The following is a 71,475-nucleotide window of genomic DNA, read 5'->3' as shown; positions in this document are numbered from 1 at the left end:
TGACCCAACTATGAGATATGCTGGTTGTTTAATTTACAATTTCAACTAGCTGTAAACAAATGTGCCTTAACCACCAGAGGCTGAGAAAGGAAACAGACACCCCGGCCTACGCCAGAAGCCTGAGCATAACCACCTAGAGCCAGCCTTGGAGGGTATCAGCAAGAGGCTGGATGGATGAAGGAGGAGGGAAGATGCAGAAGCCCTTATTCTTAGGGCTCAGAGCAAATTGTGGCATCAGATCTTTTCATATTGCTATTTCTGTTGCTGATAATGACAGCTAAAATTTATTGAACACTTTCTATGTGCTAGGCACACTATATGGCCTAGCTCATTTATTCCTCATACACTAAGAGGAAGGTGTTTTTATCCTCATTTTGTAGATAAGAAAACAAGTCCATAGGGATGAAGGAACTCGCTAAGTATTGGGGCCTGAACCCCTATGCAAAAGTGACCCAAGTTCAAAAGATCAGAAAACTACAGCTCCAACAGGAAATATGACTCAATCAAAGACTCAGGAGGCCAGGCACAGAGCAAGGGCTGACATCCAGGTCTCCTGACTGCCTACTCATAGTTCTTTCCACCCCACCACACAGAGATGAAGCACAGTGTCCATTTCTTCTGCCCAAAGGACATCTTGACTGCAGCCTCATGAAAGACCCCAAGCCAGAACCAACAAGCTAAGCCACTCCTAGATTTCAGACTCACAGAAACCATGAGAAATAGTCATTGTTTGTTAAGTCACTACATTTTGAGATGATTTGTGACACGGCAATAAATAACTAATAGAGGGTAAACATCTATTGGCTCATGTGTCAGGATTTGAGGACATTCCCTCTGACATTTCTACTCTCTGTCCTGCTGGAAAGTCCTTCGTCATGAGACAGGGAAAGAGAGAGGCCGTAGTGACCCTCTGTCCTCCGTAGAGCTGGAGACAGAGTGGACAACTGACGCTGCCTTTAGGGCTCTCAGCTGTGCTAACCAACAATATTTGACCATTTCTACCAGCAAAATTCTTCTTAGAAGGTCTGGTAGCAAGTATTTTAGGCTTTGCAGGCCACATACAGTATCTGTTACAACTACTCGACTCTGCCATTAAAGCGCCAAAATAGCATTAGACAATACATAAACAAATGGGCATGGCTGATTCTAATAAAGTTTTATTTACAAAATCAAGTGGCTGATTCAAGGGTCATACTGTGCTAATCCCTGGTTTAGAGAAAGGAAAAACTTAGTCCATGAAGGTCTGTGGCCAGGCAGGCTTAAAAGGCCCACAGGACACTTCCCATAGAGGGGAGGCTGTTCCTAAACTGCCCTACCCTTGGCCCCACCATTGCCCTACCTCTGCCCCAGGAAGCCAAGATATTTATCATCTCTTGCAAACAACCACCACATATGAAGATAGCTAAGGGAGCTCCAGGTTTGCTGAGAGTCTGAGCACCTTTGAGGGATATTACTAAGGAAATGTCCACACCAGCTAGAAGGTTTCTTTCAACTCTGGGAGTGACAATGTCCAGACACTGCTCCAGTAGTTACTGCTTGCACACATATTACCTCCTTTCTTTCTCACCTGCAATTATTGTTGTGTAACAAATGAACCCCGAAACTCAATAACTTACTCACATGGCTGTCAGGTTGGTTCCTCTCCACACAAACTTCTCCATGAGGCTGCCTGGGTGTCCTCACAGTGTGGTGACAGGCTTCCCCTGCAACTACCTATCCAGGAGACCAAGGAAGAAACTGCAATGCCTCTCTGACCTAGCTGTGGAAGTCACGCGTCATCACATCTACTGTCCCATTGTTCACACAGGTCAGCCCTGATTCCGTGTGAGAGGGGACTATGCAAAGACACGGATACCAGCGGGCAAGGACCCCCATCATGGAGGCTGGGTAGAATGAGTGGGTCCTGAGGTTAGTGCCCCATGGGAGTGATCACTACAAAAGCTCACCCACTTAAGTTTGGCAGTTGTGTGAAGAAGGACTCTAACACCTGTTTTGTTGTTGTTTGTTGTTTGTTTGAAATGAGGTCTCGCCATGTCACCCAGGCTGCAGTGCAGTAGCACAATCAGGGCTCATTGCAGCCTCGACCTCCCGGGCTCAAGCGATCCTCCCACCTCAGACTCCCAAGTAGCTGGGACCATAGGCATATGCCACCACGCCCGGCTAATTTTTGTATTTTTTGTAGAGACAGGGTTTCACCATGTTGCCCAGGCTAGTCTCAAACTCTTGAGCTCAAACGATCCGCTTGCCTTGGCCTCCCAAAGTGCTGGGGATTACAGGCGTGAGCCACAGTGCCCAGCCTTCTATCACCTGTCTGCTCAAATCTGTATAGGTGACTTTTTCATAGAAGATGTTGATACTCAGGTACCGATGGCTATAGTTTTTAGCTACATTTGACCACAAGTTTTCATTGCTGGGGTTCCAATCCCATCTTCCTTGTTCTTCTGCCATTCTTAGGAATCTACAGTGGATGTTTGTCATTCTGTTCTGGCTTTCCAGCATCCGACACTTGCCTAGAGGAACTTCTCACTGTGTGACTCTTGGTGAGGGCAGGTCCCTGCCTGGTTCTTCAGACTTTCTGTCAGTATTTGACTGACCCTATGTCACTCCAATAATCTTCTTGCTATTTAAATTAGCTAGTCAGTCACACCTGTAATCCCAGCACTTTGGCAGGCCGAGGCGGGGGGAACACCCACGGTCAGGAGTTCGAGACCAGCCTGGTCAACACGGTGAAACACCCTCTCTGCTAAAAATACAAAAATTAGTCGGGCGTGGTGGCATGTGCCTGTAATCCCAGCTACTCAGGAGGCTGAGGCAGGAGAATCACTTGAACCTGAAAGGCGGAGGTTGCAGTGAGCTAAGGTTGCAGTGAGCCGAGATTGTGCCACCGCACTCCAGCCTGGGCGACAGAGCAAGACTCTACCTCAAAAAGAAAAAAAAAGAAAGAAAGAAAATTAGTCAGTTTCTGTTGCTTGCAACCTACAATCCTAGCAGGTTCTGAGTCTCTAGCACTTACTCTCAGACAAAGCTCTCCTGGTGCCAAAGCCACTACATCTCTGCTGCTGCTGTGGCTACAGTTGCTGAAGTTGAGCATAGACTTCAGAGTCAGACAGACCTAGGTTTGAGTCCCAGCCCTGCCACTTTAATGCAGTGTGACTTTCTACACATTATTTAATATCTCTGGACTTCTGTTGCTTCCCCTGCACAATGAGGGAAGTGATACTTAGCTTGCAAGACTGCTATGAGGATCTTCACATAGCATTGTGCCTGGCACAGAGTAGGTGCTTAGTGACTGCTCTTGTATAATAATGTATGATGGTGATGATGATGATGACCATGGACATGTGCTGAAGTTCCTCCTGATGTGAACCCCATCCAGGGTTTCTTACAGGGGCAAAGCTACTCCCGTTTGATGACAGGTCTTTGGAGCTATCTTGAATGGTCTGTCCTCTCAGTACTAATTGCTCTTTAGAACCCTCAAAGCTGGTCTTACTCATGGAGTTGAATAAACTCTTTCAATAAGGAACTTGCTTTAAGTCCCCTGGGGACTAGTCCAGAGCATGATTCAGAGATACACCCCCAACCCCTCCTATCTGCAATGCTTTGCAAGTGGAGCTGTTTCTGGCCTGCCCTGAGATCCTAGAGCATCTAAGATGGGCATGCAACTTCAAGCCCCACTGTGGTCCTTGCAATCTGATCTCAGGTCATCCAGACCCTTGACCTGGCCTCAGAGCCTGACATAGCCTCACAACTACTAGAGATACATCCTGGATGGCAGGCCACACTCTAAGACGCTGTGCTCCAGCAGCAGCCCTGGTTTCTCCCATCCCATCTCTGAGCTGGCAGAGCTGTTGCATAGTGTTTCCATTTTTCTAAGGGTTGTTCCAGAGTCTAGGGTGTTCATGAGAAGTAATTTGCAAACCCCATCCCACGCCACTCTAAGAATTATACCCTCATACCAGTCTGGGAAAGAGTCTGACCCCTACCTTCACCCCAAATCATGGCATTGGGTGAGGTGGCACCTATGCTGGTTATGTGGGCACTACAGATAAATGGGCAACTGCAAGATCAGGAAATCATCCTAACACAGAAAGAAACATCTCTTGTTCTAAGACTCCCTCTTTGAACAACCCAGTTAACCCTACAGGCCTCTCATTCGTCTTCCAAAGCAGTGATTTGCCGCTTAGGACATGTATTTGTTAGACTAGCAGCTGAGTAGTAGCCTCTATCTTTTCCTAGCAAGAGTATAAGCCACCTGGAGTGAGAGCCTTCTTACACTTTCCCTGTCCTCTGCACTGGCACCTTGCTTGACGATGAATCGAAACTGACGAAATACTTGTCGAATGGCTGCTCTGTGGATGACACAGAACACAGCTGCAGACCCTGACTACCTGGCCCAAAATAGCAAATACTGTGGGCCATGGGGCTGTGGAAAGCTGAGGTGCCTCCCAGGGTCACAGCAGATGATTAAGAAAATTGGCTGAGAGATAGGATCGCACCAGCCCACAATAGCCTGTGCATTTTTGTCCAGGTTGGAGAGGCAGGACACAGCCAGGTCATTCCTGATAGACAAGACACAGCCACCCTAGACACAGAGTAGAACCCCCACAAGGCTGCTGCTCAGAATGCTCCTGTAAGCTCAGCTGCGATTTCAGGCCTGCTGGAGTGAGGTCTCAGGTTACACCAACTCCTCAGCTTCTCAGCTTTTAATGGGAGCTGCTTCTGGACAGGGACATCACCACCAGCCCATTAGTGAAGGAAATATTTGCCAGAGAGCGTCACCCTCCAGGAGGAGAATAACAACTGAAGGTCTGTATTTCATCTGTTCCAGGACTCTTTTAGCTTAGATGAATTCCTTAATCCTTCTTCCCTACCCGTAGGCTCAAAGAGTTGCAAATCTTCCACCCACTCAGTATCTCTTTTAAGTTTAGAAATTGACCTAACAATAATGCCTCCTTGCAATGTCCTTGCAAGTGGCCTGGTATGCACTGCCTGGTTTGCCCACATGTCAATACTGTGAGGCCGGACATGGGGATTGTTTGGTTTGGAGATGTACTGAGTGATAAATAATGGAACGGCTACAACAGCTAACATTATACTAAACATTTTATAAAAAAGTAAGCCTCAGAACAACCGTATGAAAGGGGGGGGAATGTCACTATCCCCAGTTTCAGATGAGCAAACTGAGGCTTAGAGGTGTTAAGAAACTTCCAAAGTCACCTAACTGGGAAGTGGTAAGACCGCGATTCAAACCCAGGAACGTTTGGCTTCTAAGCACAGACTCCTAATGCTCACAGTCCACTTCTACCCACATATTTATGAAATGTCTATCACTGTGCTACCTGCTGGAGACATATGGACAATTAAGGTACCACCTTGTTGCTCAAGATTCCAACCTAGCCAGAGAAACAAACATTAGCATAATTTTTAATTACATATTACAGTGTGATATTTGTAATAATAAAAATTACATTTTTATTATAGGAATGGAAGGATGATGATTAATTCAGTCAATAAGGGAGGAACAGAGATTAGGGAAGGCATCACAGAGGAACATTCAAAAAATGAAACTTTATGATACAATTTCTTTTCTATTTTGAGTGTGTGATCTTTAACCATCATCCGTCCACACTGGCATCTATTGAATGAGTCATCCATCATCTGGGAAAGACCCAGGCAAAAGGGTCCCCTTCTCTGAGCCCACGCTTTGTAGGTCTCACATATCACAAACCCAAAATAGATTAATGTGTTAAAGAACTTGAGAGCATTTCTGTCACTCAGGATTCAGAACTCAGCATCGGCACAGCACAACCAATAACCCTAAACGCCACTCAGATGAGTAACACCATTCAGCCCCAGAGAAACACTTCTCCACATCTCGTGTCCTGTGTCTGTGAATCAGAAGGAAGCCTTATCCAAATGCCATCCATGAAGATTTGTGGGTTGTGCCGCTTCCAGCGCTGGAGATGGACACCTCCCTTTGGAGGATGGGCAGGATGTGAGCCCCAGATGAATTCAGATAAGAATTAAGGCAAATTAGTTAACTTACCTTATTCTTCCTCACAGATTGCATGAATGCACAGATTCATGCAAAGTGCAGTATCCTTTCCTAGGAATGCTGAGTGTCTATTTCTTGCTTCTCTCAGTGCTCCAATCTGTGATTCTGGAAGCAGTCAAAAATTAAGGCAGTATTCACAACAGCTACACATGATGGTTGGGAAATAGTTTGCAATATTAAACAAATCCTAATACTTTTAATTTGTATATTTGCAGGCCTATCCATAACATACAAAAAGCATGATATTAATTCTTTATGTTGGCCACAGGCAGACCTCAAAGGCTAGAATTGTATTAATAAATAGGTTTTATTTTATAAAAATATGTTTAAAGATTTAATTACATTTTCAAAAGATTAAGTAATTTTAATCTAAGTGATGTTGATTTTTAAAGTTGACACGAATTTATTATAAATTATATTTTGTCTTTTAGTTTCAATAGACTGTTTTGCAAATTTTATTTACATAAATATTCAGTCATAGAAAAACATTAGATGGTGCAATGAACTGAGTGTTATGTCTTGCCAAAAGTCATATGTTGAAACCCTAATCCCAGTGTGATGGTATTTCGAGGTGGGACCTTTGGGAGGTAATTAGGTCATGAAGGCAGAACCCTCAGGAGTGGGATTAGTGTCCTCATAAGAAGATGCCAGAGAGCTGGCTAGCTCTCTTTCCACCTCGTGAGGATGCAACCAGAAGTCAGTAGTCCGCAACCTGGAAGAGGGCCCTCACCAGAAACCGACCTCCATAACAGTGAGGAATAAATTGTTGTTGATAAGCCAGCAATCTATGGTACTTTTTTATACAACCCAAACTGACTGAGACAGATGGGTTTGCTCCCCCCTTTAGCCTCATTCACTTATCTCCCTCAGGATCCCTCCTGGGCCAGCAAACAGCAGATTGGCCAGGTGTGGAGCCTCACCCACAGCACCTGGCTCAGCAGGAAGCATGTAAAAGGCCCCCAGGCCAGGACAGGATGGGCCTCAGTTGCAAGCTATTTTCACTGCTACTACACATACTGCTCCGTGCCTCACTCTGTCTTGCTTTGACCTGGGCCTTCTGACTGTCTCCTGGTACTAACTATTCACCTGGCTTCCTGATCTGCTTTGACTGATAGCTTCAGTCACTGACCTCTTGAACCAGGTCTTTGCCAACCTTGCTTTGACATCACAACCCTTGCTTCCCCCCCACCAAGTATTTCCTGATATCCTTTGGCCTGCAATGATACCGGGAAATAAATATTAACATGTTTTTGAATTATATATTACAGTGTGATATTTGTAATGATAAAAATTACGTATAGGAATGAATCAAAGGATGGTTATTAATTCTGTCAATAAGGAAGGAAGAGAGATTAGGGAAGGCTTCCCAGAGAAACACTTATTAAATGGAACTTTATCTATGATTCAAATTATTTTCTATCTTAACTGTGTAATCTTTAGCCATCAACCATCCACACTGGCATCTACTAAATGAGTCATCCACCATCTGGGCAAGGCCCGGACAGAAGGGTTCCCTTCTCTGAGCCCATGCTTTAACAGGTCTCACACATCACAACCCCCCCAAAAATTAATGTATTAAAGAACATAAAGTAATATGAATATATACTTCAAAAATCAGAGCTCTCCCCCCTCCCTTATCCACTCCCCAAGAATATACAGAGAATGGCCTTCTTCATCACTCATTTCACATAAATCATTGTAGAAACTACCCTGATCCTAGCTTCACCCTCTGCCCTTCAAGATAATTCATAAAAAGTATTAAGCACTGAAATCATCCAGTTCAAACACTGTCTTTTTACAATTGTAGAAACTGAGACACAAGGAGAGGAGATGACTTTCCCATGATCACCCAGCAAGTGAACTGAGACTAGAGCCAGTCTCCAAGCTCCAAGCCCACATCCACACTCTGGTTCCAAAATGCCACGTATCCAGATAATTATGTGGCATTACAGCAGCACCCCACCCTAATCTACCTCCACATGACACCCCATAGGGCAGTTATTGTGAATTGTGGGGGGAAGAAGTTGGATGCTGGGTGTGCAAAGGAAAAGCAAGGGAGGTTGTTTCATAAATGACACAATGGCACCCTCCAAAGTTGAGTTGCAGGGCTTCCGCTGCCCTGAGAGACTGCATGCCTTTCTGGAGACTAAACATTTTCACAGTTCCTTTGGCCCAAGGGTTATTTTCTTGTCGGAAGAAATGGAAAAATTCCCCACACGGATGGCAAGAAAAATAACTTCAGCTTGACTAATCCAGAGACAAATCTTCTTCTGAAGTTGCAAAAGGATAGAATTGGAGGGGAGCAAACATTTCTTTTAAATAAACACAGAATATTTCTTTCTTTGCTTTGTTTTAGAGACAGAGTCTCACTTGTTGCCCAGGCTGGAGTGCAGTGGCATGCAGTTATGGACCACTGCAGCCTCAAACTCCTGGGCTCAAGTGGTCCCCCTGCCTCATCCTTCCAAAGTGCTGGGATTATAGGTGTGAGCCACCACGTCCAGCCCCACAGAATGTTTCTTCTGGGTTTCTTTTTATTTGCTCATGCCTAAGAACCCCTAACTGGCTCCTTAGAGAAAGGCCGGGTCCCATGGGTCAGAGGAGAAACTGGGTGGGCATGAGCCTACAGGAGAAGCCCCAGCTCACTGGAGCTCCCTGTCTGGCCAAGGCTGTTAGGAGCTGTGTCTCACAGGGCCTGGGCTGAGAGGGAGATGTGCCTTCTCGCAGAATCCCCCGCATACCCAGATGAGCCCTCCCTAGATATGGGACTATCAACTGTCCAAGACCCTGTTCATTACTTATCTTCAAAACGTGCTTCCTCTTCTTAATGAATGAATGCCTTTGGCACCAAGAGTTCTTTTGTTACAACTTGTTTCTTAAAATCAAAATAACTTAGGTTGATTTTATCAATTGCATAACTTACTAATTTTTTATCTGATTTTTCTCAGTTCTTTAGCTAAAGAAAAATTCAAATTAGTATCTATGTTTAAAATATTTCTTCTACGAAGCCTGGACAACATAGAAAGACCCAATCTCTACAAAAAATTAAATAAGTAGCCGGGCATGGTGGTATGCACATGCAGTCCCAGCTACTCAGGAGGCTGAGGTGAGAGGTTCACTTGAGTCCAGGAGTTCAAGACTGCAGTAAGCAAAGATTGTGCCACTGCACTCCAGCCTGGGTGACAGAGCGAGACCTCATCTCTAAAATATATTAAAAAGGGAAAAAATATAACTGTTGGAAAACACTGAAATTGTCAATGACTGCAGGTATCCTTGAAAACATTTCTCCTGTGAGATTAAGTAAATCATCTATATGTTCATGGCATCCAGGTACTTTCTAACTACAAAAGTATAACACAGTGTGAGATGACAGGTTCAAATCCAAACTCCATCCTATTACTTTCAGAGACTACCTTTGATTTTGTAGCATCTCCTAGTTTTTCAAATATATCAAAGACCCTAATTTTCCAAGCATTCATCTCAAAAGTAAATTCTCCAAAAAAAAAACAAAAGGACATACATCACCCAAAAATTATGCAGATTGGTCCTGAGCTCTTCCTCTCAGGAAGCTTCTGGCCTCTCAGACCACCCTCATCACCCCAATGTTCAGGTCTTGGGACAATTTTTCGAAAACAATTTCTTTACATAATGTTCACCATTGTGAGCAGAACTGGCATGAATCTTTGCACCTCACTGGAGCTATAAGAATTGTCTCTATTGGAAATGCTTCTGAATTAAATCAGCTGGGCTTCAATTCCTCACAAGCCAAGCTCAGTGTGATGTCTCATGTTGGTCCATTTTTGTGGCTTCCTTTCCCTCTCCCCAAGGCTTTTATGACCCATGAGAAAATGGGGGCAAGACCTCTAGTTGTGGTCCACTGTGGTCACTGTTAGTCCCTGGTCCAAGCTGTGGGGTCCATTCAAAGGTAGGCTGCTCCACAAATATGTCCACAACCAGCATGCCAAGCTCAACTACGGACAGAAGCCAACTCTACAGGTGCCATGGTCCTTAAGCTTTCAGGCAGCCATCCCACCCCCAGTTCTGCCACCCTCACAGAGCTCAGCGCAGGGTTGTTGCACAAGTATTGACAGATTGGGTGAAACCCACCTTGTTTCTTTCAGCTGTCTCACATCTGGCTCATTACCATTTCAGAAACTAAAATACGGCTCCCAAAAACAATGGCCATGCTCATCCCATGGGCAAATGTACCTTGCTACAAATTTGTCTATTTTGATGGTTGAAACAATTTGTTGTGTGCTTCTTAGGCACCACCAAAGATTAAAAGAAATAGATGACATGACCACTACTCCTAAAGACTTTTCTTTTCTAGTTGGGAAGCTATGTACCCATGGGAACGTTTAAGGTTAATAATAGTACAAAATAACAATGAAAGTAACATCTCAGGACACATTGGCACATCTCATTGGATTCTCGGAGCAATCCTGGGTGACAGGTATTACAATTTCCCATTTTGTAGGTGAGGAAACTGAGGCGTATACCATCCTCCCATAAGCCTTGCCTCTGGAGGGGGAAACTAACCTGGGGCCAGAGGGGGCATGCCTAGCTATTACCCCCTGCTGTCTTGCTCTCTACCCTCTGTGACCTGCAAACTTCACAACACACATGTATACACACACACACACACACACACACACTACAACCCTACCTTATTGGAACATCTGACTCTGTAATGATCTATAAAAGTTTTATTGTTTCTTCTTTTAGAAAGTTGCTGGATCTCCCTAGCACTTGTAAATAATGTGTGCTCCAGCCCCTATCTCCGCCCTGTCCCTAATCATAGGCACCCAGTGGGTAATTATCCAACAGCCAACAAGGAAGCAACAAGAATCCCATGAGGAAGCTCAGTCAGAGGATTCTTCTGAGGTCACAGACCTCCATCCATGGGTGGTGGACCCTTCGACCCTTCTGCCCCAACCTGTCAAGGAGACAATTGCCACAGCCCATGTGAGAGGCACTCTGGTTTTCCAGCCTCATCCCGTCAGTCTGCCCAGTATATCAAATGACTTCCCACTATTTCCTGAACATACCCCCTCCCCAGGCTTGGGAGTGTGTCCTTTCCTCCTCCTGGAGTGCTCTTCTCTCAAGTAATGCTTGTCTAACTACTGCTCAGACTACAAAAACTAGGCCTAAATATCACCTCCTCCTTCAATCCTTTCCTGATTTTCTCCATCCATATATGAGCTTGCCTTTCTCTGAAACACCATAAAATGACAAGTGGATCATCTAAAGGTGTTCATCTCTAGCTGCTTCTTATTACAGAAGCATATTTGCAGATTTGTCTTAGGGGATAGGAGTCAGAGTTCTGAGTCTGTCCAACCTCTGGCACTTATGACCCATGCACAATTGGGAAACTGAGCCACAAGAAAGTCATCTATAAAATGGGGTTTCATGAGGATAAAATGAGACGGCAAAGAGAAAGCACTGCATAAACAATAACGGGCTTTACTCATGTTACGCTTAACCTCTCTCTGCCTCAGTTGGCACGTCCATGAAAACATGTGTAGTGATATGTCTCCCGCTTGGATTTGCTGTGAGGATTTGATGAGGTTGTGTATGTAAGGCAAAGTGAGCACAGTCCCCCGCCTCCATCTCTGGCCCTGTCCATGTCATAGCAGAGCTTGGACTGGAGACCCCGCATTACATTTTTCACTCTGACCATGATGTTGTGCAGGATTTAGGATGCTACTGCGAACACTCTTTCATGGGGGTGACATTTGGAATCTGGGCAGCAATTCCAATGCTCTGTAATAATAATAATTATCATAAACAGTTGGTGGTCCCTGCATCCAGGAAATTAGTTTTTAGGGGCCAAGTCTGTGCTGTGAGGGAACATGCCCCTCCCTCAGAGGTAGAGACTGCAGAGCATGTGTGTCTATAAAACCACAGCTAATCCTCAGAGCCAGATGAAAGAACTGCCTTCCTGAGTGGCCAGCTGCGGCATCGGAGCCAGAAATGCCCCACAGAGGCAGTTTGGGAAGCATCAGCCCTAGTGCTCCATGAGCCACGTGACTGAATTGCAACTTTGATGCGGGAAGGTGAATAATAAATCAGGCTAGACATTGGGTCAAGGATCTGCATCTGAGAAGAAAAGGAAATGATGAACTATCAGAGTTGGAAGGAACCAGCTCAGACGAACATCTTTGCTGCAAACTTCCAAGACCCTCCCTTCCCCCCTTTCTCTTCTTCTTTTCAGGCCTGCGTCCCACACCCTTTTAGCATCATATGTCCCTAAACCCTCCAGCCACAGTTGACATGACTGAGAGTGGACCAAGCTGGGCCAGTCGAATTCTCTCTCCTGGAATTCTGGAATTGGAAACTGGACACTGGTCAGCTTCTGTTGGGATCTTTACCCAGGAAGACTCACTTTCATGGATGGAATATAGACTGGAAGCCAGACAAGTGAGAAGAGTATGGGAAACGCATGCCTCCTTCCAAGAGAAACAGCTCAAGCAGGCAGCCCTGCATGAGGAGCACTGCAAGAAAAAAAAAAAAAACACTCACTGAAGACACACAACCCCTCTTGCCTCATCGCTTTAGTGAAGTAACAGAGTGCCTTGCACGCATAGGTGCTACTGAATATAAGTTTATTGACACTTATTAATAATCAAAAACAAGTGGGGATCTAATCACAGTGTAGATCTGAGGGAGAAACAAAGAGCCACTGAGCTCCTTAAAATCAGGGGCCAGGTTTATATAGAGCTGAAATGCAGGAAAAAACTAGCCAGAATGGTGGTCAGCTGTAGGGGGGATAATATGTGGAAGGGGGCACAAGGGGCTTCTGGAATGTTCTGATTCCTGATCTGGGTGCTGGTTACAAGGGCCCGTTGGGCTTGTGAAAATTCAGTGAGCTATATGAGTATGACATACGCACATCTCTGTATGTATGGCACATGTCAATAAAAAGTTTAATGGTACAACAAACGGGAGTCAGGTCTTGACTTAGCCAGAGCCCACCTGATACAGGCCTGGCAGGAATTCAAGGTTCCATCTCCCTAGCATTTTCATACAAGCAATATCTGATTAAAATAAATAACCAAACTGGCCTGGAAGAAAATAGGAATCAGAAAGCCAAGTCAGAGAAGGGCAGCATTGTGCTCAGAGGAATTCAGGGGGTAGAAAAAGAACTCGTTGCCAAGAAGACAATCCCAAATGATGCGATAACAGTAATGTGTTTGGGCTAACGTTTTATACACAGACCCACAAACAAACACACATATGTCTGTCCATATGTACACATGCCTTGGACCTTTTGATAAATTTATAACCATTATAAAGAGAATATTTAACTTTTCTACATGGTAGGCACTGCGTTTTACATTCATTAAATAGCTCAATCATGATAGTCACCTGCTGAAATGGGTACTATTATTATTCCCATTTTTCAGATGAAGAAATCAAGGTTCAAATAGGTTGTGACTTGGCTGTCACCCTGGTAATAAATGGGAAAATTAGGTTGGTCTAACTGCAAAACCTATGCTTTTAAAATAACACTTCCCAACTCCCCAAAAACATACAGACACAGATATTGGCACCTCAGCGCCTCTGTGTGAAATATAAGACAGGATACATTCCATTTCATTCATCAATGGCTTCTACGGCTAACACATCCAACAGCAAAACAAGTGAGCTTGTTTGTTTTAAGGTGTAAATAGGAGACGGCTAATTTGCCGATCATTTTCTCATACGTGAATGTTGGAGAGGAAGCGGCAGACACGGCGGTTCTGCTAGCACACTTAACCCTCCTAACAATTTGATGAGGTACATATTCTTATCTCTAGTTTATGGAAGGAGAAACTGAGGCTGCATGCGATTAAGGGCCTTCATCAGATCCTTGCCTGGCTGACTCCAAAGCCCATGAAGGCATGTTCACTCCCAAACAAGGCAACCTATATCCTTGTGTTAACCTCTGAACTGGCCTCACTGTGTCACTGGGTTGGACAGGAGGGCTCATGTATGATGGGGCCTCGCGCCAGGCCAGGCGTGCTCAGTGACTGGGCTGTCACTCTCAGGGCGTCTGCTTGTCCTGGCTTCTGGCAATACCAGAGTGCTCAGGTCGACCAGCTCAGCAGGTGCCCAGAAATGATGACACCGAGGAGAAAACCCACCCTGGGCTCCCTGTCATGGAGGAACCCAGGAAGCCAGGGAACAGCCATCAGCACATGTGCCTTGGAGAAATTTGAATGAAGACCGAGAAGTCACAAGCCAAACCAGCTTCTTCGGAAGGGAGAAGGACATGAGAAGTACATCATTCCAGCCATGAGCTCACCGTCCTTACTCAGAGTTCAAGGCTGATGAGAGGGAGCAGAGGTAAGGCCGCAGTGACCCCTGCCTTCTCTCTTCTCAAGCTGAGAAGATCCTGGCTGCTGGCTTTCCTACTGTTGTTAACAATGTATAACTACAAGATATCGTGACTGTACTTTTTTAACTCACTTAGGAACAATTCACTCAGTAAATACGTGTGGTGGGCCTACTCCCATCAGTCATCGGGAGGGGAGACGTAGTCTATTGGTTAAGAACGTGGACTCTGCTGCCTGTCTGAAGAGTTCAGTCCTAGCTTCATCCAAGCCTCATCTAGTGGGGGTCTGCGGCTATGATTACTTGTGTTATGACTCAGTGGAAGTCCTAAGGTGAGTGCTGGTGAGGAGCATGCCTTCTAGGAGAGGCTTTAGGACAAGTACGCAAGTACCTCGTGATGGTGAAGTACCTCGTGATGGTGAAGACAGAACAGGTAGAATCTGGCATGTAACTTAACAGGTAATTCAGAGTCACAAGCACTATTCCTTTCAAAACTGTCTCTTTGGGAGGCCTCTTATTTACATGTAAAGCATTGTTGTGGATGGCTAAAGGAGCTTTTAGGCAAGCTTATTAACTTATTATTATTATAATAAAAGAACATGCTCATTTTTCAAACATTGAAAAATAAAGAATTTCTGAAATTACTAACAACTCCATCATCCAAAACAATGACAGTCAACATTTTGCTGTCTGTTTTTTTATTTGGATTTGTTTCCAAAAGCATTTTTTAGCTCCACATTTGGAGCTGCTATTCCTTTAGACTCTGTAGCACATTCTTTTTTTGTTTTTTGTTTTTGTTTTCTTGAGATGGAGTCTCACACTGTCGCCTGGACTATAGTGCAGTGGCACGATCCCGGCTCACTGCAACCTCCGCCTCTCGGGTCCAAGCAATTGTCCTGCCTCAGCATCCCAAGTAGCTGGGATTATAGGCATGCACCACCATGCCTGGCTAATTTTATATTTTTAGTAGAGATGGAGTTTCGTCATGTTGGCCAGACTGGTCTCGAACTCCTGACCTTGTGATTCACCCGCCTCGGCCTCCCAAAGTGCTGGAATTACAGGCGTGAGCCACTGTGCCCAGCCTGTAGCACATTCTTTTGACTTTGCCTGGTGAAGCAAATCTTCTTTATCCTTTGAAGGTAGGTTGAAGTTTTAGAAACATCCGTAAGTCGTCAGGAACCAGGTGTGGCAAACTTAATAAATGATCAAGCTGGGGGCATGGTGCTTTTGGTCCAAACACAAGATGGTACAGCAATGAAGCTAATTTTACTGGGTGGCTTGTAAAAGACCACTAACAACCGTTCCAGTAGGTCGTTTGAAATTTGGGTTTGCCACAAGCAATAACCCAGAAACAAAGGATCCCACAGAGGGCCAGAATTCCACGTTGTTCACTTTTAAATTTCTGGTGCCAAATTTTATGCCTGACAAATAGTAGGCGCTGAAAACCAGCTGGGTGTCCCAAAGGAAACTGACTACTTTATTTTTATATCAGTTTTTACTTGCTGTGAGGCTTTGACTTATGTACACGCCAAAGTGGATTTTTCTTCCTTTAAGAGACTCAGGCAATTATAAACCCCCCAAACTTTTCTGTAATACACTCAAGAATATGGTTTTAAATAACAATGAAGGGAAAATAGGAGATTATTAATACTTTATATAATTCACAAATATATTCTACTTTAAAAATTAAACCATAAAGATATATCTATACTCCTTTTTGAAGACCATATCTGATCCTAGCACCCCTCCTACCTCTTCAAAGGAAGTGAATTCAGTTATCAAATTAATAGTAACTTCCCACATCGTGTGTGTGTGTGTGCGTGAGTGTGTGTAATCATACGCATATATGACATATATTGCATATATATAATACATATCGGGCCGGGCGCAGTGGCTCACGCCTGTAATCCCAGCACTTTGGGAGGTCGAGGCGGGCAGATCACGAGGTCAAAAGATCGAGACCAACCTGGCCACCATGGTGAAACCCCATCTCTACTAAAAATACAAAAATCAGCTGGGCGTGGTGGCACACGCCGGTAGTCCCAGCTACTCGGGAGGCTGAGGCAGGAGAATCGCTTGAACCCAGGAGGCGGAGGTTGCAGTGAGCTGAGATCACGCCACTGCACTCCAGCCTGGAGACAGAACAAGACTCCATCTCAAAAAATAAATAAAATAAAAAATATTTTTAAAAATACGTATCATTTTTAACTAAATTACATTACCATATGTATGATTTTACTGCTTACATTTTTTGCCCAACTAAAGCAAAACTGATCATGGTGACAAAATCCATTTCAATATATAAGTTCTGATTTCCTTCCTTTTAAAATAAACTCTTGATTTCATACCAGGACTTCTACAGCGTTTGGGAGAATTTAGAGTTGCCAGAGAAATCAGCAGAGGCACATAAGAACTTCCACACTGGGTCAGCCCTAGGATTTAGCAGCCCAGCATTGTACATCTGACAGTGATGCCAAGGAATGCTGCGGATGGATGGGCTGATGTCAAACTCCAGGATTAGAGACATCCTAAGACATTCTCATTATCCTTCATGACCCACGGTGCATCTGTCCTCCACAAATGTATCAAGCTTCTTGATAACATATTTCTATTTCCAGCTTGTACCATCTTTATGGGCTAATGGGCTCCATGAGTTATATCTGCTAGGAGAGGGGTTTGCCTTCCCTTTACTGTCATCTCATCTGAAACATTTGACCTGACTTTGTCTCTCACCTTCACCTATTTTCAGGGATATCAAAAGAGGACTTTGCTTTGGGAAAAATATGTGTAGACATGCTTTTGTTGCTTCCGTCTGGCAAGGACAGTAGAAAGATTGAAACTGGAAGCCTTGGGGAAGAAGGAACCACAGAATTATAAAATAAAACAAGCAAACAAACAACAAAAAAAGAAACTGTGAGCCAAGGGTAGATGGATGGCATCAAGGTAGACAGATCCAGTGGTTTTATTTTAACTTCTTCCCAAGGCAGATGTCACACTTCTCAGCCAGGATCTATAATAGCCCCACAGCTTAGGAAGGAATAATAAGAGGTAGAAATGAAATGGCTCCCAAAAGTAAAACCTCCCTTGGGTGGTATTTTAGGACATTAGCTCAGGCTGCCTTGTCCTCAGTCATCTCAGTGGCATTTAAGTAGCCCCTTGGGTTACAGATCACGGCAGGTGCTGGGAAGTGAAGAAGGCCATGCTAAAAATACAAGCCTCTTCTGGAACTCTGCCGGCAGCCCTGATGGAACTCCCTCCTCAAGCAGCAGTACCTCAGCAAAAGAACAGAGTTTCCTCTGCCTTAAGCAGTAAGAAAAGTCTGGCTTCTTCCTCCACTGAAGTTCCTGAGGTAGAATGGTCCTCAGGAGAAAATACTCAGAGAAGCATTTCTATTGAGGAATAGCAATTTCTATCAAAGTAAGAAAACGGGTTCTCTTAAGAACTCAGGGTCCCAGAAGAAAGTGCTAAACCCTGGGGTAAAAGGTTTTGCTTTTAGTGCACTCATCCTGATGCTGTCATGAGAGGTGAGTAGGAGGAGATAACGAACTCGTAAGTGCTTTTTAAACTATACATATATAAGGGAATATCACCATTCTTGAGACAGCTAAATTCCCCCACATATAGAGCTTGATTAAACCTACATGTTAACCAATTAAACCTTGAGGGAACGAGTTTTGCTAGTCTGCCAAGAAAGGGTCTTTACAAAACCAAAAGAAAGTCCATTGCTTACTTTCAGTAACCTAGGCCCACCCATAGCCCTCTAAATCAAATAACCTCCACTGAGAATTAAGCTGTTAACACTAGGTCTGGCATAGGTGTGGAAACAAAAGTTTAGAAATCCTAATTTTGAATTTACCTAACACGGCTGCCTCCTAGAGCCTGAGAGGGTTGCAGCGAGACCTCAAGTAGAGGAGAGGCACCTGGGCCGTCCACTTCCATGGGCTTTTTTTTTTTTTTTTTGCATAGAATTTCATGGTCTGCAAAGTAAGAGTGGGGCTTTACTTGCCATTCAGGAGGTTGCAAAGGTCACTTCCACATATGTTCCTATTAAGGACATCAGCAGAAACTTGAGAAGCAAATATAAAAATATAAAAATGAACAGGTGGCATTCAATAGGAAAAGAATGCGGGGTTTGCCAGGAAGTCATGATTGAAACCAGTCCAAGGCTCCGACGTGGCCCTCAAGGCTCTGGACTGCGAAGTCTGTACAGACACTTTCGTTTCTGCACAGGCTGGGTCTTAAGGAGGCACTAGATGCTGTTTTGCCCCAAATTTTGTCTTCATTTTGCCCCCAAACATACTGCCTGGGTTAACTGGTGGCTCATTCCTTTGCAAACCCAAGGGTTTTAAGGGAATCGAGTGTAGATATCTATTGAACTCCTGAACTACCTCAAATCCTCCGTTAAAGCTACTGGGAATAAAATTAACATACTCACCTTTCTATCTTCAAGATGTCCTTATTATCCCTCCTTTGGTCATAAACACAAGAGTGGAAAAAGATTTTGTTGGCTTAACAACATTTTCTCACTAGGTTCTCCCATCACTGAGAGTGGGTGGGAGGATTTAGGAGCCCAGGCTTCTGTAGTGAGCTGGCCCATGCAGGCCAGGGCAACCCTTCAATCTTAGCCTCGTTAGTATCACGTTTTAACCACGTTCTGCACGTAGAAAAGACCTTAACGGCTCCCCCGCTTCCCCTTATAATGTATTGCTTTTAAACATGAACTACAGCCAGGCGCGGTGGCTCACGGCTGTAATCCCAGCACTTTGGGAGGCCCAGGTGGGCAGATCACCTGAGGTCAGGAGTTCGAGACCAGCCTGGCCAACATGGTAAAACCCCATCTCTACTAAAAATACAAAAATTAGCTGGGTGTGGTGGCGCAAGCCTGTAATCCCAGCTATTCGGGAAACTGAGGCAGGAGAATCGCTTGAACCCGGGAGGTGGAGGTTGCAGTGAGCGGAGATAGTGCCACTGCACTCCCGCCTAGGCAACAGAGCAAGACTCGGTCTCAAAAATAATAATAATAAAAATAACATAAAATAAATATGAAATCAAACTGAACCTAAAAACAGGCTGGGAATGAATGAATGAAAAGAGCATTGTTACTGAGAGTTCAGATATCTGTATTTTTGTCCCTGCACTGCCACCTCCCAGCTGAGTGGTCTTGAACCAGTTACTGCACTTGGTGTGTGTGGTTTTGTTTTGGTTTAGGTTTTTTTTCTTTTCAAGACAGGATCTCATTCTGTCACCCAGGCTAGAGTACAGTGGCGTTCATTGCAACCTCAAACTCCTGGGTTCAAGCAATCTTCCTGCCTCAGGCTGCCGAGTAGCTGGAACCACAGGTGTGAATCACCATGCCCAGCTAATTCTGAAATTTTTTTGTAGAGATTGGGGGAAGCTCTACAAATTTGCCCAGGCTGGTTTTGAACTCCTGGCTTCAAGTGATCCTCCTGCTTTGGCCTCCCAAAGTGCTGGAATTACAAGCATGAGCCACTGTGCTCGGCCTGGTTTTCTCTTGTACAGAGTGAAAATCAGAGAACTCATCCTGATGCTGTCATAAGAGGTTGGGAGGAGGAGGTAATGAAAGTGCTTTATAAACTATACAAACATGAAGGAATATCGCCTTTCTTAAGACAGCTAAATCCCCCCACATTTGGAGCTTGATTAAATCTACACTGAGTTGCTACTGTTGAGAGACAGACAATAAGAGGTAAGGCAGGAAAACTCCTATGTCTTTTGTTTTCTTTTTGTACTGGGACAATCATTTTGCCCATGCAAACATTCCAGGTAATAAGCGTGCTCAAGGGCCTCTCCCAAGAATCAGGACCAGCTGTGTGTTACTAAACAGTAAAGGCAGGCAAGCCTTGAAAATGGCCTAAAGACCTTTCTCAGAGACCCAGACCAACCCCACCCCCCGCCCCCAGGAAGCACAGCATATTTTCTGTGAGGCCTTGATGGTAGCATCACAAACCCTTGGGAAACAAAACTCCCCAGTGTACGAGGAGAGCATGCCATATCTTGTTCCAGGGACACTGAGCCATGAGCATAAAACGCTGCATTCCAAAACCCAGTGGAAGAAGCAATCGTCTCTCTGTTTAATTATAGATTCTTCACTTTCCCTTAATTGCTTCAGTCAACACTGTTGACTCTGGGGGAGTCACAGTACATAGGCAGGGCTATTGCTGTTAAACAAGGGGTGACTATCAGGTAATGAGGTTTTCATTTTGTTTTTTCAAACAAACATACTCTGATGTACATATTCAAGTGAGCATTCCTGTTAAAGGTGTCACATTGAGAAATGATGCTCATGTTGACTCTCCTTTGTAACCAAATATTGATAAATGTAGTATGACACATACAAGTGTTTTATGGAAGGAAAAAGGCAGTATATTTAATATTAAAGCTTTCCTAGAAAACCCGAGATATGTGATCCTCATAACTATAGAAGGCCCCAGGTGACCAACTGAGCTGATGGTCATGCCATGGGAAATACACATTAAATGGCTCCTAAAGAGAGGGTTCTTCCTGCATCACGCATAGACACTTTTCCTACAGAAAAAGATCCATGTCTTTTGTCTACTTCCCTGGATCCCATAAGCCCTAAATGTCTTGCACACAAAAGGTGTCCAATAAATATTTGGAGACATTTGTCTTACCCTATCACAATACTTATATTCATTCTTCATGAAATAAGATACAGAGCCCATATTTTGAATGGAAACAAGATCTTTTGAACCTAGATTTGTTACTTTCCCTTCCCAGACTTACTTGTAAGTCAATAAGAAAGTTGGACTTGTCAGTCATAAAAAAAAAAAATCGTTCAACAAACATTCATTGAGAAATGACTGAATACCAAGCATTGGAGAAATGTGGAAATTCCAAGCATGTTCGTGGTGTTCACATAGAGCCTCTAGGCCAAGAATGTTGAATGTTGTGCAGGCTGTCATGCCACCGTGATTTGGTAAGCTTTTTACTTTCAAGGAATATAGACTCGCTTATGTAACCTCAAGAAATACAGGGGGTTACTATAAGGACCCCTGGAACTGAAATTTGGTCATATTCTCCCAATCTCTTTCTCTAAATGGTGCTTCTGTTTATCTTGATATGCCTGCTTCATTCTCTCTCTATAATCGCTTCGCTGCTTTTTCGTAACTTAGCTGATGCATGCCTATTGTGCTGTATTAGTCAGGAGAAGCTAGTTATGCTTCAGTAACAAACAACCCCCAATCTCAGTGTCCTAAAATAACAAAGATTTATATCTTGTTCTCACTACATGTCCACCAAGGGTTAGTTGGGGGGAAAGAGGGAGCCACTTGAAAACCCACAATGACAGAGCAGCCATAGTCTTGAAAAATGAACATGGTTAGACGTGGGCTCTTTAAGTATCCACCAGAAGTCATTTCTGCTCACGTTTCCTTGGCCAAAGCAAGTCAAATGGCCACAGCCAACTTAATTGGGTGGGATGTACAATGCTACCAAGACACTGACTGGGGAGAAAGCCTAAAAAATTGTGAATAACCTTAATCACCTTTACATGTGGCATTTCCAGCCCGACACTGCAATCCCTTTTTGTTTCAGCAGCCACAGCTAGTGATTCCTATTTTTCACGTTCCTTAGTTCAAACTGCAATGAAAGAAGCTGAGTGGCCCAGTCCATCGTTGCCTGACAGGCCACAACGCCAAGTCCCTGGTTAGTATTTAGATCTGTCCTTGAGTCGCGGCCAATCAGCCAGAGAACAGGGATACACACTACATACAGCCTGTGACTGTCCAGCCTACCTCTGAAGAGGACCAGGAGACCTGTTCACTACAGAAGAATGTGTTATTTAAGTCATGACGTTTTGCTTGTCCCAGCCTTGTCTTAGCCCTTGGTGACAAAAAGGTCATGGGTGGTACAGCCCATGAAGCTGACTTGGGGCTGACACGTGGCAGAATCTCAACATGGGTGAAAAGAAATGACTGAATTCAGGACCTGCTATGTTAACCCATCAGTCTAGAGATCAACGATGTGGTACTAAGGGATTTTAAAAGTTAGCATTGTATAGCTCCATTTCCATACTGTGACACCATAGGTTTCGACCTCTGAATATAGGCCCTAGGTGAGGGAGTCTGGGAGAGAAAGAGGTGAAAAGAAGAGACATCGATGGCTTTAAACTACACGATAAGACCTGAATGTCTGAATCTGGAATTCAAGGCCCTTTATCATACAGCCCCAAGCTTCCTTTCCAGTCTCATGTCCCCATTCACCCCCAAAATCCTACTGTCCAACCACCACCAAACATTCCTTTTTCTTTCCTTGGCACATACAATGACCCTCCTCTCTAGCTAACTGCTACCCTTCCTTTAAAATCAGTTTAAAAGCCACCACCTTTTCAGGGAAGTTTTTCCCATCTGTTCTGACCTAGTCATTTCCATTTCTTCCTCGTGTGAATTCTTATACCTTGCTCATGCCAAACACGTGGAGGACATAGACCTGTGCTACTCGTTCTTTGGATTCCAGAGCCTAGTACCTGCCTAGTATATAGCAGGTACTCAATAACCGTGTGTTTAATAAATTGCTCGTAGCATGATTTCATTTAAGGAAACTTTAATGAGTCCCTCGGCTACATATGGCACAGTGAGAAAAGAAAAATCAGTAACATGTGGTCCCGCAACGAGTTTCTCCAGTTCAGTTGCCTCTTTTTATAAGTGAGAAAAAAGGCTTAGAGAGACTGTAACATGGCTAAGGTCACACTGCAAGAAGTGACCAGGCCAGGTTTGGATCCCTGGAACTGACTCCTAACTCCCTATTCTCGCCTCCTCTGCTGAGCTCCAACCTGGGGAGTCAGCTCCCTGGAGTCCACGCATCTGGATATCGTCCACATGCCTGGAACTTTGTCACTTTTCCGGTGGCTGGGTTGACATACCGTGATTAAAGGGCTCTGGTCAATTTCTGTGCCACACAGCCCCTGTGCTAATGGTCAGATCTAATGTTCTGACCATTAGGTCAGTGTATCTTTTCCCTCCTGGGCAGTTAGGTTAGTGGAAGAAACACGATAAAATCTTGGAGAGGAATTTGATCATTCTCTGAAGGACTTACAAGTTGTTTGGCCTGCCTAATCTGCTCAGATACCGTCCGGGGAATATTCGGTAACCATGCAGTACAGACCGTGAATTACTCTGTGGGGACTATTAACAAGACCCTCACCAACCCTGCCTCAGCTGATCTCAGGGCTTGGGGGCAGCCCCCTCTCCTCCCCTCCCGCTGAAGCTCTGAAAAAAAGCAGCCTTTCCCCCTTGGGGGATGGGAGGAGTAGAGTTAAAAATAAGAAGTGCTGGGGGAAATCCTCCTCCTTCCAAGCACAGCTCCCACGGCAGAGCCTCCTCAGAGTTGCGGCTACGGATGCAATGACTTAGCCAGGATAACGCCGATCCCATGTTTTCCGAAACCTGGCACCTAAGCATCTAACATGGAAAGGCCGACTCCCTAAAATCAGTGCAAGAAAAATGATAACAAGTTAGATCTGGAGGGACCTCGAGGATCATCTACCGCCTGGATTTAAAGTTAAGGAAGCCGCGGGCAGCAAACAAGGTCTCACAGTTGCTGGTGGCAGAGTAGAGACCACAGACCAAATTGCCTGAGTCTAAACTCAATGTTCTTTCCCCTTAGACCGCCACCTGCACACACAGGCACACACGCACACCTTTTTGGAGGCACTGCACAGCAAGCACGGAAGTACGCCACTGAGTCCTGTGTCGCTAAAGTATTTGACTGTCCCTCCGCTGGGGGAAAGGGCATGCAGAAAACAAGACTCCGTGTGCTGTCGCTGGGCCGCCCCCTGCCTCTGTGACCCGCGCCCGCAGAGAAAGTCTCAAGAGCCGCCCCAGGCGTTCTCCCACGTTCTCCCTTTCTCTGCTCCAGTTGTTTCCAGAGCGTGAGCGCGCAGGATGACACCTGGCTGGCTGAGAGCTGCCGGGGAGGCGCTGGCGGGTGCCGAGAGCGCATTGGCCCTGACGCGGGGCGCGGCACTGCTGGGAAGCCCCCGGGCCTTTGGCTAAGCGCGCCGGGGGACGGCCCAGGGGGACGACGCGCATCCACCACCTGGTCCGCGCTGTCCCGGCCTCCGGCAGCTCAGGGCGGGCTCGGCTGGGGACCCTAATGGCTGGGTGCTGGCCCTGGGAGAAGGGGGCGCGGAGGGCGGAGGGTTGCGCCTCGGCCCCGGCTCGGCCCCAACGCCCTCTCCCTGGCGGGCAGGTTTAGAAACAGGGCGGCCTCGCCCGGCCGTTCCCCATATATAGTCATATCCACCGTCAACTGGGAGGCCGGCGGCCGGCAGCGAATGGGCGAGCGGCCCCCGCGGGAGGAGCAGGGAGGGGGCACGGGGCGGAGGGAGGAGAGGAGGAAGGGGGGCAGGAGAAAAAAGCTTTTCCAAAAAAGTATTGGCTGTCTTGAGGAATGCGGTCGCCCCCTTGGGAAAGTACATATCTGGGAGCAGCAGGCGGCTCCGCGCTCGCACTCCCGCTCCTCCGCCCGACCGCGCGCTCGCCCCGCCGCTCCTGCCGCAGCCCCAGGGCCCCTCGCCGCCGCCACCATGGACGCCATCAAGAAGAAGATGCAGATGCTGAAGCTCGACAAGGAGAACGCCTTGGATCGAGCTGAGCAGGCGGAGGCCGACAAGAAGGCGGCGGAAGACAGGAGCAAGCAGGTCTGCGCCTCCCCGGCCCTGCGCCCGCGCCCAGAGCGCCGGGACTCGAGCCTGGCACCCCCGGCTGGATCCCCACCCCGAGGACTCGGGGAGCCACCACCCTACCCTCACCACCACCCAGGGCGGCCAGGGCGCTCGTCTGGAAAGAAGGAAGGGAAACGCAAGAGCCAGGCTTAGTCTAACTTTGTAGTCTGGTCTGAGGACGCTTATTTCCCTTCTCTGGTTCCCATGGCCCGCGAAGTCAAGTCCTAGAGGCGCTTTATTCTCAGGACTGGGAATCAGTTTGGGGGAGGGAGGAGGACACCCGGTTCCTGGGGACGTTTGAAGGAAGGGCGAGGGATGGAGAAAGGGGGTCGAGTAACTCAAGTGTTAGAAGTTCTTTGACTTTTGATTGGGGAGAAAGGAACCTTAAACTTGGGGAGGAGAGGAGAGTCCTGGAGTTGTTACCTAAGAACAAAGATGGGACGGAATGGAGGCTACAGCCCGAAAGCCAGGCCAGCAGTGGCGTTCTTCTGTGTCCCCAAGTAGTGGACTTGAGCCCGCTGAGACCTCGGCAGGAGTCTCGTCCCAGGGCAGGTGGGTGTGCGGGGTGAGCCGCGGAGCGGTTCCAGCTCGGGTAAAGAGGAAGTTACCTTGGGTCCTTTGCACTCCAACTCGGCGGCGCCCCGAGCCCGAGGGGCCCCAGCCAACCCGACGCCCGTGTGTTGTGTGTGTCTAACACCCGGTCCGTGCCGGCCGGCCGCGCCCGCCCGCCGCTGCCCCCAGCTCGAGGAGGACATCGCGGCCAAGGAGAAGTTGCTGCGGGTGTCGGAGGACGAGCGGGACCGGGTGCTGGAGGAGCTGCACAAGGCGGAGGACAGCCTCCTGGCCGCCGAAGAGGCCGCCGCCAAGGTACCCGGGGCGCGCGGCACGGCGTGGCGCACGAATGGCTAACTCTTTCTCTTTCTCTCTCTCCCTCCCTGTCTTTCCCTCTGTCTCTCCCGCTGTCCCTGTCCTTCTGGTTCTGTGCACCCACACCCCTCCCTTTCGGGATCACGCTGCCTGCTGCACCCCCCTCCCTGTACCCCCTGGCCAACTCCCAGCTGGAAGATGAGCTGGTGTCACTGCAAAAGAAACTCAAGGGCACCGAAGATGAACTGGACAAATACTCCGAGGCTCTCAAAGATGCCCAGGAGAAGCTGGAGCTGGCAGAGAAAAAGGCCACCGACGTAAGTGCACGCTCACACTGCTTCCCTCACCTCTTGCCTGCGTGGCCACTCTGGGGTCACCACAGGGCTGGAGAGCAATGGAGGAAGGTTACCTTTTCCTGCTGGACACCTGCACACAGCCCTGGCATGGCCCAGAGCATTGGATGCCGCCTCTGACTGCTACTGCACACATTCATTTATATTTCATCCACTCCTCTCTTCTTCTCCTTTCCTTTACCTCCCTGGGGGTGGAGGTGGGTGGATGAGAGGCTGGGAGAATAGAGCAGCTGAAATTGGACTCTGGAGGTGAACTTCACCTCCCTGGTGGCAGAAAACCCTTGAGGTGTCATCACCAAGGTTTGTGTAGAGAATGCCAGGTTTTCTTCACTTTCTTTCCTTTTGCCATCTCCAGTGGGTGGGAAGTTCTGGGTTTGGTGGTGGGTCTAGTCAGGGTTCAGAGAACCTGGCCTCTAAATGAACGAAATGACACAGCGGCACTTTTACTTAGAAGGCTGCACTTCATGGTGGGGCAGAGAGACACTTTGAGGCTTCCTTTCTCACTAGCGTAAGCCTTAATCCACCCCTTAAGATCTGCCTGGGAAGATGATACTTGCTTGGGTCTGCAGTCTGAAGGCACTAGATCCAGAAGGTAAGCTGTGAGTTATATATAGCTCAGTGCTTTATATGGTATACTGAGCTAGCTGCCCCCTGCCCCTCCTGCTGGCCCCGCCCCCACCTGTCAGCCTTCTGACAACCACCACATAGTTGCAGGGGTGATGCACACAGCTAAGGCTCTCCTAAGCTCTTTGCCCACTGCCCTTTGGAAGCGTTTTAATTGAGGGCTTGCCTCTTCTGCCTCGGAAAGTCAAGCCAAAGGACCAACTTCTTTTCACACCATTGGATTCCATTCTAAAAGCTAATTAAGCCTAGAGGCCCAATTAGAAAAGAATTCCTTGAGAAGTTGGTAACAATTCCAAGAATGTGTGAGCACCAGGGAAAGCTATGCCAGCAGTTGAAACACCAAGAGCAATAGCAGACTTTTTTATATGAAAGTAACATGCAAATAACTGAAGGGCCTCGGGTCTTGAAATTAGTAAAGTCTTGTGTAGCATGAAAGGCTTGAGATGTATATCCAGGTGTGCTTTGTAAATGAGAACTCCAGAGAGGACATTTAGAATCTGATAAAAAGAAATTTTCAGTGAAAATCAAGGTTCCTGGAAAGGGGATTTGAGGGAAGCACTGATTTCGCTAAAACATTTAAATTCTAAACTACCTGGCTTTGGAAAAAGAGCCAAAAACCATATATAACTCTGAGCCTACTTTGTATAATGCAGGTCAGATGCCTGCTCTATATATGGCTAAATGGAAGATGCCTGCCTCCTGCAAATTCTCCAGCAGGACGTTTATTTAGCTCTTTCAAAAGAGCTGCTAATAGATCAAGGAAAGATATTCCTTATAAGGAAAAGAATGCAGAGAATTTGAAAATAGCCCAGTGAGACTGAAGGCAAGAGGAAGAAAAAGGTTACTACAATTCTTAAGGAAAAAAAATAGGATAATAATTATTGTAACTGTGTAGTGCTAACATGTCTTTATTGAAAAGTCTTGTTGAAGGGAGCACTGGAATGGGGTGGGGCAGAAATGGGAAAGAAGTTATTTAAAGTCAGCTGGTGTGGGAAGCAGCAGGGGAGGGAGCTTCTTGAATCTTGTTTTGGTTATTTTTCCCACTGGGAAACTGCCCCTAAATCTGGCATATATGGCTTTTTTGGTAGTGTATTGATCACATTCCCTCTTAGGTCACTTTAGGTTGTCTGGAGTTTGGAGCCCGTAGGAATATTGAAGAAGTTAGTGAAGAAATGCTACACAGTCATTTGTTGATTAACGAAGGGGGATAAGGTCTGAGACATGTGTCATTAGGTGATTTCTTCATTGTGCAAACACCATAGAGTGTACGGTACTTACACAAACCTAGAGGGTATAGCCTACTAAATACCTAGGCTACAAACTTGTACAGTATGTTACCGTACTGAATACTGTCAACAATTGTAACACAAATCACCAGGCGACAGGAATTTTTTAGTTCTATTATAATCTTATGAGGCTACTCTCATATATGCAGCCCCTCATTGACCAAAACATCATTATGCAGTGCGTGACGATATTGAGAGTGGTAGTTTTTTATTTACTAAAAAATAGTCAAAACTTGAGGAGGAAGAGACAGATGTCACTAGAAAAAGGGAGAGGGTGAGGGAGAAGTCAGCTTCCTGAGGTGGAATCACATTACCTTTGGGATTAGGACATTTCACTGTCATTATTCACCAGTGTAAAACACTTTTACGTTTTTCTACTATTATTACTAAAGACATTTTTCTACTACTTTACCGATGTACTTTACAAATCCTATTCTGGAAGTGGGCTCTTCCTAGCTTAGAAGATTGTCATTCAGGAGTAGTATCCCTGATGGTCTTGTTTCGAATTTTGTGTTGTCTTTCCACCTAAGTCAAAAGTGAGGCTGAAGGGGATTGAAGACTCCATTTTTTTCTGGTCCCCAATCTCTTCCCCAGTAACTGTGATATATCTGATATTTATAGCATGTGAGTCTTTATCCCTTTGTAGGTCTTTATGTCTTAACTTAGTGATTCTCAACCTTCTCTAAACATAATCACTTAGGGAGTTTTTAAACCCAAAGTTAGGATGCACCCAAGGCCAGTTAAATCAGAATCCCTGGGGATGCAACCCAGGCGGTAGCATTTAAAAAATACCCAAGTGATTCCAACCTACAGACAAGGATGAGAAAACTCTCCTAAACTCTTGTATAATGACATCGGCATGAAAATGAACTCACCTGAAACTGACTTTCCCAGGACATTAAGTCACTAGTTGGCTGCTTAGGGCACTTGCCAGTGTCCAGCAGTTTCCTGGCTGCTCCTGGAGGCTCACAGACACCCGGTTCCCCCATTCTCAATGTTGGAGGCCCACAGTCTCTGCACTTAGGGGACCGGCTGTAACCTCCCCGCCTGACCAGATGAACCGCGGGGAAACAAAGTGAGAAGCTCCCACCTACAGGATGCAAGGACCCAAGCTGGCATTTGTGAGGGTCTCAGCAGAGGCTGTGAGGAGCTCCACAGAAAATGAGTCAGGAAAGCAAAAGTTCCTTGTCAGGGCTTGGAGGAGGAGAGGGTTGTCAAGCATGTTTTCTTTATTATTCCCACACATAGGGAGCTGGCTTTAAGAGCTTTCTGTGACAAACCTGAGGAGAAAAAGCCCTGAGACTTAGAAGGCATTTAAGAATACAGCCCAAGGGGGAAATCGGTGGAGACTGTATCTGCGGTGGTTTGCTCCACCTGTAGCCAGAGGCTGTCTCATGGGGTTCTGTGGCTCTCCTTGGGGTGCCTTTTAAAGGCACCCCAGTCCAGCCCAGGACTGACTGGATTCCAGGAGATCTCAGAGGCTGGTCTGACACCAAAGAAGGCTCTAAAGAGGAAAGACCATTTGGATGACTGTTTTCATGGAAAGTGAGCCCTAGGGAGGTTGGCCTGAGATCACACAGCTGATTATGGGCCTCAGCCTGACTCTTAAAACAGTGCTTGTGTATTTCTTAATCGTAGCTATCATTTGAGTTTTTAACTGTGTACAAGGTATTGTGCTAAGCGCTTTATAGTCCTTCATAATTCTCATGGCAGCCCCATGGGGAAAGCACTATTATTATTCCCACTTTTACAGATGACGCCCAGAGAAGACAAGTTATTTGTCCGAAGTCACGCAGCAGGAAACTAGGAGCCAGATTCAACGTAGGAAAACTGCATTTAGAACAGGAGGTCTAACCACTGTGCTCTACATGTGGGTGGTTTTCACTTCGTGAAGTTTTGGGGAATGGGGGTAGTGCTGGGGTTATAATCTTGCGGTTGGGATCAGGCCCTTTAGGGCATATTCCGACCCCATACCCGCCGCTCAGCTTCTCTGGCTCCTGGGCATGGGAATCTGGACTCGGGAGCGGAGCGCTCCCGCGGCCAGCAGGAGTCGCTATTGCCCTTAGCAGGCAGCTCCGTTACCCCGGGTCACCACGGCGCCGGGGAGGGGCCTTAGAAGTGGAAGCCAGAGCCCTCGTGCAGTGGCCTCCCGGAGCGCCCAGCTCACCAGGTACCCCTGCAGCGCGCTGGGCGCGCCTTTCTCCCCGCCGCCGCGAGCATGCGCAGTGCCCCCGGCCGGTCCCGGGTCCGCGGCGCGCGCCCCGCCCAGCCGTGCCCGCCCCCGGCGCTCGCGCGCCCGCCTGCGGTTTGTCTGCGCAGCCCTGGAGGCCGCGACTTCCGGACTGCTCCTGGCCGCAGGGGGCGCCGCCGTCGCACAGAGAGGCCTGGGCGGGGCGGACCGGCGCTGGGCAGCCAGGACAGCCGCGGCAGCCGGGTCCGCAGGGCAGCAGCCGGCCTCTCCCACTGCAGCCCTCCCGCCCGCCTACCGTCCGGCGCGATGGCGGGGAGTAGCTCGCTGGAGGCGGTACGGAGGAAGATCCGGAGCCTGCAGGAGCAGGCGGACGCCGCAGAGGAGCGCGCGGGCACCCTGCAGCGCGAGCTGGACCACGAGAGGAAGCTGAGGGAGACCGTAAGGGACCCACCCATCACCCCGCAGCCTCCAGAGGCGCATCCTCCCCGGGCAGCCCCGCGGCGCCCCGCAGGGCCCTCCTGCATGCCCCCCCTGCAGGCCCCGGTCCCTCGTCCCCACGCCTCCGGGGCGCACCTGGCGCACCTGGGCCAGCTGGCGGCGGGCTCTGCGGAGGGGCCCGGCCTGTTCTCAGCCTTTGCTTTCCATCTCTCTGATCCAAAGTAAACGCTCCCAGGGGAAACAGGGGTGGTGTTGAGAAGGTTCTGGAAGGAGCATTTTCCCAGGAAGGGTCTGTTTCTGGGGTGGTGGCTTTCGGTCGTGTTTTTGCGTCCCCGGGAGGTGCCCTTTGCGCTGCTGGCTTGCTTTACTCTGAGAGTGGAGCGGAAGGAGGTCCTTCCTCTTGGAGATCCGTACCTTTGAGAAGGGGCGACGCGAGGTCAAGTGGGAGAGGCACTGTGGACTTGGGGCCCGGGGATGCTACACTCCGCCGTTCCCGTCGACCCTGTGGTTTCCCGGAGGCCTGTGTCTCCGAGGCGGTAGAGAGACATTGACAGCTTGACAGCGCCGCGTTATGCTGGGAGAGCTAACATATAGTGCAAAACCCTTCACCCTTCCCTTTTTTCAGCAGTCCTCCTCCCCTTTTCTCTCATACAGATAGATAATCCTTTGTTACCAAGTCTTGGAAAAAGTTGGCGAAATGTCAACAGTTATTGGGTGTATTCTCTTGCGGGCTTCCCCTCCCCCTTGTTAAATGTAATACCTGGCTTCCTTCCTTTCTTCTAAGGCAAATGTATCCAGCAAACAGGAACAGGATTTCAGAGGTAGTCTAGTGTTTGTTACTTGTCGATTTTGTGTGTGTGTGTTTTTAATCAAGATACTGAAACAAACACCTTGGGAATTTTATGACAAGCGGTAGTATGATGTCCTGCTGTGCTTAATATACGGGGCTGTTCTGAGTTGAGTAAATCGTTCTGGTTAAGTGTTTGTAAATGGCTGTATGGCTGGCCACAGAAACTTCAAGACCTGAAATGGACCTCTTCAGAGGAAAGCTCAACTAGAGAAAGTTTCAGATAAAATACAAGCAGGAATAAGGAAATCAATGGGCAAAAGATAATTCTCAGTATTTGCTTTATAGGACGAGTCAGCGAAAGTCCTGTGGATATCCCTGAGCTTGACTGGGTGGTAAACTAATTCCGACTCCCTAACTGGCTAGTAGCTGTCCTTGAACCATTAGAACTGTATAGAATATGATGGAAAAGAACAACAACTTTGGACCCAGACTGTCAGAACTTGAATCCTGGCTCCACTACTTACTAGCAGTGGGCAAGTTACTTAACCTCTGTGTTTCAGTTCCCTCTGTGTAAAGTGTGGCTAGTAACAGCATCTATCTGTCGGTTAAAGGAGTTACTATGTAAAGACAGTACACTGGTGCTTGGCGCAAAAGGGTAAGTGCTGTGTGCCCGCTGTCATTAAAACTGCACAGCCCTGGCAGCCCAGTGCTCCTTCACCTTCAGTTCCCCACCCAGCAAGGGGTCTTAAAGATGGCTCGCTCATTTCATGACATCGTAAAACACTTCATTTACTGCTTTTAATCAACATTTGTTGGGGCGGGGGGCTTGAATGAAGAGGAAGTGGGCAGGCTGGTAGGCATGTTTGATGGGTTGAAGTGGTGTCAGTGGTAGAAGTCTGAGGTCTCCTCACCCTGCTAAGAAAGAGTATGTGTGACCCTATGCGGGAGAGCCTTGTATTGCCTCCTGGCCTGGTGATTGATGTTAGACACAAAAGATAAATTTTATGAAGGGCACATTATTACTTTTATTCTTACCTTCTCTTTTGCGCATCGTTTTTATAACAGAACTCTTCCTGTGCCAGTTGGCTAAAGACAATACTTTCATTCTTTTCATGGCTTTATATCAAAAATGGTTTAAGTAGTTTCAATTTTTTAAGTAATCTTTGCAAACAATCTACCTGGGTGATTGATTGAACACAGAACCTTTTAAGACAGCAACTTGAGGACTGGATCAGACCATTGAAGAGAGACTTTCAGGCTGCAAGTTGTTCTTAACTTCTGAAATTGGAACTTAAATGTAGCTAACTTAGGTATTTAGATGTAGCTTGGGCTGTGAGTTAAGCTAGCAGTAACAGTTTCTTTTGGCAGCAAAGATAAAGGTTTAGTGACAAAACCATGAGCCACTGCAAAAAATATTTGACCAGAGAGTTGGCCTAAATTCAAATACTCAGACTGTAGTTAATAGGCCCTATTAAACCAGCCCTTACCTCGGAAAAAGCAGCCATCCCTTACTTCTTCCTAGTCTGTGTTTGCAAGGTGTGTGGATCCTTCAAAATGTTGGAATGAGGCTACCTTTGCTTGACATGATTAATTCCAGATCTTGTGACCCACTAAGGTTTTGTTTGCTTTTTTCATTATTTAAAAAAAAAAGGCAAGAAGAATCTTCCTTTCTGAGTAGTATCCCCCAAACAAGGAGACAGGGAGTTGTGGCCAGAAGGTTCTTAATTAGTAACATGATTAAATCATGGGAAATAACCAATTTACAAAAATTCCCAGCACTTTCCCTCTTTACACTTGGTAAATATTTCTGGGATAGGAAAACCGAGGGTGCATTTTGTGCTTGCATTGGCACTCCCAGAGTGGCTGTAACTGGAATGTATACTCTTGATTTCTGCTTTCATATGTAGGCAAGGCAGAGGCACTACAATGCCTTGTTCATGTCTGTTCTCCCTCATTATACAAATATGCCTCATAAATTATGGGCTTTGGCACACACAGAGGAGGTTGTGTTTATCTGTTATCCATGGGAGTGCCCCTTAATGTCATCAGTGTTTTTTTTTTTTGCCCCTTTCCTTACCATATAAGGGCAGAAGTTTAGCTTGGCTGTGGTCACTTGGTCTTACACAGCAAGTTGGGTGAAACCTTCTTCATATAACGACAGTTTGCATGAAATAAAAAGACCTGACCTTTGATCATCCCAAGTTCCACTCCGGTTCAGTCAGGACTTTGGAAACATATTCCAGAGGATTGATTTCTAGAATATAATATTCTCCCACCAGTATTTTTTCTTAATAACCTTAACTGGAATACTTTTTTAAAAAGTAAAAGTCACTGCCATTTTTAATTTTCTGTTGTTGTATTGGCTAAAACATCTGGATTTCATGAAAATCTAGGCCTCATAAAAGTTTTTTTTTTTTTTGCAAATCTGATTTGGGATAATATTATACTATGGTGGGGTGGGCATGCCCTTGATTTCTATATAGTACCATGTTGGGGTGGGGGAATGGGGTGCATGCCCTTGGGCTGTTACCTTAGAGGAGGGTCATTTGCATTATAAGTCACCTCAAGTACAGAGCACCAGGAAGTTACTTAAGAACAGATCTGCAGGAGGACATTGGTAGCCTTTGCTAATACAGCGGTCTCTTTTTTGAGTGGTTCATTAATTGTTAGAACACAATAGTACTTTTGAAATAAAAGAAACTAGCATCCCAAATTGAAAGACTTCACTGGCAATCAGCACATGGGCTGCTGTTGGAAGAAAGCTAACTTGGCTGCGTGTGGTGGCTCACGCCTCTAATCTCAACACTTGGGGCGGCCGAGACAGGTGGATCACCTGAGGTCAGCAGTTCGAGACTAGCCTAGCCAACTGGCAAAATCCCATATCTACTAAAAATACAGCAATTAGCCGAGCATGGTGTCACGTGCCTGTAATCCTTGCTACTGGGGAGGCTGAGGCAGGAGAATCGCTTGAACCCGGGAGGCGGAGGTTGCAGTGAGCCGCGGTCATGCCACTGTACTCCAGCCTGGAAGACAGAGCTAGACTCCATCTCAAAAAAAAAAAAAAAAAAAAAAAAAAGAAGAAGAAGAAACTAACTCAGTACACTAAGAGTGATTTACATGCCTGCAAATAATTTGTGTCTGGGGTCTTGACCCTCCCCAAATGCCTTGTTATTTATATCTCTGCTTTTAAACAACAGATGGGCATGCGTCTATGGGCTTGTACCGGCAGAGGCAACAGCAGGTCCTTAAGACTCCCCAGGTGCCATGATGAAAAGAACCTTAGAAAATATTGAAATAACCTCAAAACTTAGAAAAAAAAAATACCAGAAATAAAAGCTAGTAAAGGTGAGAGGTGTGGGGCTTTTGGACATAGAGCATAATAAATCAGAATAAAAAGTAAAAATAAGAAAGAGAAAAAAGTGGCCCTGATTAAATTACAAAATTAAGCATATCTTGAATTCTAACGAACCAAACAAAAATTCTACTAGGCCAGTATAATAGGGCCTGCAGAGCCTGTCATGGGTTCAGGGTTTTCCCATAAAGATAGGTTTACCTCAGATACTACTCCCAGGTCCTAGCTTTAACCTCAAAGCCCCTCTGCCTGTCCTGCTCTGAAACCTCTGGGGCAGTAGGCATTGACTTCTGGGCTAGGGAGTAAATGTTCCATGTCCTTATGTGAGCTTCCTATTACCCATTAGCATTGTTTTATGAAGTTTTCAATTTTATATCCTGCCTAATTTCAAAAAGATTGTGATAATCACTTTAGCGGATGATTTGCATTGCAGCAACTGTTCTCCTAGTCCTGGTTAGGATCTGTGCCTGAGGCCTTTCTTGGGGAGTTGGGGTGGGGGCTGGAGAACATCTCAATCTGATGTCAGAAGAGATAAAGACCACAGGAGTGAGAACTGCCAGTTCCAAGGTTTCCATGATGTTCCGGGAAGCCAGGAGAAGTGACATAGTGGAGAGCCAGCATGCCGGGAGCCTAGTGACTTGTATTTTAATCCTGTCTCCCACTGATAGCTATATGGCCTCCACATACTTCTGTGCCCAGGGTCAGAGTTCCCTCCTGCTGCCTCTTTTTAGTCAAGAGCTAGAAGAATGGCCAGCTTCTTTGGGTGGTGGCAAAGGGGATTATTTATAGTACAGATTCCTGCCCTCCCCCTTTGACCTCCTGAATCAGAATCTCTAGGGACAGAGCCTGGAAGTTTGATTTTTTTTTTTTTTTTTTGAGACAGAGTCTTGCTCTGTCACCCAGGCTGGAGTGCAGTGGCATGATCTCAGCTCACTGCAATCTCTGCCTCCCGGGTTCAAGCGATTCTCCTGTCTCAGCCTCCTGAGTAGCTGGGATTACAGGCACGTGCCACCATGCCTGGCTAATTTTTGTGTTTTTTGTAGAGACGGGGTTTCACCATGTTGGTCAGGCTGGTCTCAAACTCCTGACCTCATGATCGCCCACCTCGGCCTCCCAAAGTGCTGGGATTACAGGCATGAGCCACAGTGCCCAGCTGAAAGTTGATTTTTTTTTTTAATGCTCATCTCTGAGTTGATTCTGACACTCAGCCACTTGTGGGAATTGCTGATCTGGACAATACCTAGGGATCCTTCTAGCTAAAAAATTGAGACCCTATTTTTTGGATTTACAGGGCCTCCTCAGGAAGGGGCAGCCACTCTCAGGTCTGCTGTGTGTGCCCTACCATTCCTCCCACTGTATCACAAACTGGCACCTAGAAACGGGTCTCCATGCCCAGTCGTTGCTGGGGCACCCTGTACGAAGCCCTGCTGGCTGGTATTCCTGTAGGACATACTCTCTGATGTCCAGGAGTCTGAGGTTCTACAGAATGCCCCTGGGGAAACACAGGAGTGGCATTTAGACAACAGCATTCTGTAAACACAGTGCCAAGAGCTAAGGGAAAGAATGGGGGTGGGGGTGATCGGAGGGAAGATACAGATGGATTGGTGGGGGCCCTTTGGGTAGGAAGATCTCATGTGCAAGGCTGGAATGAACACGAGGTGCTGTCTCCTTCCTTTCTGGTGACTCAGCTGTGTGGGGAGCTGGGGATAGAGACCTGTCACCCAGAGGGTTCTTTCCCCAAAGCATAAACAGTCGTCTTTCTGTGAGTACAAAGTCCTTGAGGTTTAGGCCCAGATCTAAAGCAGAGCAGAGAACTTGGAACTTGGTAGCCACAAAAAGGTTTTGAAAATCTTGCTGGCATTGCTCTAATAGGCCATAGCCTCTGTAACAAGGATATTTGCCATCATATTGAAAATGATAAGAAAGGGGGAAAGAAAAGAAAGCGTACAGTGCTTTTGAGTACATAACCTAGACACTCTACGGAGACTGTTTGTTGTTGTAGGGCTTTTGGTTTGTGTGCTCGGTTTTTTGGTATGGTTTTAAATTTGGTTTTGTTTTGTTTGCCCTTTGTTTTTGCTTCAGCTTTGAGTTCCCCCCCAACCCTCAAAAGGAATAGAATTTTACTGGAAAATGAAAATATAGAAAAATGAAGAAATCTTACCTGACCCAAAAGTATATCCTTAATATATACATCCTTCCAGTAATAGTAATAAAAAAAAAAAAAAAAAAAGCCTAATGGTTTTTTAAAAGACACTTTCCTATAATTAAGAGATTTGTTATCCTATTACCCTCACCCTTCAATACACACACACACCAGAAACAACAGTTATCTGCCAGTAATTCCTAGCTGGGCCCAGTTACCAGCTGTGCACTGATAATGATTTACTTTGTAGGCAGTACCGTTGTAAATGCTCTTCCTCTGATTTATTTCACATTTGCCCTGCTCCCTCCCTCCATCAACCAATTACTACATTTTTGTCAAGATAAAAGTGTATTTACATGTTTTTATAGAGTCCTTCACCGTGGTTGGAGATGCCCTACTCACCTCTCTTCCCAGATAAAACTTGGCCTTTAAAATCTTACAAATCTAGATGAGCAAAGAGCTGAAGGTTCTCAGATTCCTTTGATTAAAGACTGTGACCACAGTCTCTAACTACATTTGCATTTCCAACTCTGTATTGTGGATCCATAAGCTGAGAATGTTGCTTTTATTAAAATTAGGTTGGTTTTACTCATCTTATTGAGCCCATACTCTGTGCAGAGAACTGTGAGTTCTCTGGATGTGAGCAGCTTACAGTTCAATGACAAAGACAGGGCTGTACGTAGAGAAATTTGTTATCCTATTACCGTGGGTCCCTAAGCGTGTATTGTAATTTCTAGAAAACTCCTAAGTGTTCTGAAAACCCCACCACCCCTTAGTGAACATACATTCAAAGTGGATGAGGATATTGTACCTGATTAGTAAATTCCATCTCCCACTTCCATGCACAGTATTTTAACAGCCACCAGTGCAAGTGTGTATAATGGACCATCATAGTCTTATAAGTGTTCTGAGGCTCATAGCAACAATTTCTTATGACAGGAAAAAATCATTGCCTCTCAAAGAAACCAACATTTTATTTCAGTGACAGATACCAAGTAAAAACAGTACTTGTATTATTTTTCTTTTTAGGAGTTTGATACTTTTCTTGTATTAACCTTGACTTCAAAGAAAAATCATAGGCTTACATCAGAAACACTTGGGAAATTTGTCTTGGCTCTGTTCCAATGAGGCCAGTTATTCCAAAAGGGGTTACTGGATTGTGTTGGGCCTTCATGTGGTGTGTATTTTAGAACCACTGAATTTTAAACTATTTTAGTTCCTTTGTAAGGATCCTTTGATAAAGTGGCTAGAAGAAAAGAGTTGAGTGAAACTCTTGAGTCTGATTTCTGGCTGTACTGCTATTGTCTTACATGGCTGAGCCTGGGTAAGTCTTGTCTCAGTTCACACTTCAGGCCCCCAGTGAGTGAGGTGGCCATGATGACTCTCTTGTTTAACAGGCAGGTAAAACCAGGGTGTTGAAATCTACGGAAGTGGGCTGGGCGCGGTGGCTCACGCCTGTAATCCCAGCACTTTGGGAGGCCCAGGCGGGTGGATCACGAGGTCAGGAGATCGAGACCATCCTGGCTAACACGGTGAAACCCTGTCTTTACTAAAAATACAAAAAAATTAGCCGGGCGTTGTGGCGGGCGCCTGTAGTCCCAGCTACTCGGGAGGCTGAGGCAGGAGAATGGCGTGAATCCAGGAGGCAGAGTTTGCAGTGAGCTGAGATCGTGCCACTGCACTCCAGCCTGGGTGATAGAGCGAGACCCTGTCTCAAAAAAAAAAAAAAAAAAAATCTATGGAAGAAAGGAACCATGTGAAAGAGCGTTTGCTAATGATCTGTCTGTCTGATGAGAATTGTGTGTATAGATTTGTGTATACACAAATATGGATGTTCACTGTATAAATCAATGTATAAATGTGTCCAAGAACTCCGGAGTTGACAAGGGCTTGTAATGCACTTAAAGGTAGCTCACCATAAGACAGTCTTCCTGTCTGAAATCAGCATTGCAGTCCCAGCCATTTCCTGAAGCTACCACCCTCACTTTCTCCCCAGCTCTGAAATGCTTTTCACTGTCTCTACCTAGGCTGAAGCCGATGTAGCTTCTCTGAACAGACGCATCCAGCTGGTTGAGGAAGAGTTGGATCGTGCCCAGGAGCGTCTGGCAACAGCTTTGCAAAAGCTGGAGGAAGCTGAGAAGGCAGCAGATGAGAGTGAGAGGTGAGAATGCCTCATCAGCCATCTTTTGCAGCTGCCTTTCCTGGTGGAATAAACCGGAGGGCTCCTGTGATGTTTGAGGTTTAAGAATTTTTTAGTCCCCTGGTGGTGGGATCATTTCCTCTATTGATCCCAGGTATAACACGGTTGGTTTTGTTCATTTAGCATTAGTGAAACACCTACTATGTCCAAAGCACTGTCCTAAGCCCTAAGGTTACAAAGAAGAAGAAGAAGATCTTGTTCCTGCCCTCACAGAACTCACCATCTAATGAGGGAGACAGATATGTAAAGGAGAAATGTCAGGGATACAAGTTGGCCCTTTCACTCCTACTGACCACAGAGCAATTGTGCACTTTTTAAAGTATAACTTTATTTTATAATATACCAAGGAGGCTTAGGCCTAAATAAAGGAACTATGGACTATCACTTGTCAAATAGCTTAACAAATAGGTGGAAGAAAAAACACAAAGCAGAAATATACTCTGCAAAAGTAAAATATTTTGGACTTGGTCTTTTTTTTTTTTTTTTTTTTTTTGAGACAGAGTCTGGCTCTGTCCCCCAGGCTGAAGTGAAGTGGCGCGATCTCGGCTCACTGCAAGCTCCGCCTCCTGGGTTCACGCCATTCTCCTGCCTCAGCCTCCTGAGTAGCCGGGACTACAGGCGCCCACCACCACGCCCTGCTAATTTTCTTGTATTTTTAGTAGAGACAGGGTTTGACTATGTTGGCCAGGATGGTCTCCAACTCCTGACCTCGTGATCCGCCCACCTCGGCCTCCCAAAGTGCTAGGATTACAGGCTTGAGCCACCGCGCCTGGCCTGGACTTGGTCTTAATAATACGCACAAGACACGTGCACACAAATAGTCAGATGCTCATGTGTTCTGAGCCCACCTCCGCTGTAATCTGGCTCTAGCTGAATTACTACTCTAAGATTCAGCTTTGTCGTAGTAAAGGAAAGCATGGTTTGTGTAGACCAGCACAGCCTTGTGTGGTCTAGAAGGCATTTTCCCTTATGCTCAACTGTTGGAAGTAAGGATTTGCCATATTGCGTAGAAGTACTTCAAGAGAGACTCCATGAGGTGAGAGAGCATTTTGCCACTTGAGGGATGGCATAGCATGAAGGGGCTCAGAGCACTGAATGTGTATCTGTCTGTGCTGTGACCTGGGCAAGTGAATGCAGTCAGTCATCTTGTCCATTTCTCACTCTTTGAAGTGACCCTGCCAGCAGGTACCGAGTATAAAGAGTGATTTCAGATTTTAGGATTAAAGAAGATTTTCAGCTAAACTTTTTAGGCCATTATTCACCGCTGCTTAGTGTTTCTTCACTAACCAAGCATTTTGGACTTCTCTAAGATGACTAATCATCTCTTACATTGTACACATAAGAGCAGTTTTGTGGCTGACTTCTTTCTGAAATATACTTGTTAGTGTACCTTAAAAGCAGTCTGGTAATGTTAGACTTCAGAGTAAAGGGGACTTGGGAATCATTTAGTCCCTTAGTTTTACAAATGAGAAAACTAGGGCTCAGAGGCTGATGTGACTTGCACCAAGGCTCACAGCGTATTTGTGGCTAAACTAAGACTCCGACCCAGATCTCCTCAACTGTATTCCAATGCCTCATCAAAAGATAGTGGGCTAGACGTGGTGGCTCACACTTGCAATCCCAGTACTTGAGGCCGAGGCGGGCAGATCACTTGAGGCCAGGGGTTTGAGACCAGCCTGGCTAACGTGGCATAACCCCTAAATCTACTAAAAAATACAAAACTTAGCTAGGCATGGTGGTGCACACCTGTAATCCCAGCTACTCGGGAGGCTGAGGCAGAAGAATCGCTTGAACCCAGGAGGTGGAGGTTGCAGCGAGCCAAGATCACGCCACTGCACTCCAACCTGGGTGACAGAGCGAGACTCTGTCTCAAAAAATAAAAATAAAAAAATAGTGGTTCACTTATACTGCCTACTTAAATTTTGATAAATGAATTCCATTTTACATGACTTGTTATTCCATATATCTGTAAAATATCATAGGTCAGTTAGTATTTTTCTGAAACATTACACCATGCTATAGGACCCTAATATACACCATGCCATAGGACCCTAATACACTCAGTGTAGAGGACAGTGTCAGACCTGTCTCCCAGCATTGCTGTCATGAAAGGGTTCCATTACAGGTAAAACTTAATTTGAAGCATTCAGTTGAACCATAGGAAATTGCCATTATTACTGGTCTGAAATGGGCAAATACCAGCATTTTTTGTGGGCTTAATAGTTTATTAAATCTAATATTAAGTCTAATATTTTTGCTTATGGGTGGCAGGGCAAGAAGATTCTTTGTAGAAGGAGGTATATAAAGATAAGTTTGATTTTGTTCTAGCTTTGGTTCATGTGCAAGCTGAGGCTTTCCACAGGAAAGGCAAGAAATCTCATTATCTTTTTAATAGTAAATCATATTGGCCTTTCCGGTTTCATATCGCCAAGATTCAGACAGGTTCCTGACATGGTACCTTTCATCATTAATGTTAGATGCCTGATGGTTTCATCAGTACTCAAAGTGAGAGAGTTCATTCACAGTGAACAGAGAGAAATGTGTCTCCTTTTTCCACCTTTAGCTCTGGAAATTGTTTCCTGGTTTGGAAAATAAAAGTAGCTCTGTGCTCTATTTTGGTCTACCACTTACACTAAGCCTCACAGGCCACAGAAGTGCAGTGTGCATTTGGGAAGATCATCTCTAAATCTTGGGTTTTCCTGCTTGTCTTTCTTTTCAGAGGCATGAAAGTCATTGAGAGTCGAGCCCAAAAAGATGAAGAAAAAATGGAAATTCAGGAGATCCAACTGAAAGAGGCCAAGCACATTGCTGAAGATGCCGACCGCAAATATGAAGAGGTCAGATCCTGGGGCCCAAAGCCTTGTGGACTCCCAGCAGTGGCCTTCAGGAGGCCAGGGCGCAATGCACAGTCTTGATTCCTGAGTGAGGCCATCTGCTTTGTTAGCAGAAATGGGTGGTTTTGAGAAGCAGAGTTCCTTTGTGTCCAGAAAACGGTTCTAATTTTAATCCTGCCAGGGAATCCCAGGCTTTATCAGGAAGCCTATCAGTAGCATTGGGAAGAAGGACCAAAACTCCTCTCCCCCAACCACAAAGACCCAGACAAAAGATCTTTGGCCAGAAGGGAGAGTTGGGCCCTGTGTCTTGTGAAAAGAGGCTCTCATGCTGTCATGGTGCAAGTCATTTCTTCCCAGAGTCACCTGGCACATCCAGATTAGGCAGCTTAGAGACCACAGACAGTTTCTCAGTGGATTCATGGAGGCCTGTCTCCTCAAGGGTGGTAGAAAACTATTATCAACGCAGGTTTTCAGCAGAATTTGCTCCTGGTCGTGTCCCCATGAAAACAGCCTCCTGCGATAAGAGGCAACATGATTATTAAGGTTTCTGTTTTTTCCTTATTGGATCACATCGTGGCTATCCTGAAACAGCATTGCACCTCCTTTTTATTATCATTATTACCTTCAGATTACACTATGCTCACAAGTTTTGATCTGCTTCAGAGGCTCCCTTCCTCTCTCTCATTCTTCCACTAAATAAAAATTTGATTTTGTCAATTATCTCACCAACTTGTCTCACGTTAGTGTCTCTTGTATTCTTCCTCTGCAGTAAGGAGGTAGATGCACAGATCAGCCATCAAATTGATGGAGTTCTTAGGTTTATTTTGTTTTCCTGGCAGCCCCCACCTTTTCAGTATATGTCTCATCCTACTGCTGTTTTTGAGATTGTGAATTTGTATTTTCTTCCTCCTTCCACATTTTGGTCTGGCTGCCGGTTCACCTAGGTCAGACTTCCAATTGAGACTGCCCAATCACAGCTAACTATTCTGAGTCAAAGCAGAAGCCTCCGATCTCCTCTCTGCTGGCACTCCTAATAGAGAGTTGCTTCTCTCTGGTCTACCAGAAAGAGGATCATATTGTTTGTAGACAAAACCCTTAGCGCCTGATGGGATCTGATCTCTACCCCCATGCCCTCCCGTTACACAAAGCTTGCAAGACCCATGGTGTGTGTGTTGTGTTTTCCTGCTGCAGGTGGCCCGTAAGCTGGTCATCATTGAGAGCGACCTGGAACGTGCAGAGGAGCGAGCTGAGCTCTCAGAAGGGTAAGCGGGCCCGGCGCCAGGAGGCCACGAATGGGGTGCTGCAGAGCAGTGACTAAACAGCATGACCTTCTGGCAGCTGCACATTACCTGTTTCAGCTCCGGGCTCCTTTTGTGCTCATTTGATGTGAATGAGCCACGAGTATGGAACATGGAGGACTCGTGTGGGGTGTCTATGTATGAATGCGTGTATCACTGCATGCCTTACCTGCACACTGATTTTGTGAATGGCCTTGTGCATTTCCTGTGTCCACTAACAGCCAAGTCCGACAGCTGGAAGAACAATTAAGAATAATGGATCAGACCTTGAAAGCATTAATGGCTGCAGAGGATAAGGTACTGATGGCTCATGTGTGGTTTTTAGGTTTAACTGCAACCCAGACGTCTTTCAGCTTCCAATGCCTACTGGTTCGTTTGGTATAACGACTGCACCTTCACTTCACCCTCTGCTATTTATATCTTGCTTTAAGTGCTTTCCCTTGGTCCTTTATGCTCCTTTGTTTTCCCTTCATAAATGCTCTTTGGGCAGCCAAAAAAGGAGCCAAATTATCGCACTTCTAAGTTGTTGGATTTTGTCACCCTGCCTTCTGCTGTTGCGAGGTTGGGGGGGCAGTGTTCCTGGCAAAACTAAACATTTTAATACCTGATGATTTGGCTACTTTAAGGCAGCCCTTCGTCTCTAGGACTCAGTTTTCATTTTTTCCCATCCCTCTCCTTTTTCTCTCCTCCTTCCTTTGGCTTGTCTCCCACCCTTTCTGCCTCTGATCGAAAACATTAGCAAATGTGCCGAGCTTGAAGAAGAATTGAAAACTGTGACGAACAACTTGAAGTCACTGGAGGCTCAGGCTGAGAAGGTAGGCCAGGAGCATGGTGTGGGGGAAAGGCATCTTTTAAGAGCTGCTCAAAAGAGGCCCTGCCAGTGAAAGCAACACTTACAGTAGACATTTTAGTAAATGGCAATATTGTGAGGTGATTTTTGGAGAGTTACTAGATAACAAATTCTTTTTTTAACTAGAGAATTTATTTTATGTTAGAGACATAAGTCATCAATTTAATTTAAACCAAGTGCCAAGTGGATAAGTTATCTTGTTGTTATCCCATGTAAAACAATAGGCAAGAAAGCAGAGAATGTATTGCAGTGTGCCATTTGATATCAGAGGTTCCATTACCTCCTAAGAGATCCTTAACATCTGTTGGCTGGGCTGGCGAGTTCTTTGCATGAGAAGCCATGAGTAGATTGAGCTGCACCCTGACATCTGGAATGCTCTTTCTAATTACAGTACTCGCAGAAGGAAGACAAATATGAGGAAGAGATCAAGGTCCTTTCCGACAAGCTGAAGGAGGTAATATGAGAGTTGTGGATGAAGCCAACTGGATTTTAAATGAGTTTGTTTTCATGGAACCGGTCAGGGCCTTTTCATTTTAAAGTTCCAGTGATCCAAGTCAGGAATATTCAAAGGTCGCCTTGGAGTTTATGTACTGTGCTAGCTGCCATTTCTCACAGAGGTGACTGAAACAAGTAGTTGCAGATCCATTTTATAGGTGATGTGCTTCATTTTCATCCTCTAGCTTTCCCTGTATTTGTAGCTACGGGAAACATAAAACTTCCCAACTTTAACTCAAATAAATCATTACAGGCTGAGACTCGGGCTGAGTTTGCGGAGAGGTCAGTAACTAAATTGGAGAAAAGCATTGATGACTTAGAAGGTAAGATCTTAAGTAGTGTTTTTAGTTTAATCCTTATGGTTGAATACTGATCTGGCAAAACAATTTTCCAATTCAAGGGCATCCATGTTGATACGCTCCTTTGCACTTGCACATTCTTCCTGCCTGTCCTCTGGGGTTTTCCTCTGTGGCTCTTGAACTCATGAACCTAAGTCTTCTGCTCAGGAGGTGACTAGTTAGCCACCAGCCATAGTGGCAAATGCCATCCAGCTTGACTTCATGCTCATTAGAAGTGTGGCAGGTTTATTTTTCACTGTGAGTGAGGTGCTTATAGGTGAGAATGACTCTAGTATATTTTATATCTTTAGTGTTACTTCCTAATTAAATTGGGAATGATGTGGTGATTGTGGTCTTGTTTTTAGAAGAACCCATTTGCTTCCAAGTATGAATTCAAAGTAAGGATTTAGGGGTTTTTTTAAGTCATATATTATCTTATCAAAATACTTTATATGCTGAAGGAGGAGGGAAAAATTATACTTAAGCATTTCTCCCCTAAGGCACTTAGGTTTTATTTTAGTAATAACCACTCTTATCTCACGGATATCCTAAATGTTGAGCTTTGAAGCATGTGAAGGATTAGCTGTGAACAAGAAAGAAAAAAGACAAATATCTACATCACAGAAGGGATTAGAGAAGGAACTAGTGTTTGGTGCAGATAATAACCAAAATAGTGGAGAAGAGAGAATGACAAATGGTTGCAAAATGATCTGCCAAAGTGCAGCAAAGTATGAAACCTGCAGCATTACAAAAACTAAATTGCAGACTTGCCATATAAAGTGTGGCGCCCATTGCTTTTCAAGCCTCCTGGACCAGTAATAGGCAGCCTGAGCGGGAAGACCACAGGAGTAGCTTAAATGGCACTAAGAAATCGCTATCCCAGTGGTCTAGTGTGGTCAGGAAGTCAGTGGTTTGAAGGTGGAGCCAGATAAGGACTACAGGCTGTAGTCACAAATTGTTCTTCCAAAACACTGCCCTTAGATTTTTTTTTCCCATTGTTTATAGCTGCAGATGGCTGACTACTCCAGTGTAATTAAAATATAGCTCTGCAAAGAAAGATGTTCCATTAGCCCCTGCCTCCCCCCACCAGGAGACAGCCTTCTGTGGTTTCGTTTAGGATTTAACATGGTTTACTGATATACCTACCATATTTGTTATGATTTTCATATTGAGTCTTTCTCATTTTATTTTCTAATGGGTTTTGTTCTCTTTGTTTTTGTTTCAATTTATTTAAAACAAAACGCACGCCTCCTGCATTGGCCACCTGCTGCGGCACCAACCCCTTCATGCCTTGCCCTTTTCTTGCTGCTGTGCTGGGATGGTGCACGCACCACCCTCACTCACCCTCCATTTCTTGATCACTCTCCATGTTCTTGCACCTCTGCCTTCCACTTCCTGCTCATAGACGAGCTGTACGCTCAGAAACTGAAGTACAAAGCCATCAGCGAGGAGCTGGACCACGCTCTCAACGATATGACTTCCATGTAAACGTTCATCCACTCTGCCTGCTTACACCCTGCCCTCATGCTAATGTAATAAACTCACCACCATGCCTTCCTTGCTCCCTGATCTCCATCTTTGCACTCTTGTGTTCACCCTTTTTGTCATAACCTAGAATAATTGTTTTTTCACTTTCTACTAATATAAAGGCCAATTAGATTAAGTCTGTCTATACAAACCATTTTGTTTTCAGAATCCTTTTATTTTGTAGATGCTGAACTAGAGCAGTGAACCAGAATGAGTGACCTTGAGCACTGTCCTTTTGGGAAATTAAGCTAAACTCAAGTAAAACTGGAAGGCCATGCCATTTGTTGTATAGGAGCTTCTCAAAAAATACCAAAATTTGTTTCCTGAAATTCAACTAAGTACAACATAATCATTTTCATTAAATATAAATTGAAGGAACCCTTAAAGTATCAGGTTATTGAGAATCTGAGGACAAGGAAATTGGCATGATCCAGTACAGCCTGAACAGTGGTACTATAAAAGATCATCTCTTTTACTTTTAAGAATTCTAGAGTAGGCTGGGCACAGTGGCTCATGCCTGTAATCCCAGCACTTTGGGAGGCCGAGGCGGGCAGATCACGAGGTCAGGAGATTGAGATCATCCTGGCTAACACAGTGAAACCCTGTCTCTACTAAAAATACAAAAAAAATTAGCCGGGCGTGGTGGCGGATGCCTGTAGTCCCAGCTACTCAGGAGGCTGAGGCAGGAGAATGGCATGAACCCGGGAGGTGGAGCTTGCAGTGAGCCGAGATCGCGCCACTGCACTCCAGCCTGGGCAACAGAGCGAGACTCCGTCTCAAAAAAAAAAAAGAATTCTAGAGTAAAAAGAACCCTCTGCTGAGTAACCAAGCCTTTAATTTTCTGTTTTTATGAAAGGAATTAAAATACCTACGATAAATATTTACCACAACCTATGTCAAAGAAATGGGAAATTAAACACAGATTGTACAATGTGAGCTTGGGAGTTAATGGCCCCAGATTTTACTGTTAGGCAATAAGAGTTGGAGTAAGTAGTCTTGTTATCATGAGAAGAACCTTGAACAGATACAACTAATTTACATATTACTAACCAAACTTAAACATTAAACTTTTTCTACTACTTTAAATTCTAACCTGGAATGTTTCAGAGTTCTTCATTCTAATATCACCCTGAATTCCATTGAAGCTGGAAATGTCATTTTCCAAGCCCACCTGTCATTCATTTACCCATGCAGAAAAAATGGTAACTTGAAGAGAGTGGCATGTGCCTGCCGCCTTAGAGGTTATAGAATCCCCACACTCAACAGAAAAGCCCCTAGAGACATGACTGTTGCCATGGAAACCAGAGAAAATCTGTCTTCTCATCCCTCATTTGTAAATGAGGGGGTGGAGCAGATCATCTGTCTCTAAGGTCTTTTTCAGTGCTAAAATGTGGTGATTCTTTGGGAAAAACTTTTTGCATCAAGTATGATTAAATATTCTGAAAGATGAGTGTAGCTTAAAATTTGTTTTTAAATTCTGTTCATGGGTCATCTTAAAATGGACCTTGCTGAAAGGCGGCCTGTGATGGCCTCAGGTGGGAAGACGGACGTCCTTCCAAGGGTGTAGCTGGCAGTGGGTTTTGCATGACTGCTTCTTGTCTGTATTTCAAGTGCTCTCATCTATTGGTTTGGTTTCCTTTCTTTTTTTTTTTTCTCTCATGTGCCACTTTTTTTTTCCTCCCACCTTTTTATCTTCACACAGATAAGTCTCTTTGCTTCACTTCTCCCAAGACTCCCTCGTCGAGGTGGATGTCCCACCTCTCTGAGCTCTGCATTTGTCTGTTCTCCAGCTGACCCTGGTTCTCTCTCTTAGCATCCTGCCTTAGAGCCAGGCACACACTGTGCTTTCTATTGTACAGAAGCTCTTCGTTTCAGTGTCAAATAAACACTGTGTAAGCTATTTCTGTTTGCTATTCTTTTTACTTCTTATTTATTGACATTTTAGTTTCAACATTGAATAAAACTACAAAGCTGCTTCACACGTATGAGGGTTAGTGTTTGGCTGCTGCTTTTTCTTTTTAAATTCTGAACGCTGTACAGAATTATATCAGGAGTTTCTAAAGCAGTAGTTCCTTGTTGAACTTCAAAAAAATACCCAGGCCTGCATCCCTCTCGGAGTTCTGATTTTCAAAGGTTGGAATGAGGTCTGGACATCTGGAGGGGTTTTGGGGGAATTGTGATGGCTCTGCTTTGCAGTCTGGGTCACACAGGGGACATTGCTTGTTGAGAGTTGAAAGGTCTCGCTTAATCAGTGTCTTCCTTTGCTGGAGGTTTAGCTCGGGATGTAGTGACCCCTCTGTGTTGATTATTTCGGTGGCCTTACTTGGGAGGACCTGGCTAACAATGAAAGGCTCATGATGAATGGTTCTGTAGCTGTCCCATATTACTAGGAAGTTATACATTGAGAAGGGTGAAAAAGGACTTGGATTCAAACAATGTAAGTTTTGGTTATTGTCGATCATCCTTTTATAGCACAAAGAAAAGTTCAAGCTTTTTTGAAGTGTATTTATGACTCAGCCACCTTTATTTTGATCACGAAAATGACATCTTAGGTTTTCTAAATATGATTACTCTGTTTAGTCATGATTTGTGCTTTTTAGCACATACTCTATGGGAGGGATTGTACATAATCTTTGTGTTCAATGGCTGTTTTCATTTGTGGACATTTTTAAAATATAGCAATGAAAGTTTCTTTTTTTTCCCCCAAAAAGATAGTTGGTGGAAATTGTTCAGAAGACAATTGGGCTTCTGTTTTATTTCACAAACAGCAATTAAGTGATTTAAAAAAAAAATACATTGCAAAAATTAGAACTTTAACTAATATGGACTTTAGTGTCATGATTCCCAACATTTCTCCTTCCTCAACAATCTACTTATATATTTCTCCTGTTTTTTTTTTTTAACATGGATGATCTGCATGTTTTGTATATAGTTTTTTTAGCCCGAGAGGGCTGATGTACCACCATGCTCAAATAAATTTGGACAAACTCAGAAGATAGTGTCATTCTCACTCTACAGAGACTTCAAAGCATAGAGGAAATACTTTTTTTAAAGAAAGCTGTGAATTAAAGTATTTTAGTCATAGTATGGTGGACTTTTAGAATCTGGACAATGTCTCTCCCTTGAGTGTATAAAGACTTCCATGATTTCATGTTTTTCTTTTCTTAAGGCTCCTTGGGCCTGCTTCTGACTATGATTCCCTCCTTGTTCTTTTTTAAATTCAGAATAAGAGAAGTGTACCCTTCTCTGAGTAAATCCTGCTTCCTGATGTAGACAAAATGCCAAGTCTGAAAGTTCTGCTGAGCAGATGTTCATGTAATTCTGGAGGCACATCTGTTTTTTGGAAATCCTTCCAGAGACTTTCGTACTTTCTATAAGTACACTGTACAAGAGGAAGTTGGACACTAATGGACTGGGAGGGCAGGTCAGGAGTAACCCAAGGTGTGCATGTGCAAGAGGAAAACTTGATAAAGTCAAGTTTATCAAGAAATTGTTGATTTCTTGTTCAACTGTTGATTTGAACCAGGCTTCTGGTTCAAAGGGCCAGGCCATAGCTACAGCTGCTCTGGTGGGCCAAACCGAAAGCATCACTTGAGTTTGGGCACTTGAAGTTTCAGACAGCTGGGAGTCTCCATAGAACAGGAAGGGAAAACACTTCCAAGGATATGAGCATGTCTTGTCCCTGCCTTTGGGCCACCCATGCACACCAGCTCCACAGCAGCTGAAGCAGAGCAGATCCAGAGGAGGCTGTCAGAGGGACTGCTGTCCCTCCTGCTGAATTCATACTGACTCTCTGGATTCTCCAGATTTTCTCCAAAGTTCTTCCATTCTAGCCTGGCCAAACATTTGGGCTCAGCAAACTGAGACATGCTCCCTACCCATGGCGACAGTTCCCTATGTCCATAGTGTGAATGTAGTAATGGGATTTATGTCTTGCAACCCCCAAGCATATGTCACGTGCAAAACACCATGAGAAGCAGTGGGGGTGTGGTAAAGAGATGGGCTGGAAAGGCTCTTTGTCCTCGATGAGCTGGCCATCTGGTGGGGAGATAGAGGAGTGAAGCGAGTCCGAACTAATAGGCATGTGCATTTGGAGCCAACAAAGAAGAGAACCATTCTGACTGGGAGCTCCCTGGAGGAGGTAGCTGACATTTGACTGGGGTTTGGCATATTCAGAAAATGTGGATGAGCAAAGAGGACAGAGCAGCAGATATTCCAAGCGAGAAAACATAACGAGCATAGCATCCTCCCATGTCCTGCCATTTTATGAGAGAATGTTAATGTGAGAACTCCTGAGTCTCCCGACAGACCTGGGGGCTGCAGGCACATTTTCCCTAGGGGTAAGACTGTTAGCTTTTCAAGATCATGAAGTATTTTTAGGTCCAACTTGTCACCAGCATTCAAAGCCACCATGCATCCTCCGGCTATTCCCAGTGCATACCGGGCTCTTGCTTGTCATAGCTTGGGCGTCCCCTGGATCGTCAGATACAGACCGACTCCTGCACTTGTTTTCCCCCATGAGCAGATCACGTGTCAGTGTGTAAAATGTATATCATGCTGGTCTTCATGTAGGTGTTGCAAGTTTTGTTCATTTTATACACATCCATTAGCACCACACATGAATGCCATCCTCTTCAAGAAGTAAGCAGATAGGGCTGGGCGTGGTGGCTCACGCCTGTAATCCCAGCACTTTGGGAGGCCGAGGTGGGTGGATCACGAGGTCAGGAGATCGAGACCATCCTGGCTAACACGGTGAAACCCCGTCTCTACTAAAAAAATACAAAAAAATTAGCCTGGCGTGGTGGCGGGCGCCTGTAGTCTTAGCTACTAGGGAGGCTGAGGCAGGAGAATGGCATGAACCCGGGAGGCGGAGCTTGCAGTGAGCCGAGATCGCGCCACTGCACTCTAGCCTGGATGACAGAGTGAGACTCGGTCTCAAAAAAAAAAAGCAAGCAGATAAATTCTAAATCAGTGTTGAGTGGTGACAAGTGCTTGTTCTTTTGCTGTTTGAATGGATAACACTATCAAAGCTAGACGAGAGTCAGAATGTGTACCCTGTATTGTGGTGACTGGGGGAAGGACAGGGACTTAATTCCAAATTTCAAAAAATTTCAGTGCAGCAAAAGCAGTAACCCCCAGTTGGTCCTACCTGAGGGGAAAGCCTGCCCTGTGAATGGAGAGGAAAGGGGTTCTGGAGGAGGTGGGCAGCACTGGGCAGGTCGAGGTTTCACCTAAGTTCAACACTGAGCCCTAGCAAGGGGTGGATGTCACGCTGGGCTTGCCTCCAGCCAGGCCTCCATTCCCAAATCTATTGCCAGAAACCATGTATGGCTCAGCTCACAAAGTGGTTTAGTGAGGTATAAGAGGAACATTCACTCTTCTACCTCCTCTTATCCCGTTGCTCCTCCTCCCTGCTTTTCCTCACCAAGAGAAAAATTCTGACACTTCCTAAGTCTACCAAGCTTTTTAGGGTCTACCCTTCATGGATACAGGACAGGTGACTATTGGGTAAGAGTAAACTGCTCAGCAAGTGACCAGTTGCTGTCCTGCGTGAGGTCTCTTTGTGTTCTCTATTAACTGCCTCTCACCGAGTCTGCTAACCTCTCTTCCTTCTGCCTCTTTTCTGCTAACCTGCTTGCTGACCTGTACAGATCAACTCTACCAGCAACTTGAGCAAAATCGCCGCCTCACTAATGAACTAAAGCTGGCCCTGAATGAGGATTAAACTTAAGAGTGAAAAAACTTGGGCTGAATTCTAGGCGTGGAGCCCATGTGCAGAAAATCTAAGACTGTCCTACCTTCAACTAATAGAGTTGAAAACAGTTGCTTTCTGCAGAAATGCAAATGCAAGGAATTGGCTGAAAGGCTGGCCTTGCCTGCTTTTTTCTCTATATGGCTGGAATAATTACGTTCTCTTTAATCACAAAACAGCTTTTATGGTAGAATACTTATATCAATTCAGCACTGCTCTTTGAAATAGCAGATCCTCTTGTTTGAACTGATAAATAATGAGGAGCCCCCCAAAAAAGTTTTCTATTTCCTGACAGCCATGAGTCCTACTTTTAAGTGTGTATATATATATATATATATATATATGCGTGTGTGTGTGTGTGTATATGTATTCCTATTAGATACTCATATTCCTAACTTCTAAATATCTGGTATAGTGTTTGAAATATGATTAAATGTACCTATGCTTGGGCAAAATAGCTTTTGAAAACAGGAACTCATGCCAGAAGCCCCTGGTTGTCTGAAAGGTATGCTTTACTCAGTCTAATGGTGCTGTTGGAGTCTGGGGAGAATGTCATGCTAATAAATAGAACACTATAAAAATATTAAGAGAATGTCCTAATGAAGTGTGCATGAAACATGTTGATAATTTTTTATGAGCAACAGAAATAAATCATTTTAAAAGTTCTCAGAAAACCTATTTATGTCATCTTTGCTTTTGTGAGTTTGTGTTACTGCACAACTCCCAGACTTTCAACTGCCTGTACCTTGGAAATGTCTGCTGTTCGTAACTTCTCCAGTTTGTATAACAGTGCTGCAGCTGTATTTGGTTTTTACCTCTCCCTGTTCCCACGGCACACAGTCAGTGAACCTTCACCAAACCCCACGTGCATTTTATCCTCAGTGAATTGTTGGTGGAGGTGCACCTGACTGCTCTGTGAGGCTCGGTGCCATGGCTCCTTTGGGTCAAAGACGCCCTCCCCGCCATCTTAGGTTCTTGTCTAGAAATGAGTAATGTCTTACAAGCATGCCTAGTTCTAATCATCTCATCCTGTGTTTGTGATTGACGTTTGCCTGCCTAAATGTACAAACCACCATTGTGTCCAAAGCACAGCTATTCATGACTTAATTTTCTAATCTCACCACAGAGAAAGTGGCTCATGCCAAAGAAGAAAACCTTAGTATGCATCAGATGCTGGATCAGACTTTACTGGAGTTAAACAACATGTGAAAACCTCCTTAGCTGCGACCACATTCTTTAATTTTGTTTTGTTTTGTTTTTAAACACCTGCTTTCCCCTTAAATGCATTTTTATTTACTTTTACCACTGTCACAGAAACATCCACAAAATACCAGCTAGGTCAGGGGGTGGGGAAAACATACAAAAAGGCAAGCCCATGTCAGGGCGATCATGGTTTAAATGTGCCATTTCCCGGGTTGATGTTGCCACACTTTGTAGAGAGTTTAGCAACACAGTATGCTTAGTCAGCGTAGGAATCCTCACTAAAGCAGAAGAAGTTCCTTTCAAAGTGCCAATGATAGAGTCAACAGGAAGGTGAATGTTGGAAACACAATCAGGTGTGGATTGGTGCTACTTTAAACAAAAGGTCCCCCTGTGGTCTTTTGTTCAACATTGTACAATGTAGAACTCTGTCCAACACTAATTTATTTTGTCTTGAGTTTTACTACGAGACTATGGATCCCGCATTCCTGAATTCACTAAAGGCAAGGGTCTGTAAGCCACGCTGCTCTTCCGAGACTTCCATTCCTTTCTGATTGGCACACGTGCAGCTCATGACAATCTGTAAGATAACAATCAATGTGGATTTCCACTCTTTTCAGTTCTTCATGTTAAAGTGAAAGATTTAGACACTACATACAATTGGTGAAGGACGTTTTCTTGAGAGTTTTAACTATATGTAAACGTTGTATAATGATATGGAATAAAATGCACATTGTAGGACATTTTCTAAATTTGGTGGTCCTGTCATTTGTATGTTCTTAATTTGTGAACTTTGATCATGCGACTGACCTGCCTTCCCCCACAAATAGGTTCTCAAAACGATATCCCAGAGTCCAGGGGAAACTGGGTTTCATGTCTTACCTTCTCAGAAACACTAAAGGCAGCATTGTTTTGGTCTGTTAAAGTTATAACCAAGCAGGAGAGACCCTTTCCAAATGTCATTTTCAATGTTACTGGTGTATGCCTGCACATACGTGTAGGACTTTGGCAGTGGCTTTACTGGTTTGGGAATTTTTCTTCCTGACTTATTAGCTAAGCCTTTAGCAGTGGCATAGCCACACAAGAACAAGTGATGGATTAATGTGCCAAATCTGCTCTTGTCCCCCAGCAATATGATTTGACTCAAACTACTGCTTTAGCGAGTCTTTCTGACTTTCTGCTTCCCAACTCATGTGAGTTGTCAATTCCAATACGTCTCATTTTCTCAGACCTAGAAACTAAAAATGTCATCAGTCATTTCCCTAGCTCTTGAAGACTCTAAGCAAACAAAAATTGGCTTCAGCTGTGCTGCAGGGCGAACCAAGGAAAGCAAACAGAATGGAAATAAATGAAAACTCATTTGGATGCAGATATATTTTCATTGAGAAGGACTAAATATCTCTGTAACTGTACTTCCATGTCTCTTAATCAGGAATCTCTTCTCCACAGAAAGACAAAGGCTGTAAGGCAAAGAATCCAACCAGGGTCCTGGAGCCTGGTTTTAGGTCTCTCTCCTTCCAAAAAGCTGTCCCCTTGCTCACGGCAAATAAATGCACTAGTCTCAACCTTCCTACAGTTTCAGCAGCCCTAGCCTCACCTCTGCCAATCCTCAGCTAGTAAAAAACCCTCTCTGCATCACTCTAGTCATGGAAGCCTTTCCTAAACCTGGTCCTCTTTCACTTGGGGAGCCAGATCTGGCTTCAAATCCGGACTCCACCTTTATTAGGCTGCCTAACCTGTCAAGTCCCTAAATCCAAGCTGCTCCATCTTTAAAATGGAGGTGAGATTAGCACCTAGCTCATAGTTTATAATTGTGGGAGTCTATAACCACTTCAAGTACACAGCACAGTACCAGGTGCCTAGGGCTTGTTCCATAAGTTAACTGCTCGGCCAGGCATGGCGGCTCATGCCTGTAATCCCAGCACTTTGGGAGGCTAAGGCAGGTGGATCAGTTGAGGTCAGGAGTTCGAATGAGACCAGCATGGCCAACACTGCAAAACCCCATCTCTACTAAAGTTACAAAAATCAGCCAGGCATGGTGGTGTGCACTTAAAATCCCAGCTACTCAGGAGGCTGAGGCAGGAGAATCGCTTGAACCCTGGAGGTGGAGGTTGTGGTGAGCCAAGATCACACAACTGCACTCCAGCCTGTATGACAGAGTGAGGCTCCATCTCAAAAAAAAAGAAAGTTAACTGCTGTGGTCCTCAACTTGCCATTTGTGCTCCAAAGACCACCACAGAAGATAGTACCCATCCTTGTGATGCTAAGGGGGGACTAACCTTACCCCAAATTATGATGATGGTTTTTAATACTTTCACATCCCGTTTATGTGTGCTAAAGAACTTGTACTCACAAGGGTTATTTCACTTAAGCCTCACGTCACTGAGGCTCAGAGACTCAGTTCAGTAGCTCCCAAGTAGTGGGGTTGGGCTTCAAACTCTGGCCCTGTGTGACTCCTGAGCCCTGCCTGGAATCTCCTTCCCCTTGTTTCAGACGTTTTACAGCAGAAGAAAAACAGTTTCTAGATAACAGATGAAAACAGATGAAGCCACAGGTATAATTAGGAGAAGAGGAGGCTGGGAAGATGGAGGTGGAGTCAACCGTTTAGCAGCTGACATGACCATGTGGGAGTGGTTTAACATTTGACTTCCCCTCTGGGTTCCAGGGATCAGACAAGATCAGTTAATTATGAAGCATCATGCCAATTCGAAGAATGATTACCTAATCTTTCAGATTAATATAAAAAAGGAGAACAGCTCTGTCTCTACATGGTACACGCCTGGGGTATGACTGGGTGTGATAACCTCTGAACATGCCACTCTGTGAGGTCAAGGTACAGAGATTAGGACTCTTCAATATGGAAAGGCCAAGGCTGGAAGCTGAGATGGTCACCATTTAGAGAACCATGAAGTGTAGAGAGAGAATTCAAGATTCATATTCTAAATTCCATTGCTGAAACTTAGCAGGCCCAGATTTCAGAATGAACAGCTGGAACAGTTGCCCTGTTCAGAGTAAAACATTGTGGAACTCCACAGAGAAAGGACACAGGTAAAAACATAAGCATCTTCAAAAAATAATGAGAGTTATACAGTTTGTTTTGTTGTTGTTGTTGTTGTTGTTGTTTTTGCTTTTTTGGGTTTTTTGAGACAGAGTCTCACTGTTGCCCAGGCTGGAGTGCAGTGGCATTATCTCAGCTCACTGAAACCTCCGTTTCTGGGTTCAAGCAATTCTCATGCCTCAGCCTCCCGAGTAGCTGGGCTTACAGGTGCATGCCACCACGCCTGGCTAATTTTTGTATAAAAATAAAGAGTAAGAAAGTACTCTAAAAAGTAGAGACGTGGTTTCACCATGTTGCCCAGGGTGATCTCGAACTCCTGACCTCAAGCGATCTGCCTACCTCGGCCTCCCAAAGTGCTGGGATTACAGGCATGAGCCACTGTGCCGGCCTACAATCAGTTCTTAAGAGAAAAAAGAAAAGCGCTTTGTGGATACATTCTGAACTTTTTGAGACTGACATTGAAGAGAACAATTCCCCTCCTTATTGTTTCTAGAGATGTCGTTAACAGAAACAAAATCCAATTTTTGCATATGCTGGTTTGTATCCTCCAGAGTTCAATACTTTGGGCCTGATTTCTTTTTTCTCCAGGAAAGAAATATATATATATATATATATATATATATATATATATATATATATATATATATAAAATCTGTTTTACTCAAGTATTTGAATGTGTGTTAACCATTTTTTCAACTTGTCAACACTATTTGTAGTGGTTTTTTTTTAATCTACAGTCAGATGTATATACAGGGGAAAAAAAAATCCGAATTCTCCAATCAAAACAAAAACCACTAGGGCGTTCAGGGAGCCATCACTTCCAGAATTGGAGACAAAGGTTTGGAAAGAAAGTAGAAATGTCGGGCAGTACAAGAAGTGTTCCTTCCATTATATATACTTTTTGACATTGAGGGTTTTCAGAGCTACATTCCTCCAACAGATGTCATTAATTTTGTGTGTCAACCAATGAATGAAGCTATGTTGAGAGTTCACTAATATGAATGTAACTTTTGCCAAATTTTTGACAAATGGGCATCAACCCAGAGGAAAAGGCTGGTTTCTGCTGCCTGTGAGAGTTTTCTTTCCATTCGTTACCAAAGCCACAGAGAACCAAGGGTCGAGTCAAGGCCATATCAGGGCCTGCCAAGGCTGATGCCCTAAACTTAAACGCTGATTCAGAACTGGAAGGAGCCTTAAGATCATCGAGGACAGAGAAAAACGAGACCTAGAAAGATTTAGTGGCTTGCTCAGAGTCATTCAGCTCCCGTCAAGGCGGGCAGTGCAGCGTGGGGCCTGGAAACCAGAGGCGCTGGTTTTGCATCCGCTCCCTGCTCACAGACCGGCCCAGGTTAATGTTGTCATCTGGGGGTTGATTTCTCCATCCCTGAAGGAGGTGGTTTCACTGCCCCTCTCCACGTGCCCACTCACTTCCTCAGGGCTGAGAACTGAACGGGCAATGTGTGTAGAGTCCCTCTTCTGTTCCTTAGCCCCAATCCTTTTTTTTTCACCTGCATTAGGTCCTTAGGGAAACTGAAAGTAACTTTTTCCTTTTGAAATGAAAATCCCCAGTATCACTGCCCGGGAGGATATTCACTGCAAGGCCATGGTACCCCACAAGTGGCCCAGAAACAAACCTCAAGTCACAGTTTCGAAGTTTGTTTTTGAGTTGTTAATCACCTGCGCACAGGAGGCAAAAGAATGTTTCAAAGTAGTAGATTCAAATCTCACATGGAAGCTAAAGGCTGGCTCTTTTGTAAGTTTCTGTTACTCCATTCTCAAACTGCATTTGGATTTGTTGCTTCATGGAAGTGAACAGAACACTGCTCATAGGCCTGGCATCGGACGTAAATGAAGGCAGTTCAGCCCTTACTTATTCTAGAGGAGCCACGAGGCAGATCCTGTGCAGCCGTGGAATCCACTGTCTCCAGAGGGAAGCTAATGACCGGGAAGGTGAAAAACGCTTTGCCTGTGGCAGGGAAGCAGTTGTTGTGTCTCCCGAGGGGCCGGCTGGGCAGGGGGGTGGGGGGGCAGAGGAGCAGAAGAGTTGGCTCCTCTTGGCGGGTGCTGCATAGGGATGGGGTCAGAGGGGCCAGCACACATCATGATGGTAAGTCCTGGTCTGTTTTCAACTCCAGAGACACTCGGAAAGGATTTGGAATGCTGCCTTTCCAGTGGAACTCTTGGTTAGACTCATGAATCCAGTGTTAAACTCCCAGAAGCCCTTTGGCCTTCTGGTGAGCTGGGATTCGATGGGCTGCCCACATCCTGCACCTCCACTTCCCCATCTCACCCCGAAGTCCACTTCCTCTATGAAAACCATACTTCACAATGAAACACTTGTCAAGGAACTGCTTGAATCATGCTGTGGTCAAGGACGCCTTTATCTGAAGTGAGCCCCATCACTATTCCCAAAAGGATTAAGTATAGTTGCCCAAAGCCCAGTGATGTAAATATTAGAAATGGGAACCCACACCCAGGCAGTAGGGGCTTTTGTTTTTGAAGGGGATGCTGGCTTCCTAGGGATGGCCAAAGCATACCTGCATTTCAGAAGCCTGAGCCAGTGGGAAGTGATTAACCGCTGGTTTACTCAGCTCGAAGCCTGTCATTCCCATGATTTGTTTTCCTGCTATCTTCACACAAAGCACTCCTTTCCAGAACACTCCAGGACTGTCTGCCTAGCACCTTCCCAAGAAATTAAAAAGAGCAAAGGCAGAATAATTTGCCTAAGAATAGGAATGTCAAGAAAATGTGCCCCAACAAAGCGTTGCTAGGCTCAAATCCTGGCCAAAGTGCTCACCTCTCTTCGATTGTTAACCCTCTACTTGAAAACTTCCTATCTGCCACGCCTCCTTTTTCTGGCTTTCGTTCTTCCCTTCTGGCTACAATTTTTTGTTACTCTAATCTCTTGTTCTGCTCACTTTCTCTCAGACACAGAAAGAGCTTCCATATTGTCTTCTAGTCACTAGAATTATGAAAGTTAAGATTCATAATTTTGCCTAAAAGACAAATTGTATTTCCACTTAAGAATGGTTTACAGTATTTTGAGGACTGTGTTTTGGGCTCGGGTGGGCCGGAGGAGTAGAAGAGTCAGCTCCTCTTGGCAGATGCTCTGTGGGGCTAGGGGCTGAGAAGGCAGCAAGCATCATGATGGCAAATCCTGGTCTGTTTTCAAAGTTGGCGGTTGTAGGACAATACAGAAAAAGTATAACAGACGCCTTGCCCTCAAGGAGTCTATGGAAGCAACTGAACATATGCACAAACGCACTAAAAATAACAAAACAGGATATGATTACATGGCAGATAGAGGGTAAATGATACAAGACTACATGGAAACCGATGTCATGCCCCCTTCCTGGTAGATTTTTAACCATCTAAAACCAGTAGAAAAGGTTCTCCTGGGCATGCTGTATAATTTTCTCAGGGGTACTCCAGCCACAGGCAAATCACCAGTCACCCTGGCCTCTCAAATCTTAGAAACAAGAGCTCTGCTAGTTTAGAAATGCTTTGGTTTTGCTATTTACTGTGGCTACGAAATTTTTTGTTCATTATTGTAGCTTTTTTGTACCAAATTCTCATTTTAAAATCCTCCCCTCTTACCCACCTCTCATTCCTTGCTGTGGGCCATGTATTTGTATTTTGTTTGTTTGTTTGTTTGTTTTTTGTTTTTAAACTTTTGGTCTTACCATAACTTCGCTTTAATCCTAGAGCATGTCTTAAGCTTTAGAGGAAAGAGTATAAATTAATACACACATACACTCTTACAGCCTATAAAATCAGCTTCCTACTCCACCAGGGAGGCCTGAAGGAGCCTTTGATTTCTGGTAAAGCAAATGGATGAGGATTGCCGCTAACATTCACTTCTCCCATGAGAAGGCTCCCCAGGCTGATTGCTATAGTCGCTAGTGCAGACAGTGACCTGATCTGCTCAGGCTGCCAGACTTCAGAAGCCTCAGCCAAGTTCAGAGCCTCCCTAATGGGCCAGGAGCCCTGGGTGTCTCCAGACAACCCATTTTCCAGCCTTCCAAGAAAGAGGAGTAGTGGGGCAGTGGGCGAGAGAGAATTGGGTTTCAGTGCTGTTTTAATGTGAACTGCTGAGGGCTGGGATCTCCCCTTTTGCTCTCCTCGTTTTGGTTCCTACCCAAGAAACATAAAGTATTACTGATAAACATGGATAATTAAATTTGGATAAACAGTACTTGAACCTGAAGAATTCATTCCAATTTGTATAACAGCAATTGATGTGGGTTGTGTATTTAAAGGAATATTTAAATTTCATGCAGGAATTTGCAAGTTCAAATGAAAAGCTATTTGGCCCATTTGGATACAGGGTTGCAAGGGAAATAAGCAAAATGTACACATAAGGTAAATGCCATCATATAATTGTGTACATTTTTTATTTGTCACAAAGCATTATAAGAACAATAGAGAAAAACTATGAAGGAAAAAAAGGTCACTGGAAAAAAAAACTTATTTTCTATATGTTTTGCCTGTGTGTTTATGGAAGGCTTTTTATTCAAAATTTTGGTTTTTATTAAAAAAATTTTGCATAAGCATCTTCCTGTGTTGCTTCACCTAGTCGTCTGGTTAATGTGCCATAATTTGTTCTCCTATTTTTGATCATTGGGTTTTTCTAATTCTTTGTTCTCACAACTAGGACTGATGGGAGTTTTTTTGTAATACGGATATTTTCTGACATGTAAATAAGGAAAACATACACTTAAAAAAATTATTTCATTTAAGCACAGACATACCCTAAATATAGTGTTAAGTTGTTTTTTAACTATGTAGTGATTCCTGCTCTGGCCTAGACTCCAGCCTGGATAGCCCTTTTTTGATTTCCAGGCCTCAGGTTCTTAAAAGAGAAACAAAACAACTTTTCCCAAACTGGTGTGGTAAAGCCTTTAAGAAATCTAGTTCCGGCCAGGCGCAGTGGCTCACGCCTATAATCCCAGCACTTTGGAAGGCCAAGGCAGGCGGATCACCTGAGGTTAGCCTGTCAGCTTGACCAACATGGAAAAACCCCTTCTCCACTAAACATACAAAATTAGCCGGGCGTGGTGGCGCATGCCTGTAATCCCAGCTAATCAGGAGGCTGAGGCAGGAGAATCGCTTGAACCCGGGAGGCGGAGGTTGCGGTGAGCCGAGATGGAGACACTGCTCTCCAGCCTGGGCAACAAGAGCGAAACTCCACCTCAAAAAAAAAAAGAAAGGAAATCTAGTTCCACACGTTATCCCTTTCTCCCTCCCTCATCTGTCCTGCTCCCCCAACAAAAACACACAAACTTGAGCTTTAAGACATGCCTTCACTGCAGCCACCCGGCTCTTTCTTGTACCCCTTGTCTAGACCTAGAGTTGATAAAAGTGAATGATGGGTGTGTGGGCTTAGAGGCACTGCCTCGGGCCTCAGTTCTGAGAAGACCCTTAATTACTGGATGATGAACAGTGACAGAAGGAAGCAGCCATATAGAAAACTTAACTGCCCTGCTAAAGAGGCAGCCTAGATAATATGTACAATCCCAGCCTTCGAAATTGACCAGAATTTAACAGCCACCTCTGCCACGTACTGGTTGTGTGACTTAAAGTAAGCTGCTCAACTTCTCTGCGATTATTTCCCCATCTGCAAAACGGGGATAATAATAATAGTACTCCGCATCATAACGTTCAGGGCACGAATAACTAAGATACTGCATGAAAAGTTTTAGTATGGTGCCTGGCATAGCAAACTCTCAGTGATAGACAACTTCTATTGCCCTGCTCTTTAAATAGTCTTAGATCCCGGCAATCAGCCCTGAGAAGTCACGCTCCCCAGGATTCAAAGACAAGGTCGCCCCTCACCTCTTCCCTACTCACCTATCAGGCTGCCCTAGTGTGCTGTCATTTTCTCCTTCAAGGCTGCCTCTGATGTTCATTTCACCAGGATGATTCATCAGGATGGGTCAGGGCCAGTGGCGAGTTAGCCTGATAGCCCAGCTCGATCTTCCCCTGAAATCTGACGGAAGCACACTTCACCGCCTGTCAGGACTAAAGTCCGGCATTGGTGAGCAGTAAGAACAGCCCCTCTCCAGCGTGGGAGGAGGGGCCTCGAGTAGACCCCAATGACCAACCCTCACCAGTTCTCCAGGAAGTGCCTGCCCAGTGGCATCCAGAAGAGGTGCCCAGGTCCTGTGTCTCCCCAGGGCACGCTGGGGTTTGCCACTGGGGTTAGGTTTCCTGGGGACTTCTCAATGACACTACGAAAACCTAGCTCACCTCCTTGTTGATCGTACTCTCAGACACTAGAAGGTTTCCTAGGGCACTTAGAAGTTGAGTTCAGACAATAATAATATCCTGGTCCTCTGGTGAAATTGTTAGCATCTGAGGGGCTGCTTTGCGGTTCCCTCTGTTGGGCTTGCGGCTCCTGCCTTTGTATGTTTAACCTTTAAACAAGGGGGTCGGCAGGAGGAAGCAAGCTGTTCTGTCACAGCTGGTCCTGGAGATGCCGGAGGAGGCTCAAGCTGGAGCTTCCTAGTTAGCTTTGCGTTTTGCCTAAAGAGGATTTCAGGTATAGGGCAGGACACAGGGACCCAGCCAGCACCAGGAGTAAAAGCCAAGCATCTACTCCATGCTTTTGGTTCTGGCTGGCCAGGCATCTGACACCAGGGAACATCTTTCCTTTCACACTCTATTGTCCTGGGGCTTCAATTACATTCTTGACTGAGAGCCCAGGAATGAGGATAGCGGGCACTCCAGAAATTAACCTTAGAGAAGTGACTACGTGAGTTTTTAGCCTACTTGCCTCCCTAACAATGGTGCACCCCATTGGTGCTCCAGGTGGAGGAGTCACTGCCACCTCCACTAGCTGAGCAAACATCCCTTGGCCTCAGATCTGGGATTAAAAGGAAGCAAGAGGTCAGCTCCCCACTCATCAGAGCTAGATTATCCTACGAGGGTTTGTACTGCGTGCATAGACAAAAGCATGGCACCCCAAAGAATGAGAAACAGCGACAGAATTTTATTTTATGTTTCAAAAAAAGGCATTGACTAAGTATAGTGGCTCACGCCTCTAATCCCAGCACTTAGGGAGGCCGAGGCAGGAGGATCACTTGAGCTAAGGAGTTTAACATCAGCCTGGGCAACATGGCAAAACCCCATCTCTACAAAAAAATATAAAAAATTAGCTGGGTGTGGTGGCACACGCCTGTGGTCCCAGCTACTTTGGAGGCTGAAATGAGCCTAGGATCAATTGAGCCTAGGAAGTTGAGGCTGCAGTGAGCCGTGATCACACCACTGCACTCCAGTCTGGGCGGGCAACAGAGTGAGACCCTGTCTCAAAAAAAAAAGGCATTGACAAAGTCATTATTGGAAAAATCTGAATGTATGTAGTCTTATTTCCATTTGTTTCATAGTTTAGTGATGTTTCATCTTGAGTTACAAATCCCTTTGATGCAAAGGATGACGTCTCATGCTAGCTGCACATCTCGTTGGTCTTATAGCTCACCACCACAGAGAGCTGAGCCCTCCACAAGCCCCTGGTCTGTGTCCTTGACTCTCCCAAGGCCACCACCCCACCTTTCCCCACACTCAGAGCCATCAGCATCACCACCACCATTGATCGTATGAAGAATGCCGACCACTTTTATACTGCATGTGCTATGTTGCACGTACTTTTGTGAATCTGCAACACTGAGAAAATCCCGAGTTCAATCCTTAATTCTTCCCAGTTAACAACTGGAGGATTTGAAGCAAGTTACTCAGCCTTTCTGAATTGCAGTTTACTCAGCCTCTCTGAATGTCAGTTTCCTCCTCTGTAAGAGCCTGCCCCTTACAGTTGTGTTAAAGAATAAAAGCTATCCCAGCTACTTGGAAGGCCGACATGGGAGGACTGCTTGAGGCCAGGAGTTCAAGACCAGCCTGGACCGTAAGCAAGACTCTGTCTCTACAAAAAAAAAAAAAAAAAGTTGTTTTAATTAGCAGGTGTGGTTGTACATCCCCGTAGTCCTAGCTACTTGGAGCCTGAGGTGGAAAGATCACTTGAGCCCAGGAGTTAGAGACTACAATAAGCTATGATTTCGCCACTGCATTCCAGCCTGGGTGACAGTTGCTCTGACCCCCATCTCTAAAAAAAAAAAAAAAAAAAAGGCCAGGTGTGATGACTCACATCTATAATCCCAGCACAGGGAGATCGAGGCAGGAAGATCACTGAACCCAGGAGTTCAATTCAAGACAAGCCTGGGCAACATAGTGAGACCTCATCTCTACATAAATAAATAGCCAGGCATGGTGGCATATAACTGTAGTGCCAGCTACTTGGGAAGCTGAGGCGGGAGGATTGCCTGAGCCCAGGAGGTCAAGGCTGCAGTGAGCCACGATTGCACCACTGCATTCCAGCCTGGGTGATGGAATGAGACCCTGTCTCTACTTAAATAAATAAACAAACAAATAAATAAAAAAGAATAAAAGGTAAAACATGTCTGAGGCCTGGTACATGGCGGACTACCTATAAATATTAGAGTAATTCATGCCCTTTCTTCACTCCTGATCCGCCTAAAAAGAAGATAGAATAGGTCCCTTCTCTAGGGAAAAGGAACCACAACCACCACCATCTCAGCTTGAGGGACTTGTAGCGAAACTTTACCCTGTGAAGCAACCTCGGGAGTCTGTGGCCTCCATTGCCCCACACCTTGGAAGGGGAGGGGCTTCTCTGGAGAGAGGTTTGTTCAAATATCATGATTTTCTGAATTCATTGCCCGATTTTTCCTATTTTAGAGTCAGCCATCCACTATGCATCAGGTGAGTGCATCTGAGAAGCCTATAGCTGAGGAGTCCTTGGGGAATGAGGTCATCTGGAAACGCAGGGCCAGCCCAGAGCCTCCCTCAGTTTCAGCAACTCGTGCACGTCAAGACAGGCCCCTTCCCCAGGCCCCTGTTGCTGCGAAACGGTGTGGGAGGGTGAGGAAAGGTGTAGAGAGGCACTCCCCACACTTTAATGAACACAGGAGCCTGCCAGGGATCGTGTCCAAATGCAGATTCTGCTGTGGTGGGGGCTGGCTCCAGCCTCTGCATTTCTTGCCAGCTCTGGGTGATGCCGGTGCTGCTGGCCTGTGGGCCACACTTTGAGTAGCAGGGCTCTGAGATATGATGTGGTGTGTAACATGGGCATTATTCAGAGGGACTGTAGGTGTCACGGTGGTTGGTGGCAAGAAAAAGAAACCAGTTCATTCAGCTCAGGTTTCCCAGCCCTGGAAGGGAGCACCAATGGCCAGGCACCGGGCTGCACACCAGCCTTAGCCCTGGGACGGTAAGGCCCCGGGAGAAGTTCCATCAGACTGTGTACAGTGAAAAAGAGGTCATTCCTCAATTCTGCATTCGAAAATCGGGGCATCTTAGGAAGGGCACATGAGCACTAGGTGTCCAAAACCCACAAATGCCCACTCCAGTGGGGATTCCTTGGAGCCAGGTGAGTGGGCGGAGAGTGAGATCTGGGGGCCCTCATGAGTCTGAGACAGTGCCTCCTATTTGACGGCATCTCTCTCTCTGGCTGAAGGAAGGAGGCGTGTGCATAGCAGTGCTGCTGGGGAGGGAGAGAGGAGTGAGGAAGGAGTCTGTGGGCTCTACAGTGAAACTGGAGGCCCAAGTCCTCCCGGGACTACAGCGTTCTTAGGGGGAGCCAAGGCACAGGCCAGAGTAGGGGGTGACAAGTGGGGTGCGCTAGGGTACAAAATTTAAGGAGGTGCGTACTCTCAAGTAATAAAAGTACTTGCATATGAATGCCTCCTTAATTTTTTTTTTTTTTGAGACGGAGTCTTGCTCTGTCGCCCAGGCTAGAATGCAGTGGTGCAATCTTCGCTCACTGCAAGCTCCCCTTCCCCGGTTCACGCCATTCTCCTGCCTCAGCCTCCTGAGTAGCTGGGACTACAGGGACCAGCCACCAAGTCCGGCTAATTTTTTTGTATTTTTAGTAGAGACGGAGTTTCACCGTGTTAGCCACGAGGTCTCGATCTCCTGACCTCGTGATCCACCTGCCTTGGCCTCCCAAAGTGCTGGGATTACAGGCATGAGCCACCGTGCCCAGCCCAATTTTTTTTATTTTACTTTTTAAAAGACGGGATCTTGCTCTGTCACCCAGGTGACAGTGCAGTAATATGATTGTAGCTCACTGTAGCCTCCAACTCCTAGGCCCAAGCAATCCTCCCTCCCGCCTCAGCCTCCTGAGTAGCTGGGACTACAGGCAGGCGCCACCACACCCAGCTAATTTTTTTTTATTTTTTGTAGAGACAGGGTTTCACTATGTTGCCCAGGCTGGTCTCAAACTCCTGGCCTCAAGTGATCTTTCTGCCTCAGCCTCCCAAAGTGCTAAGATCACAGGCGTTAGCCACCGCACCCAGCCCCTTCTTAAATTTTGCAAGCTAGGCACTTCACCTGACTCCAGCCCTGCTAAGGAAGAGTAGTCACGCTTTGGTCTCCTCTTTACTCTTCCACCTGGGCAAGCCACCTCTGGGCCTCTGTCTTTTCCCTCAAGCAAATAAGAACAAGGTAATAGTGAGGAAGGACGATGCTTACCATAAACATCTTCAGAACTTATTTACCTTGAAATGGGTAGCACCAGACCCAGGGCCTGGCATGCTCAATCAATGTTTGTTCAATGAATTAATCAACCCCACCACTAAATGGAAAGGAGCTTTCATTGTTTAATAACAGTTGTCCCGCAAAGAGGGCAGAGGCTATTTTTGCATCATCTTTGCATTTAGTGTGTTCCTGGAATATAACAGAGGTCAATAGAAGTCTACTGAACTTGATGAAGGTGAAACTCATTTCACCTGAAGGTAAAGTTAGTAGTTGTTTGCAAGGTGTCAGATGAGGGACCATCTCCAAAATATTTTCAACTCTTTTGAAATTCCTCTATTAATAACTCCTTTGACTTTCATTTTCCTTACCCACTTGTCTTATTTTAAAATGCCAGTGCCAGTAGGGAAAGGTTACATTAACCAAAAACCAAACTTTAACTTCTTTGTGTTTTTGCCCTGGGAAACCTCTAAATCAGAGTTTGGCAAACTATGGTCTATGGGCAAAATTCAGCCCATCACCTGTTTTTGTACAACCTGAGAACTAAGATGGCTTTTTAATTTTTTAGTGGTTGAAAAAAAACTCAAAAGAGAATTAATAATTTATGATATGTGAAGATTATATGAAATTCAAATTTCAGTGTTTACAAATAAAGTTTTATTGGAACATAGCCGCATTCATTCACTTAAGCAGTGTCTGTGGCTGCTTTGGTGCTATGATGACAGAGTTGAGAAGCTGTGACAGAGACCTCATGGCCCACAAAGTTTAAGATATTTGCTATCTGGCCCTTTAAAGAAAAAGTTTATTGACTCCGAAGGGAAGCTGTCTGTACTCCTGTATTTATCCCATCAACTTGTTTTGGTAATTTTTTTACAAAATCACTAGATATAATCTCATTTTAATAGAAACCATCGCTTAGAGAGATAAATAGATTCCCAAAGAGTTTATGTGTAAATAGAAGTCTTATTAATAAAATCATATTTTTAATATTTCTGTTTAAAATATTTTAGGTTAGAGAAATGAAAATGTTGTCTCTTCTAGTTTTGGAGGACAGGTTTGTCAGAAGCAGGGACTGTGTTACCCTAGAGAAATCTACTTTTTATCTTGCCTTTTGATTTTGTTTTTGTTTTGTTTTGTTTTGTTTGAGACAGGGTCTTGCTCTGTTGCCCAGGCTGGAGTGCAATGGTGCCATCATAACTCACTGCAGCCTGGACCTCCTGGGCTTAAGTGATTCCCCCACCTCAGCCTCCTGAGTAGCTAGGACTACAGGTGCATGCCACCATGCCTAGATAAATTTTTGTATTTTTTGTAGAAACAGGGTTTCTCCATGTTGCCCAGGCTAGTCTTGAACTCCTGAGCTCAAGTGATCCTCCTGCCTTGGCCTCCCAAAGTGCTGGGATTACAGGCATGAGCCACAATTCCTGGCCTAGTTTGTCTTTTACTATGGGTTGTTCTTCGGGCTCAGGCCTATCGGCACTGGTGCATGCCATACTTAATCTCAGAGCCTCAGCTCGCTGGAGGCAGACTGAAAGCAGGGTCTAGGGCAAGTTCACGAAGCTGTAGTTTTGAGTTATGACCCAAGCAAGGGAGAGACTTTTCCCAGGGGTAGAGAAGGACATGATTTACTGGAATAGTCCCAAGAATATGCCAGGAAATCATTTGTCTGCCGCTAAATGGTTTCCATACTGCAATGAGTAGGAGGAGTAAACAGGCAAGGATAGGAATTCCAGAAGTGGTTTTTCTCCCATCCCCCCCAACCCCCAAGTTTATTGGTAAATGTGTGATTGTCATTTTGCCCCCTGTACCTCGTATCCCCACATGTACTTTCTCCCCAAACTTATGGTTTTGTAGCTGATCAACTTCACGCAAAGTACACTTGGGCTGGGTTGTCAGCATAAGAATTTTCAAGTAGAGAAAGCTGGTGAAATCTGATCCTATGTGATTCCCCTGGTTCTATGGAATTCTAGATTTTCCCAGATTTGCCAGATTTTGTTGGTCTCACCAGTATGAGCCTTGAGTGTCGCAGCAGGGTAATGCCTAAGAATTCCCGGGTCAATAGCAGCATGTGAGCCTTCTAGCTGCACTCTGCCTTGCTGAGAGCAATTTTAAAGTCCATTCCCTCGACAGGAGGTGAAATGAGGGGAGTTCATGGAAGGCGACAGGATTTTACTCTGCCTGCCCGCCTCATTCTATAGCGAAGCTTTCAAACTCCCTGTTTTCATAGCTTAATGGATGTATGTTATGAAATACCTTTAAACAAAGAATCCCTAATCTTTTCCTGATGTGAAAAAACTTTTAATTTTCCCAGAGTCATAAAATCAGAGATGCTAGAATTGAAAGGGAGACCTCGTTTTACAGATGTAGAACTGAAGCCCAGACAGCACTTGCTGAAGCAAGTTGCCGGAGATGTGCAGCTAACGGGCAGCAGGGTTCACATTACACTCCAGGGTCCCTGACATCACATCCAGAGCATTTCCCCTTATGCTACAGTCTCCCCATGGCTGATAGGGGTGGGAAGTGGGGGCAGAACTACAAAGACAGATTCTTGGTAGATGGGACCAATTCATCCACAAGAAGAGAGAGGAGCTCCTATATGCCAGAGGGTGGAAGCACTGATGGCTGTCACCTCTATCTCTGATACACACTATTGATGTTTATATATATTGATGTTTATAAAAATTAGCCGGGTGTGGTGGCGGGCGCCTGTAGTCCCAGCTACTTGGGAGGCTGAGGCAGGAGAATGGCATGAACACGGGAGGCAGAGCTTGCAGTGAGCCAAGATAGCGCCACTGCACTCCAGCCTGGGCAACAGAGCAAGACTCCATCTCCAAAAAAAAAACAAAAACAGTGGATCGTATCCTAAACCAGGGCTAAGTTTTATGCTATTTCCTTTTTCAGGAAGAAAAACAACTACTACATACTCTGTATGGTGTCACCTCTTAAGAAAAATCCCCCAAAAAAGGCCAGGCACGGTGGCTCATGGCTGTAATCCCAGAATTTTAGGAGGCCAAGGTGGGCGGATCACTTGAGGTCAGGAGTTTGAGACCAGCCTGGCCAACATAGTGAAACCCCGTCTCTACTAAAAATACAAAAATTAGCCGGGCCTGGTGGCACATGCCTGTAATCCCAGCTAATCAGGAGGCTGAGGCAGGAGAATCACTTGAACCTAGAAGACAGAGGTTACAGTGAGCTGAGATCTCGCCACAGCACTCCAGCCTAGGAGAAAGACTTGTCTCAAAAAAAAAAAAAAAAAAAAAAGAAAACAAAACAAAACAAAACAAAAATCCCCCAAAAGGATTGGGCATTTGGACCCAACACATGCTGACCACACCAACAGAACCAGCCTGTCATTCTTTCACTGGTTCATCTGAGTGTGTGTGTGTTGGGGGGGGGTGATGGTAGCTCATAGACCAGGAGGTGCCAGGTCTGTGTCCCCTCAGTAGCACAACTGTGCCATTAAATGGACCATCACACATAAATTTCAGTCCAGAGACCCCTGCCCACCAGGGCCATATTATCACTGTGTGGACCTGGACCCTGGGTACTGTTGCCTTCATGGGGCCCTTTATGAAAAAAAAAATTAAAAATCATACTTTACATCTGCATTGGTAAGAAGACAAATATATTTGTATTACATACTAAAACATTTTATTTGACCTAAAAGTTATTTTTTTCTCCTGATTTTAAAAGAAATCACATCATTTCCATGGGTCCTATTGTGGGCCCTGGACACTGTGCCTCCTGTGGCTAGAGGGGAAGCTGGCCCTGTTCCTACCCTGGCCCCTCCCCGCCCCCACCCTCCGCAGCGCTATTTACTTCAACCAGCAGAGAGCTTCTGTTTGCTGAAGGAAATTCACAGTGCAGTGCATTTCTTCCCTGAAGAAAGCCGAATAATAAAAGGCAGTCAGGGAGAAAACAGGACCTTGAGAAAGCCCGGGACTGCAAGTCAAGAGGCTGGATCTCAGCTGGGGCTTTACTACAGGGCTCCTCAGTTGTCCCATGGAGACATAGCTCTGTCTCTCAGGGGTAGGCTGAAGGTCAAAGGAGCCCAGAGGCAGGATCAGGAGCAGCTGAAATAAAGCCGGAATAGAGATTCATCTTATTACTTTCTTCTTTTTTTTTTTTTTTTTTTTGAGACAGGGTATCTCTCTATCGCCCAGGCCGCAGTGCAGTGGCGCAGTCATGCCTCACTGCAGCCTCAGTCTCCCAGGCTCAAGCGATCCAGATGCCTGAGTAGCTGGGACTACAAGTGTGCACCACTACG

At 45.3% G+C, this 71,475-nt stretch overlaps 1 protein-coding gene across 30 annotated transcripts; it reads left to right on the top strand.

The window, feature by feature from the left end:
• Window positions 1-24,750: 24,750 nt before the first annotated feature.
• On the top strand, window positions 24,751-54,363 carry TPM1 (tropomyosin 1). 30 transcript variants are annotated; one of them, XM_055278247.2, is made up of 11 exons: window positions 24,751-25,049; window positions 25,815-25,940; window positions 26,132-26,257; window positions 39,145-39,278; window positions 42,037-42,154; window positions 43,343-43,413; window positions 43,671-43,746; window positions 44,691-44,753; window positions 45,048-45,117; window positions 46,538-46,616; window positions 48,362-53,076. In XM_055278247.2, exons 1-11 carry the CDS (start codon window positions 24,936-24,938, stop codon window positions 48,363-48,365), a joined length of 981 nt encoding a protein of 326 aa, XP_055134222.1. In that variant the 5' UTR covers window positions 24,751-24,935; the 3' UTR covers window positions 48,366-53,076. The 30 variants fall into 30 exon arrangements, with proteins under 30 accessions (XP_055134222.1, XP_055134237.1, XP_055134226.1 ...); XM_055278262.2 differs by lacking the exon at window positions 26,132-26,257 and having other exon boundaries at window positions 24,753-25,049; XM_055278251.2 differs by lacking the exons at window positions 25,815-25,940; window positions 48,362-53,076 and adding an exon at window positions 53,538-54,363 and having other exon boundaries at window positions 24,755-25,049.
• The last annotated feature ends 17,112 nt before the right edge of the window (window positions 54,364-71,475 follow it).

This window comes from Symphalangus syndactylus, chromosome 5 (genome assembly GCF_028878055.3).
Source record: "Symphalangus syndactylus isolate Jambi chromosome 5, NHGRI_mSymSyn1-v2.1_pri, whole genome shotgun sequence".
Lineage (NCBI taxonomy): Eukaryota > Metazoa > Chordata > Mammalia > Primates > Hylobatidae > Symphalangus > Symphalangus syndactylus.
The sequence above is the reverse complement of the archived record's forward strand: the minus strand, read 5'-3'. Positions and strand labels throughout refer to the sequence as shown.

What these genes read in the sequence shown, in the direction of transcription:
- TPM1 (XM_055278245.2), top strand. Translation starts at nt 24,936, where the DNA reads ATGGACGCCATCAAGAAGAAGATGCAGATGCTGAAGCTCGACAAGGAG. An exon ending in CCGAAGAGGCCGCCGCCAAG is followed by an intron (nt 25,941 to 26,131) that starts GTACCCGGGGCG and finishes GCCAACTCCCAG; the next exon opens with CTGGAAGATGAGCTGGTGTC. An exon ending in CAGAGAAAAAGGCCACCGAC is followed by an intron (nt 26,258 to 39,144) that starts GTAAGTGCACGC and finishes GTCTCTACCTAG; the next exon opens with GCTGAAGCCGATGTAGCTTC.